Source organism: Gorilla gorilla, chromosome 16 (assembly GCF_029281585.2).
Source record: "Gorilla gorilla gorilla isolate KB3781 chromosome 16, NHGRI_mGorGor1-v2.1_pri, whole genome shotgun sequence".
In the NCBI taxonomy this organism is placed as follows: Eukaryota; Metazoa; Chordata; class Mammalia; order Primates; family Hominidae; genus Gorilla; species Gorilla gorilla.
The window spans coordinates 15167250-15239338 of record NC_073240.2 but is presented as its reverse complement, the minus strand read 5'-3'; the positions used below and the strand labels follow the sequence as shown (position 1 = coordinate 15239338).

At 38.9% G+C, this 72089-nt stretch overlaps 2 pseudogenes and 1 gene segment (V, D, J or C); all 3 read right to left on the bottom strand.

Moving 5' to 3' along the window:
• Positions 1-46803: 46803 nt before the first annotated feature.
• Positions 46804-47249, bottom strand: LOC129526393 (putative V-set and immunoglobulin domain-containing-like protein IGHV1OR21-1; annotated as a pseudogene).
• Positions 47250-54924: 7675 nt separating this feature from the next.
• Positions 54925-59355, bottom strand: LOC129526473 (immunoglobulin heavy variable 1-18-like; annotated as a pseudogene).
• A 10346-nt stretch (positions 59356-69701) lies between these two features.
• Positions 69702-70281, bottom strand: LOC129526474 (immunoglobulin heavy variable 3-72-like). The segment is given in 2 exon segments: positions 69702-70102; positions 70206-70281. Coding segments are annotated over 2 exon segments (447 nt in total).
• Between the last annotated feature and the right edge of the window lie 1808 nt (positions 70282-72089).

The window sequence follows — 72089 nt, the reverse complement described above, 5'->3', positions numbered from 1 at the left end:
AATATATTATTCATGCTGTAATTCAATGTATTTGAATACTTTAAGAATGTTACATTTATAGTTAACAGATACTGACCTATAAATTTTCTGTCATAATGATGCCTTGAGACAATCTAAGAAGAATTAAAATTTAAATTCATGTATTCCTACTTTTTGCTCTGTTCTCTAACTGTAATATATTTTAATTACAGATGGAGGAACAGATAGATGTTAGATAAATAGGTATATAATAGATAGATCATCCAAAATTCTTATTCTTGTGGTTTTATGTAGTCAGTTTTTACCTCTATTTTTCTACATGTTTATCCTTCCAATTTAGTTCATTACTTCCTGCACCTTTGATGTCATATATATAAACAGGAAATAACACATGGTGGCCGGGATGTAGAGAGAGCCACAGGACTTGTGAATAAAATCCACAGGCAAGGATGTGGCCATTCCTTTTGCAATATTGGAGGGAATGTCAAACCCTATGTTTGCTGTGGAAAAGAGTATGGTAGTTCCTCAAAACATCAAAATGGTATTGCCATATGATTCAGCAGCTCCACATCTCAGGATAGCAATAGAATTGAAAGCAGAGTCTTGAAAAAATATTTACACATCCATGTTTGCAGCAGCATTATTGGCAATAGCTAAAACGTAGAAGCAATTGAAGTGTCCAACAACAGGTGAATGGATAAGCAAAATATGATATATACATACAATGGAATATTATTCAGCATTAAACAAGAGGGAAATATTCTGACATATGTTGCAACTTGGATGAAACTTGAGGATATTATGCCAAGTGAAATAAGTTAGTCAGTGAAGGACAAATACAGTATAATTCCATTTGTATAAGGGACTTAAAGTGGACAGAATCATAGAGATAGTACAATGATGGTTGCCAGAAGCTGGGGGGAGGAAGAAATGGGGAAGTGTTGTTTAATGGATATAGAGTTTCATTTTCACAAGATGAAACGAGTTATGGAGATGGATGGTAGGGATGGATGCACGATGTTATGACTATATTTAGTACCACTGAACTGTTCACTTAAAATGGTTAACAGAGTACATTTTATGTTACGTGTATTTCACCACAATAAAAAAATACAATACCTTAGGAACATTTTCCTGAAAGAGTCCACATAAAATTCATTTTAATGCCTGTGTTTATGCATAGCTTTCTATTTTTCTCTTTTCTATTTATGTTCCAAATTAGAATCTAATGCTAATCAAGCATAGTGGCTGTGTTTCTTGCTTCCTCTAGTCTGCAGGTAGCATACAAATATAATAAACTACTTATTCGTGTCACATCTGTTTATTTTCTGCCTTATACCAAGCTTGTGGGATTCTCTTAAATACAACATTTTTATACTTACACCTATGCTATACCCATTAGCATCGCCTTCCTAAATCAGGGGAAATTGAGTCTCTGTAAGGTGCGGTAACTTACTAAGATACAAAACTCAGCATTAAAGTCTGTATACTTTAATATCCCGCCCTCTTCCTATTTGTTTTTACTGCCTTTTATGTGTGTATTAGATGTTCAATAAATTCTCTTTTTTAAACTGAATTTAAGCCGTGGAGCAGTGTTTTGTTGAACAATAAATATGATATTGGACACTCTTCCTCCCTTTCATTTATGATGCAGTTCATGAAAAAGAGAAATTCTTTCACTAAGCTAGAAGCTTAAAATAATGAAAATGCCACTTTCTACATTAAACAGAAACTGAAGGGAATCAAGATGAATTGGATGAGACATAGAAAACAAGTGGGAAATAAATCTAGTACAATTTCCCCTTTGTGTACCTTTGTTATTTAGCATTTGAGAGAATGTTTCCCCCAAATATCTTCCCATCTTAATTCATGTCTATAAAGTAGACATTTATGTCTCACCTTGTCAAGAAGGGCAAACTCTAACATAAACATTTCCCAAAAATGCTTCCTGCTAAAACGTAAGCTCAATCTGGCTAGAAATTAAGCTCACTTCATAAAAATTAGTTGGCAGCTAATCTTTGCATGCTGTTCTCTGAACTTGAGTGAAAGCTGTCCATCAGGCATACAGGGAATGACGGAAAAGGTGACAACAGAAGATGAATGCTATGTCACTTACCTTCAAAGATGACCTTCCTTTTCTTTCAAATTCTTGATATCTTAAGACTTCATTAATTCATCTTTCTTTGCCCTTGGTTCAACATTGTGCTATACCAAAACTCATGTAAAACAATGATGTATTGTAATAAAAATGGCATTTTTCTTTCATGTAGATGCAAGCTATCTGGCATTTTTACAATCAACATACTTCCATTGTTAATTATTCATTCTGTATTGGAAGTAATTGATAGGTATTTCTGAAGGGATGAAGGTGTTTCTGTGTTCATTGTGATCCAAACTTTTTTAGACCTAGTGGTGTTTGTAAAACAATTTGTGCCAGCTGACCAAGGACCACTGTGGCAGAAAGCAGCAAACTTGCATAAGATGTCACTGCCTCATCAGTTGGCTTTGAAAACTAGGGGCTTACTCTATAGTTCTATGAATCAAAGACATTGATAGATGTAGTATAAGATTACAATCATATTTTCCTTTTGACATTCATATTATAAGGCATGATGTATTGCAATTAATCTCAATTAGCTGATCACAATTAAAATTAATAATGATTATTATTGCTGATAAACAATCATGACTCTCCTGTTCTCAAATGTGCAAGTAATTCTTGTAATTTTAATACAAATTTGCATATTATTAATTGATTTAATCTCATTGGATTTGGTTCATGGATCCAATTTATTAAAATATTGATAATGGGGTAATGATTTCTCTCCCCATTTCATTTACACTAAAAGACACAATTCGTACAATGGTGTGCAAGCCCATCATGATCTGCCGCATATTAACCACCAAAATTCTTTTATGTCTTCACCCTTGATCTTACCAGTGGTCCTGGCCACCTCACTGTCTTCTGGACATGCCAACATGCTGCTACCTGATGACCAAGACTCTAGTTAATTTCTGGGCTTTGAGAGATAGCCCTCCATATATCCATTGATCAGCTCATTCAACTTCCTCAAGTCTTTACTGAAACCTCACATTCTCGATGGGACCTATTCAGTATTTCAAACTGCCTCCCAGCTGCGACACTCCAAAACCCCTTAGTCTTCTGTGTATTTTTGAAAGGATTTATTGAGATATAATTTACATAGTGTAGAGTGCACACATTAATGTCTACAAGTCAATGGCTTTTAGTATATACACAGATAAGTGCAGCCATCATCACAATGAATTTTAGAGCATTTTCGTCACTTCAAAAAGAAACCTCACCTTCTCTAGCTGTTAACCTCCTATGCATTCATCCCCTACTCAATACTAAGCAACCACAAATCTGTTTTCTGTCTCTATAGATTTTCCTATTCTATTTTCATCTAAATAGAATCAAACAATAGGTGGCCTTTTGTGCCTGGCTTCTTTCAGTTGGCATAATGCTATCAAGGTTCATATGCGTATTGGTACTTTATTTCTTTTTATAACTGTATAACATTCAATTTTGTGGATATAACGTTTTGTTTATCCAATAATATTTTTATTGACATTTGAGTTGTGTTCAGCCTTTGGCTATTGTAAATACTGCTGCTAAAAATACTTGTGTACAATTTGTGTTTGAACACCCCTTTCCAATAATCTGGGTGTATACCTGGGAATAAATCTCTGGGTCATTTGTCAGTTTTATGTTTAATATACTTAGAAGCCATCAAACTATTTTCCAAAGTGGTCAGTTGTAGCCATAGAGTATCTAACTGTGGTTTTGATTTGTAGTTGCCTGATGAGTGATGCTATTGAGTATCTTTTTATGGGATTATTGACCGTTCGTGCATCTTCTTGGGAAACACATCTATTCCTGTCACTTATCAGTTTTGAGTTGGGATATTTGTTACTGAGTTAAAACAATTTTTCTATATTTAAGATACATATATATAAAGACATATAGATATGTGTTTTTCAAATATCTTCTCACAATTTTTGAGCTGCCTTTTGACTTGCTTGGTTGTCCTTTGAAACACCAATGTCTTTAATTTTTAAGAAATTTTAAATAACTAATTTTTATTTTGTTGCTCATGTTTTTGGTGTTACAGCTATTTCTTTGCTAGATCCAAAATCCTGAAGATTTTCCCATATGCTTTATTCTAGCTCTTGCATGTATATCTTTAATTCATTTGAGTTAATATTTTTGTATGCTTTGGGGTAAGGATTCCAATTTATTATTTTGCAAGTGGTGATCCATGTGTACATTGTTGACCCAGTTTGTTCAAAAAATGTCTCTTCCTCATCGAATTGCACGTGGCACCACTGTAAGAATCCATTGACTATAGACACATAGTTTTATATATGGACTCTCAATTCTCTTCCATCAAACTATATATTTTTCCTTCATCAGTATTGTGTTGTCTTGATTACTGATGCTTTGCCGTAAGGTTTGGAGCACGGGGGTGTGAATTATCCTAATATGTTTTCTTTCTTCAAGACTATTATGGCTATTTTAAGTCCCTTACAATTCCATGTGTATTTTAGAATCAGCTTGTCAGTTTCTAGACAGAAGTCTGTTGGGATACTTGCAGGGATTACGTCAAATCTGTAGTTCAACTTGTAGAGTACTACAATATTAAATCTTCCAATTCATGGCTGTAAGATATTTGCTAATTATTTAGATCTTCTTTAAACAATAATTTTTAATTTTCAGAATAAAATCCTGTATCACATTTTCCAAATTAATTATTATTTCTTTTTTTGATGCTATTGTAAATTGAAGTGTTTTCTTAATTTCATTTTAGGGTTTTCATTGTAGATGTGTGCAATTGATTTTTGTATATTTATGTTGTATACTGTAATATTGCTGAAGTAATTTACTAGTTCTATCGTTCAGTGGATTCCTCAAAATTTTCTATATACAAGAATGTTATTTGCAAATAAAGTTTTATTTCCTCCTGTTCAATATGGGTGACTCTTATTTCTTTACTTGCCGATTTGCCCTGCATAAAATCTTCAGTACAGTGTTGACTAGAAGAGGTCAAAGTATGTATCCTATTCTTATCTCTGACCATAGCGGGAAAGTATCCTTTCTTTCACCACTAAGTTGAATGTTTGCTGTTGGCTTTTCACAGGTGCCATGTATCTGGTGTAGAAAGTTCTCTATTCCTGGCTCATTGAGTTTTTATTTTTATTTTTAATCATTAAAGCATTTGGATTTTGTTAAATGTCTTTTCAGAATCTATCGAGATGATCATGCAATTCTTGTTTCTTATTCTATGGATAAGATGTATTACCTTAATGGATTTTGGGCTGTTAAACCAACCTGAGATTACTAGTATAAATTTCACTTTGTCATAGTGTATAATTCTTTTACATGTTTCTAGATCTGATTTGTTAGTACGTTTTAAGGAATTTTGCATTTATACTTATAGTAGTTTTATTTTTCTATGCTATTTGGACTAATTTTTGTATCAAGGTAACACTGGCCCCACAGAATAAATTGGGAAGTGAATATTTCTCTTTTTAAAAAAAGTTAGTCAAGAATTAATATCAATTAGTCAATACTAACAAATATGATTAATATTATAAATTATTAATTTCTCTAATTTTTGTTTTCTTCCTTCTGCTTGCTTTAGGTTTAGTTTCCTATTCTTTCCAGTGCCTTAATGTGGAAGGTCATCTTATCTCATCCTTTCCTTTGTCTTTTCATTTTCGAAATAGTGTCTTTTTAGCATCAGGTGAGCTCCCCAGGTTGGTAGTACTCCATATTTATTGCTGTACAACAATGACAGGTAATATGTCCTGAAGACAATGGAAACTTAACATTCAAAATCCTCCTAGATTCCACCCTATGTGATATGTCTCTTCCTTTGATTGGTCCTAATTTCTACCCTTTCTCTATTATAAACCATGAGTACAATGGCATTCAATGAGTTCTGTGAGTCTTTCTAGTAAATTCTTGAAACTGAGGGTGTTCTGGGGAAACCCCTGATCCGGCAGTTGGTGTCAAAAGTACGAATCGTCTTATATGGCCTCTTCCTTTGAACTTTGCATCTGGACCCAACCTCTACACAGTTAGGGCCAGAAGTCTCATGTTGACTTTGCAGCCTAAATTATCTTGTAGATTGTCTAATCCTCAATAAATTTACTTTCATCAAATATTGTATTTGTTACCCCAAAATTGCCATCATGTATTTTTCTCCAAATAACTAACATTAGGAGAAATAGCCAGCTGAATCTGTAACTCAACAGAAACAAGTGATCCATATACTATATAAGTGGCCATTTCATTTTGCCTCCTTCCACCAAATTTTAGCAACCTCAACCATTGCCATGAGCCACTGTAGGCCTACCATCTACAAACCAACAAGTATCTTTTAACAACACTTCATGCTCCCATTTGATAAATTTCCCAGCAAAGAGATGCTTACTTTAACTCTATGCAAGTGGCTCATATTCGCAAAGTCTGCACATATTATTCATGTAGTGTGAGAAAATCATCCCAGCGATGCCAGCACATTCTCCTTCCCATGATCTGCATAGTTGGCAAACATATTCAGGCCATGGGTGAGAGATTTGTATTTCACAGTACAACAATTTTATGGAGGACATTGAAACTTAGATTGAGCCCTTTAGTACAGTCACACATCACTGAATGATAGGGATACGTTCTAAAAGATGTATCCATAGGCAATTTCATCATTTTGCAAACGTCAGAGAGAATAGTACAAACACCTAGTTTGTACAGCCTACCATGTCTAGGTTATATGGTAGAGCCTGTCTCTCCTAGGCTACAAACCTGTGTATTTCATTACTGTACTGAATACTGCAGGCAATAAGAACACAGTGGTAAGAGGTTATGTATCTAAACATACTTAAACATAGAAAACTATGTAAAAATGTGTATTATAATCTCATGGGAACACTTTTGTATATGCAATCCATCTTTGACTAAAATGTTATTGTGCATGACATGACTCTATGACAAAAATAAAATAATACGTTTTAAAAAATGTACACATGTATCAAACATATTGTAAAACTAAAAATATTTATTCAGTGTAAGAATTTGTAATGATCACAAAATGTTCACAGCTTATATTTAAGTACAGTTTCAAATGCCTACTGCAATTACTATTTATTTCTTTGTGTATTTTAAACACGTATATAATAAATATTTTTCAGGTTCAACAATATATATCAATCCTACAGGCTCTTATGAATATTACTTAAAATCAATTGGTAAATTCATGTATATATATGCACACCTGTATCAGTGAGCGTGTGTGCATGTATGTTTGTGTAAACGTAATTGTAATTGGATGCATCCTTATATTTACCCTTACCTACAAGATTTTCAAGATTTATTTATTATCTTTAGATGATGGGCATTTAAAGATTTACCAAATACAACTGTAATAGTGGAAAATATCAAGATGTTATTAAATTCATCTTGTGCACATAATTGTTTCTATAAATTTATGTTTCTTGCAAAACTTGCAGTAATGCTCATGCACAAAATAATTTTCTAAATAAAAAATAAAAATGTTTTCTCAGTCATTAATTCTTAAAATTATTTCTCCCCAATAATTAATCTGAATTAATTCTTAATTCTTAATTATAGAATAATGTTGGCCTTCAGAGTTCGGAAACTTTTACATGTTGTACACATTTCGCTAACCAGAACAACTTCTGAAATATTGGCATTAATTAATGTCACTCAGCAATTATTGGTTTCAAAGGCATTAAATACCATTCATATTCTGAATCACAAGGGTACTTTGGCATCTTATTTAATCCAGCTCTTTATATCATCATCTACACTTTAATTACTTAACAAACATTTCTCTGTGTGAGAAAGATTGAGCACGTTATTGAGCTTTTTTAAGATGCAACTTTTGCTTAATCTAGAGATAGGCAATGCTCCCCATAAGGGACAAAGAGAAAAATAAATGAGCAACAGAGATGTGACAGGCATGGAAAAAGACACCACATTTATCAAGTAAATAGGGCCACGAATGACGATAATAGGGATCAAATCTTGAGATACTGACTCAGTTTATAACCGCACTGTATAATAGAGCAAATCACTTGTTAATTTTTTTACAAATGGAATTTAATTTAATTAAGATGAATACAGTGTTTTAAACAAGGCAGGTCATCTTAAAATAAAATAGTGGAATAAAGTGATAAAACCAATGTAAAAATCGTAAACATTTTATAAATAATTTTTGTCATGTAATTTAATATTTTTGTTTATTTGAAATCACCCAAATCAAAATAATTTTATCTTAATTAAGAAATAATCATCAGAAGTTTAACTAATTTTTACTTTATAATACTAGGTTTAAAAATTCTTAACTATATTTTTAATCACTTAGCCTTATATATAAAATAGACATAGGATATATATTTACATGTTCACAATATTATATTGTAATTGTTCCTATGGATGTGGTTTTTCAATAGAATTAATAAGTACTTTCAAAAAGTTTCAATTTCAATGATATATATATTTGATTTTTCTTTGACAAAGCATACATATATTGATAGGTAATAATATGAAAATCTTCTAAAGGCATTACAGGAACATGAAAATGTAATTAAATTCTCACTAATTTGTAATGTTTTATGTAAACGGAACACATTTAACTGAAAATTGCTTTTATATAATACTCAAACGAGACTAAAAACTTTTTAACCAGCAGAGTAAGTCTTCAAATTGATAATCTGAACTATATAAGAGGGGAAACTTCAGGCACTCAAATATTTGAAATGCTACAAAATATTTATATAAACTATTATTTCACAATTTCTGTTTGCAGAGTGCTATACAGTAATCAATATAAATGACATCTCAAGTCTTTCTATAGCTTTGACCACATTTACCTCCTAATTTTAATTATTAATATGTTAGAGCAGTGCATACAACGAGATTCCGATCTTCCTTTTTAATGAGTAAAAATATGTCCCTTGAGACAGCATTAAAGAAAGAGCACCTTGTATAAATTCAATGCCAAGAGACAAGATATTCTTGATTCTGAAGTCTTGTTCTTTTATACAGCAATGTAATTAATAAGAAGAAGAAATGCAGGACATAGATGTGGAGTCTATTTTAATCAAAAATTGTCTATAGATTTTGATGATAAAATTTAAAAATCTACTATATTTAGTTAGTTAGAAAAAACTAGGTTTTGGGAACATATTTGGTCAATAAAACACCCCTACCAGATGCTGACAAGAAAAAAAGTTAGGTACCACCTTTCTTCTCTGCAGATGGCCTGAGATGGGTTAATTTGAAAGAATGCTTCCAAACCTGAGGTGACCCCTGAGAACAGCATAATCCACTGCTGTCTCCTACATTGTTTCTCAGTCTGTGCTCTTTTAATTTTGGGGGGAGGGTAGCCAGTCCTTTAAAGCGATCTTCAGCATGATGGCAGAGCCAAGGAGTGTGGACAGGTGGCACGGTGTCTGACTTTGTTCCAGCAGCCACTTGGGCTTTCTCTGGGTCTTCTCTGCCCTAGGGATAGCACCACTATTGAAAACATATCTTCGTCATATTCTCTATGCCAGGAACTCCCAACACATTTTCCTTGAAACTGATGAAATGAATAAAAATAAACCAAGAGATGTGCTGTTTGTTTCTGCTTCCTCCTTTCTGCAGCCCTTCTTGATCATCTAATATTTTTAAATACATTGTCGATCACCAAAAGGAGCATAAGGGGTATATTGATTTGTAGCAGATATATTAATAGCCCAGCCCCTATTCCTTACCCGTAGCTGCTGGGAAGAAAACCATTCTTAACACTCTACAAGGTCTCATCTCCAGAATTTGCAGCTGTTTCTAGCTGAGGACTTCCTCTAGCAGCATGGGAGGTTGATACTGGGCATGAAGTGGGAAGAAATGATGAGGGTAACTAAGAAGAATCTCCCTGGATTCAGTGATGTAATTCTGAGGCATGCTCCACATAGCTTCCCAGAGAATTAAGCCCAGATATCTAACACAGGAACTTGCCTCTTAACACGTGTGGTATTGGCTTTTCTATCTTTCCTGTTTTATTTTGTTCTCTCTTCTTTGTTTTACTTTCGCTGTGTCCTCACTCCTGCTTTAAGAATACCCAAACAAATACCTTCATTTATTATTTTAGACTCTCAGAACACAGTTGATAGTTGGACTTGTAATCTATGATAATCAGCTTGGATGCTATACGAACAGGAAGATGGTGAACTCACAATGTCTAATTAAGATAAAATATAAAAATATATTGATTCATGTCCAAAGATTAAAAAAACCTAAGCGGCAGTGTCACAATTTCTTCTTTTTAGTTTACATGTTTTCTTAAACGCCTACAATTATTTTAAAGGAAGACTTGAGTCTAGGAAAAATTGAGACATATGGAATAAATTACTAACCCATTTCTTCTTCAAATCCATGAGATGATTGATGATTTTTCACATATATTTCTGAATTGAAAAGCTAGTTGCGAATTATTTTTATAAGCATATCCTTATGTAATATTTTGTTTTTAACAGTGAATTCAAGGTTTAAAGATTAAATTATTGTATCCAGAGAATAAAAAGCAATTATTTCACAACGAGAACATGTGTACGTTGACAAGACATTTTAAAGTCTAGATTTTTAAATAGGTCCCATATAGTTTTGAGTCAATTAGAATATGTTTGTATCAGTCTGTCTACAGTTTTACACCTGTCAAAATGTACTTAAACTACAACAACTACCTTGAACAATTTTGAAATTTATGATTCCTCTGAAACTGATTAAAAGAATTATGGTAGAGTGAAATTCTGATTGACATAATTTGGGAGAGAAATTATTCCTTGGACATCAACCTCTGCCAAGATAGTTTATAATGACATTGAGACTTTCTGATTTACAAAATTTGTTATATAAAACATACTAAGACGATGGCAGATACTACACAGAATTTAATTAAAATTGTACTACAATTAAATGTCTAAATAAATTAGAAGGATACATGGTACATCTAATTGTATGTTTATATATTTTATTTGTGCATTTTTTCCTAGGGTTGCTTTTGCTTTAGTTTGTAAAACGGTCTTATTTTTATGATAATGTAGTATATACTAAATAAAGAAAATTAAGGAAATAGAAAATGAAGAAGAAAACATTAGCTATTGTCCACCAAATAAAAATTGTGCAATCTCTAAGCACATGAACGATGTATTATTTTTACAGCATATACAATGTTTATGCTTCACAGCGTGAGGTAGAGACTGCAAAACCTTGAACTTGGGACAAATAAGAAATTTTCACAACATATTAATATTATAGAAAATGTTGAACTTAACAGTTAAGGTACAAGTAGTGAAAAATGATAGTATTTAAGGAGATCTAGAAAATTTAATCTATATCAGTAATGTGTGAGAAGTATTAGAATAATGCTTGTATTTCTGGATTGGCATCGATTTCTATTGAGACTGGAAACATAATAGAAGTGAGGGAAAAAGAATTTAAATTGTGGATACTTGAGTTTTATACCTACGAGTTTGAGAAATACATTTTGTTACTATCAAAGCAGTTGGCACAAGAGTGTACAAAATTCCCTAATTGTGTCTATGTGGAAAAGACATAGACAAACAGAGAATAGCAAAACAGAAATAGCAAAAAAGCACAAATAAATTTTACCTGTATTTTTACGTAAAAGCCAATTAGAGAAGGAAAACATGAAATTTGTGTTTCATCAGAATTTTTCTCTTTCTCATAATATAGTTGAATATATTACTGGAAAAAAATTGAAGCACTGGTATGTTCACAAAAAAAAAGTAAAATATAAGGTCAAAACCATGGGAATGCAGGGAGCAGACAAAATATAACTAAACACCAAAACTGATTTTGCCCTACGGACGTGTACCAAAATGAATGAGTGCAGATTCCTACTGTCATACATCACATAGGACAGTAAAGAAATACACAGTTTTTCCCAAGATAGGACATCACACAGGAGCTCCTCCCTAAAGCTAGGGCCAAAATTTATATCATCAGCATAAAGAAGAATCAGAGGTAAATTAGTCCCATTTCACATTCCCTGGAAATGGCAAATAAAAATGACTTGAGATTGGACAGATTTAAAGAAACTCAATCACTAATGATTTACAGGAAGTAATTTAAAAATTGTTTAAATGTGCAGCCCAAACATACGTCCAAACACCTCCAGGCCAAGAATTAACATAATGTGGTCCCAGAATGGTGGTGCCTTTAGTAGAATCACAAAAAAATCCAAATTCTCTTTGGCATATTTTCTACTTACTAATCCGCAAACGTGCACAAAAATAATTTTCAGAGAAAAATAAATATTTGTCATTCAAAGGCATCTAAGTATGCAAGGAAATGATATTCCACCATTTGAAAGGAAAGTAGAAAAGGAGTACAAATGGATCCACAAAGGTTCCTTAGTAGAAATATCACTGTTAGATTATAAAGCACATTTGCTTTCAAAAAATTTTTAAAAAAATGAATATGTTGTTAGGAGACTAAAAAATTGATGTAGCAAACTTGAAAAGAAGTTTGTATAAAAATATAGTTATTTTAAATTAAAAACTCAAAAATGAACTCATCAGATTAGACATGGCCATGGTGAGAGTTCATAAATATTTCAGAATGCATTACAGAAAATTTAAAAAAATGTACAATGTGGACAGAATGATGAAGAGACATGGAAGATACAGTGAGAAAGTGTAGCATGTGTTTAGTGAGTGTTCTCATAGAAGAAGGGAACTGGGAAGGGACAATATGTGATGATATTTTGGCTGAAAGTTCTCTAGACTTTTGTAAGACACTAATCTGCATATTCAAAAATTCCATGCATGCTAAGGAAGCTACAATGGAGATTAACCTACACCTATGTATCTCCTAGAGAAATAGTAAACAACCAGGAAGGGAAAAATATTTCAATTAGTGCTAGAAAAATGAAATTACTTTTAGTCATATTGAAATCTGGAAAAATGAAAGGTAAAATAAATAATATTATTTGTTAAGAATAATAATGCCATTCTGAAATTCTCAACGAAGAAAAATATTCATCAACCTATGGCTAAATAACATATTTAGAGACAAAAAACAAAACGTCACTGGCAGAATTCCACTAAAGAAACTAAAGAGAAACTCTGAAAATATTCTTCAGAAATGTTGAAGTTCTGAAATCAAAGAATGAACACAGAGCAAAATATATTGTAAACATAAAGATAGATCTAAATAAAAAATTAGGTGTTGAAACAAAAATATATTTAAAATTAGATAATCACTGCAATATGTATGTTAGGAAGAAAATTATTAGGGCTGAAGTATTCAAAGAACCCTTAATTGTCTGACAAGAGCAGAAAAGTGAGTACGACTTTGCAACTGTTTTTCTTTTTTGAATGGAATGGAATGGAAGGGAATTGAATGGAATTGAATCGAATGGAATCGAATGGAGTGGAATGGAATGGAATGGGAGCTGAGATTGTGCCATTGTGCTACAGGCTGGTTGACACAGTGAGACACTCTCAAAAGAAAGGAATGGAATGGAAAGCAGTGGAATAGAATGGAATGGAATGGAATGGAATGGAATGGAATGGAATGGAGTGGAATGGAGTGGAGTGGAGTGGAGTGGAGTGGAGTGGAGAGGAGAGGAGTGGAGTGGAGTGGAGAGGAGAGGAGTGGAATGGAGTGGAATGGAATTGGATGTATTGGAATATAGTGGAATGGAATGGAATGGAATGGAATCATCATCGAATGGACTCAAATGGAATTATCATCGAATGGAATCATCATCGAATGGAATCAAATGGAATCATCATCGAATGGAATTGAAAGGAATCATCATCAAATAGACTCGAATGGAATCATCATCGAATGGACTCGAATGGAATCATCATTGAATGGAATTGAATGGAATCATCATCGAATGGAATCGAATGGAATCCTCAAATGGAATCAAATGGAATCATTGAATGGAATTGAATGGAATCATTGAATGGAATCGAATGGAATCATTGTCGAATGCACTCGAATGGAATAATCATCAAATGTACTCAAATGAAATTATCATCGAATGGAATCGAATGGAATCATCATCGAATGGAATCATCATCGAATGGAATCATCATCGAATGGAATCAAATGGAATCATCATTGAATGGAACCGAATGGAATCATCGAACGGAATCAAATGGAATCATCGAATGAAATTGAATGGAATCATCATCAAATGGAATAGAATGGAATCATCGAATGGAGTCGAATGGAATCATCATCTAATGGAATTGAATGGAATCATCCAATGGAATCGAATGGAATAAGCACCGAATGGAATCATCGAATGGAATCAAATGGAATCATCAAATGGAATCGAGTGGTGTCATCATCGAATGGAATCATCCAATGGAATCGAATGGAATAATCGAATGGAATCATCATCCAATGGAATTGAATGGAATTATCATCAAATGGAACCGAATGGAATCATTGAAGGGAATCGAATGGAATCATCATTACATGGAATCGAATGGAATCATCATCACAAGGAATAGAATGGAATCATCATTAAATGATATTGAAAGGAAACATCGAACAGAATCAAATGGAATAGAATGGAATCATAATTGAATGAAATCGATAAGAATCATCGAATGGAATCGAATGCAATCATCATCGAATGGAATCAAACAAAATCATCAAAAGGAATTGAATGGAATAATCATTGAATGGAATCGAAAGAAATCCTGGAATGGAATCGAATGGAATCATCGAATGGAATCAAATGGAAACATCAACGAATGGAATCATGGAATGGAATCGAACGGAATCATCATCAAATGGAATCATCGAATGGAATCGAATGGAATCATCATCGAATGGAATCGAATGGAATCATCATCCAATGGAGTCATTATTGAATGGATTTGAATGGAATCATCATTGAATGGAATCGAATGGAATCTTTGAATGGAATCAAACGAAATAATCAAAAGGAATCAAATGGAATCATCATCGAATGGAATTGAATGGAATCATCATCAAATGGACTCGAATGGAATCATCCAATGGAATCGAATGGAATAATCATCGAATGGCATCATCGAATGGAATCATATTGAATCATCGAATGGAATGGAATGGTGTCATCATCGAATGTAATCATCCAATGGAATCGAATGGAGTCATGCAATGGAATCTAATGGAATCATCATCAAATGGAATCGAATGGAATCATCTAAAGGAATCAAATGCAATAATGATTCAATGGAATCGAAAGGAATCCTCGAATGCAATCGAATGGAATCATCAAATGGAATCATGGAATGGAATCTAATGGAAACATCATCACATGGAAGCAAATGGAATCATCAAATGCAATTGAATGGAATAAACATCAAATGGAATCATCGAATGGAATCGAATGGAAACATCATCACATGGAAGCAAATGGAATCATCAAATGCAATTGAATGGAATAAACATCAAATGGAATCATCGAATGGAATCGAATGGAATCATTGAATGGAATCAAATGGTGTCATCATCGAATGGAATCATCCAATGGAATTGAATGGAATCCTCGAATGGAATCGAATGGAATAATAGAATGGAATTGAATGGGATCATTGAATGGAATTGAATGGAATCATCAAATGGAATCGAATGAAATCATGATAGAATGGAATCGAATGGAATCGAATGGAATCATCAGATGGAAACGAATGGAATCATCATCAAATGGAATCGAATGGAATCATCAAATGGAATCAAATGGAATCATCATCGAATGGAATCAAATGGAATCATGAACGAATGGAATCATTATCGAATTGAATCAAATGGAATCATCATTGAATGGAATCGAATGGAGTCATTGAATAGAATCAAATGGAATCATCAAAAGGAATTGGATGGAATCAAATGGAATCAATGAATGGAATTGAATGGAATCATCATCGAATGGATACAAATGGTATCATCCAATGGAATCGAATTTAATAATCATCAAATGGAATCATCGAATGGAATCATATGGAATCATCGAACAGAATCGAATGGTGTCATCATCGAATGGAATCATCAAATGGAATCAAATGGAGTCATCCAATGGAATCGAATTGAGTCATCATCGCATGGAATCAAATGGAATCATCGAATGGAATTGAACGGAATCACCATCGCATAGAATTGAAAGGAATCATCATCACATGGAATTGAATGGAATCATCATTGAATGGTATCAAAAGGAATCATCGAATGGAATCGAATGGAATAAATCGAATGGAATCATATTCGAATGGAATCGAATGGAATCATCTAATGGAATCATTGAATGGAATCATCATCGAATGAAATCAAAAAGAATCATCGAATGGAATCAAATGCAATCATCATCAAATGGAATCAAATGGAATCATCATCGAGTGGAATCAAATGGAAACTTTGAAAGGAATCAAATGGAATAATCATCAAATAGAATCAAATGAAATCCTAGAATGGAATCGAAAGGAATCATCGAATGGAATCAAATGGAATTATCATCAAATAGAATCATCGAATGGAATCAAATGGAATTATCATCAAATAGAATCAAATGAAATCCTAGAATGGAATCGAAAGGAATCATCAAATGGAATCAAATGGAATTATCATCAAATGGAATCAAATGGAATCATGGAATGGAATCAAATGGAATCATCATCGCATGGAATCAAATGGAATCATCGAATGGAATAGAATGGAATCATCATCGAATGGAATTGAATGGAATCATAATAGTATAGAATCGAATTGAATAATCATCGAATGGAATAGAATGGAATTGAATGGAATCATAATAGTATGGAATCGAATTGAATAATCATCGAATTGAATCGAATGGAATCCTCGAATTTAATCGAATGGATTCATCGAATGAAATCAAATGGAATCATCATCAAATGGAATCAAAATGAATCATCGAATGGAATCAAATGGAATCATCACTGAATGGAATCGAATGGAATCATCAAATGGAATTAATGCAATCATCTTTGAATGCAATTGAATGGAATCCTCGAATGGAATTGAGTAGAATCATCATCGCATGGAATCGAATGGAATAATTGAATGGAATCAAATGGAATCATCATCACATGGAATCGAATGGAATCATCATCGAATGGTATTGAAACAAATCATCGAATGGAATCTAATGGAATAAATCGAATGGAACTGAACGGAATCATCATCAAATGGAATCGAATGGAATCATTGAATGGAATCATGATCGAATGAAATCGAAAAAATCATCGAATGGAATCAAATGGAATCATCGAATGGAATCGAATGGAATCTTCATTGAATTGAATCCAATGGAATCATCATAGAATGGAATCATCATCCAATGGAATCAAATGGAATCATCATTGAATGGAATCGAATGGAATCATCCAATGGAATCGAATGGAATAATCATCGAATGGAATCATAGAATGGAATCAAATAGAATCATCAAATGGAATCAAATGGTGTCATCATTGAATGGAATCATAGAATGGAATCCAATGGAATCACCAAATCAAATCGAATGGAATCATCATCCAATGGAATTGAATGGAATCATCATCGAATGGAATCGAATGGAATCATGGAATTGAATCGAATGGAATCATCATTGCATAGAATCCAATGGAATCATCATCACATGGAATCAAATGGAATCATCACCGAATGGTATCGAAAGGAAACATCGAATGGAATCAAATGGAACAAATCGAATTGAATCAAATGGAACCATCATCGAATGGAATCAAATGGAATCATCGAATGGAATCATCATCGAATGAAATCGAAAAGAATCATCAAATGGAATCGAATGCAATCATCATCGAATGGAATCGAATGGAATCATCGAAAGGAATTGAATGGAATAATCATTGAATGGAATTGAATGAAATCTTAGAATGAAATCGAATGGAATCATCGAATGGAATCAAATGGAATCATCATCGAATGGAATCGAATGGAATCATGGAATGGAATCAAATGGAATCATCATCACATGGCATCAAATGGAATCATCGAATGGAATCAAACGGAATAATCATCGAATGGAATCGAATTGAATCATCGAATGGAATCGAATGCAATCATCGAATGGAATCGAATGGAATCATTATCTAATGCAATCATCATCAAATGGAATTGAATGGAATCATCGAATGGACTCGAATGGAATCATCATCAAATGGAATCGAGTGGAATCATCGAATGGACTCGAGTGTCTGTTCAGACAGGTCTGGGGGATATCTAAAGGACTCATGAAAGGCTGTTTTTTTCTGTGTTGCTAGAATAAAGAACAGATAAGGAATGCACATTTTTAGGAAACTCTGCAAGGAGACCTAACTAACCACAGATGCTTAGGGCAAAAATTAGAGTTTACACGTATAGTAGTAGATCACCTTCAGCACAGGAAGAAAAGTTGGAGAAGAGTATTTGGAAAACTAAGACATTCAAAATCATTCACGTACATGGGAGAGTCTAGAAAGTCACATGTATGCATAGGTTAAGCCACATGCTGACAAATGTCATAAGAAGACCCTACACTTTTACCTTGGCTGATCCCTCCCCTCACTGCAAGCTCTGTGCAAGAGTGAACTTGAACTTCACTCAGTGCAAGAGTGAACACACACTGTCCCAGCTTTAAAGAACCCAGCACAAAGCTAGTCTGCATGGCCTAGAGACATATTTTGCTGGATAATGATTACTTGTTTTTCTTTGTTTTTGTTGTATTTGCCTGTTTGCTTAGTTCCTGACATACAAGAAAATCACTGTCAAAACATTAGCTTAACATTTGTTAAGGAAACAAAAAGACTTTGGTGACCACACCTTATAAAGCAAACAATTTTGTAAATCACTTTGGAAAATTTCACTAAAAAAAATCCTTAACAATATAATAAGTAAAGAAAATTTAAAACCACAAAACCTTACTGTGTTTGTAGGGGGGTTCTGATTTACAGAGTAACCACATAGTAATTATAATTATTATAATGTCCAATTTTCAAAAAAAGTTACAAGGCATACGAAGAATGGGAAAGTATGCCTCATTCAAAGGAACAAAACAAATTGACAGAGAATATCTCTAAGGAAATCCAGACATCAAACTTACTAGACAGAGACTTTAAAACAACTCTCTTAATTATACTCAAATGTAAAAAGGAAAACATAAACAAAGAAATCAAGGAATCAGAAAAAATATTAAAAAGTAGGAATATCAACAGAGATAACAGAAATTCTGGAGTGGAAAACTACAACGATAAAAATCTAAAAATCAGCAGAGGGATTTAAGAGTATATTTGCACACACAGAAGAAGTCATGAGCTTGAAGATAAGAAAATGGAAAATATTGACTCTGAGAAACAGATAAAACATGAGCAGAGACTAATGAGTCTGTGGGACATCGTCAAATAGACCAACATTCATATTCTAAAAGGATAAATTATGTTGTTGAAAACTTTAGCATTCTTTCTTTTCACCTTTCTTTCTTCCTCCCTCCCCCTTCTCCTCCTTTTTACTTTTCTTCCTATTCCTTTCTCTTCTGTCTCTCCTTCATTAACCCTTTCGCTCTGTTTCTCTTTCTCCCTTTCTCTTTTCTTTCAATTATCTCAATTACTAAGAGATGTTTAAATACCCTTACCATGTGAGTTGATATGGTTATTTCTCCCTTTAGTTCTCTTTTGAGATTTATAGTCACTCTAAGTAAAGCGATAACCCAAAAATAATCCTCACAAACAGGCTTCCATACCATTCTTAATTTGGTCCTGTAATTCTTCATTGCTGTATTAACTTTCTGATGCTTTTAAGGATGTTTTATAACAAATTGTTTAGTTTTATCCAATGGAATGTTTATTCTGAATTATCTAATTCATATTGTAAGCATAGAGGGAGTTTAATATAAAATTATTAAACTGACATTTGTGAAAGAATGTATTTGTGCATTTAACAAATATGTTAATCTTCAGACAGTTATTGGGCAGCTGAGCATACAGCAATAAAAATAACATAATTTTTTATGTGTACAATATTTATGGAATACGTTACTGGGACAAATAAATAATTTAGTTAATAACATGACAAAGAACAGAAATTGTATACACTATAGAGCACAGTAATGGAATAATGAATGATTAAAGTTATTAATATTAGGTAGAAAATGAAGGGTATCTTTGAGAGCAGAACTCAAGGAAGCAAGCAATTCGCCTTATGAGGAAAGAGTTACCTGTGGATAAAGGAGAAACTGAAAAATTTACAAGTCAAGACTTTTTGAGAAAAAACAAAAATATGACTATTAGTCACCAATTCAGTACAGTGAAAAGAAAGTTGAAGAGATATCTTGGAAGTAAACCATGGTGTGGAAGAGCATGTAGGGTTTTGATAATCATGGGATGATTCTGAATTACTTTTAAATGCGATAGGAAAATATGAGATAATTTCACCAGACAATAACATGATTGTGTTTGCATTTCAAAGGGGTGTATCTGGTGCACTGTGTAGAATAAACAGGTTATGTGAGCAAATAAATTGGGAGGCTACTGTAATCCAGAGAAAAAAGGTAGTGACTTAGGTGAGAATGCTGTCAGGATGAGTGGTAGTAGTGGTGAGAAGTCGTTAGGCCATGGATGTATTTCATAGGACTGGCCAAGAGAACTGCAGCTAAATTGGAGTGTAGGGAGTGAAATGGAGAACTCAAAGATGACTCTCAGCACTGGAAGGTGACAGCTGTCACTGAAGCATGCTGATGGCTCTTATTAAGAGAGTTACTTGGGAATGGTAAGCTCAAAACTTCTCACTTTCAAATTTATGAAAAATATTGTTTTCAGAATGAATGACTTTGGGATCAGAAAGCCACCATTCTAATTGATGGTTCCACGACTACACGGGCTCACACTCCCAAGAGCAAAAGTAAATCGTCACAAAGGTGCTTCCTGATAATTCTAGAGAATGGAGAATTACTGTAACATCTTTCTGATTTTAGGAGAGGTAGCAGTTCCCTTTTTAGCCTAAACGCTATTTTTTTTTTAAAGCTCAGCCAAGAGACTCCATTATAATTTTCAAATGTATGTAACTTAAATTCTCATATGAAATACCACTACGCTTAAATTAGTCAAAATATTTTCCCCATCTACAACTCTATCTTTTCATTATAATCATTTTCACAAAAGTGACTTCAGCTCACAGACCCTAAAAGGAGAAATTCCAGGGTAGGTTATCTGATCTAGTTAGTTTCGAAGACAGGATCTAGAGATTATTTAATATGAAATAGGTCACCTGAAATGTTTACTGAAAACAGCTTGGATCAGCCCAGTTTTCTACCACTGAATCATGCATTTGCTTTAAAAAACACAACAACTCTGGGGAATATTGGCTGCTTCCAACTGTGTTGAAGGTGTTAAAGAAAAGAGCATAAAATTAAAAATGATCATCTGAGGCCTTTATAGTCTCTGCTCAAGAGACTAGAGTCTTCCATTCTTAACGAAACACCCAAATATCTTAATAATTGGGCAAAAATCTAAATATCAGAGTGATAATTTTATCTTGAAGATTGTTAAATTATAATGGTGATTCACTACCTTGCCACGTCTCTGAGTCAAAAATTAGATCTTTGTTTAGGAATCAGTGGTACTCTGCAACTTGGAAATAGGAAGATTTTAGAAGACTCAAACACTGACTTTCTTGTGTGCAAAAAAAAGACGTATTGAGATAAGACAAGTCATTCCTTGCAATGATATCTCTAATGCTCATACACCACCTCCCCTAACATTAATATAGCTTCCAGGTCACTAACCAGTGTCAGAGAGCAGCCCATGCAACTACAAATTCAAAAGATATGGAACACAGGGTCAAGCCTAGAATAAGAAGTCTTAGCTAATTAAGTATGCTTTTTTCCCCAAATTCATATTAACAAAAACTTGGATATGTCAGAGAATGCATTCTAAGTTCACTCAACCTAGGAGGGAGAAACATAATTTTAAATTAAGAGCCGAAGCATTCTTGTCCTAACAGAAAGCAAGGAAAACGAAATATCACACCACAGGAGGGATTTCACAAATTAGTGTCAACATCAAAACCTTAAAATAGGCAAGGAAAATGCAGATTCACAATGAACTCTTGTACTTGTTTTGTTCAGAGAAGAGGTGGTTCTGAGAGAATGACAGTGAACTAACCCCAGCTGGTTTAGTTGGTGCTTTCAACTGCTGCTTCTGATCAACTCCTTTAGCTAGAATAAATTGATGAGGATTTTGGCATGTGGTATTAGAGATGGTTATTAATTTTTTCCTCTTATTTGCTTTGTTCAATGTAGTAAATACTAGCAGTATATGGCTACTTCAATTCAAATTAATTACAATGAAATATACTTAAATATTGAATTTTTTAGTCACTGTTGGTTCATTATTGAATATCTTCAGCTAAGATTTCCCATCTAAATACACTAAGAGGCGGCTTAGTTAACTGGGTGTCCACAAATATTGAAGCTGTTGTTAACTCCTGATATATTCTCTGCAAAGAGAATATTCATGAGCCTCGTCCTGAAATCAGCAGCCTAGAGATAGTTTTATAAATTGGATACCAGTTGGAAATCTATACTCTTTAAGTTTTCGAAATATTAGCTTCCCAGGGAAGAAAATCAAATTCATAAGATATGTTAGGACAATTTAACTCAAGATGTTCAAAACTGAAATGACATATTCTACAATATGTGATAAAACCACCCCCTAACAACTTAAAGCAAAACAGGGATTGACCTTAAAGACCTGCCTTTTCCTCATCCCTCAGCCAATCAGTTTTCAAATCTTGCATTTTATTTTGAAAGGTCCTTATCCCCCTGGTCTCTTGTTTCTAGACTTGGCACATATTTAAGTTTGTTACCTCTATCTACTGACTTTTCTCTCTTCAAACAGTATCTATGCCTGCCAAATGTGAACATACAAAAAACAAATCAGAATGTGCCATTCTGATTTAAACTGCTTATTAGTTAATACCCTCAAGGTAACATCTGGGTTCTTAGCTGCAATGAGTCAAGACTACTTACATCTTTTTTTGTCTTTGGCTGCACATTTCCTATCACATCACACTCCAGCAATGCCAAGCTGTGCCGGCCTTTTACCCCATCCCCACTATTTTGCCCTCCACCGCCGCGGCTTTTTGCCTCCCACCCGCCGCCGAGGCTTTTTACCCTCCGCGGCTTTTTCCCCCCACCCCGCCTCCACTTTTTGCCCGCCGCGGCTTTGTGACCCTCCAGCGCCAGGGGTTTTTGCCCGCCACGGCTTTTTGACCCCTCACCGCTGCGAATTTTGCCGCCGCGGCTTTTTGCCCGCCACGGCTTTCTACCCACCACGGGTTTTTGCAGCCCCCGCCGCCGTGGCTTTTTGCCCCCCCACCGCCCCAGCTTTTTCCCCGCCGTCGCTTTTTCCTCCCTGCCCCCGCGGCTTTTTACCCACCGCCGCGGCGGCTTTTTGTCCACCGTCGCCGCGGCTTTTTCCCCACCGCGGCTTTTTGCCCACCGCAGCTTTTTACCGCCCGCTGCGGCTTTTTGCCCCCTGCCGTCGCAACTTTTTACCCGCGGTGGCTTTTTGCCCCAACGCTGCCACGGCTTTTTGTTTGCCGCAGCTTTTTGCCCCGCCCGCGCCGCGGGTTTTTGCCCGCTCTGGCTTTTTGCCCGCCCCCGGCTTTTTGTCCCCCCGCCGCCGCGGCTTTTCCCCCCCGCCGCCGCGGCTTTTCCCCCCCCCCGCCGCCGCGCCTTTCTGCCCGCCGCGGCTTTTTACCCCTTGCTGCCGCGGCTTTTTACCCCCCGCCGCCGCGGCTTTTTGCCCACCGCGGCTTTTTGCCGCCCGCTGCCGCGGCATTTTGGCCCCCCGCCACCGCGGCTTTTGGCTTGCCCGCCGCCACGGGGTTTTAACCGCCGCGGCTTTTTGCCCCCCCGCCGCCATGGTTTTTTGCCCGCCGTGGCTTTTTGCCCACCACGGCTTTTTGCCCCTCCGCCACCTCGGGGGTTTCACCGCCCCGGCTTTTTGCCCCCCCGCCGCAGTGGTTTTTTGCCCGCCGCGGCTTTTTGCCCCCGCCGCCGCGTCTTTTTGTCCCGGCCTTTGCTGCTTTTTGCCGCCGCGACTTTTTTCCCCGCCTCCGTGGCTTTTTGTGTCTTTTTGCCCCCGCCGCCGTGGCTTTTTGAGGTTTTTTTTCCCCCGCCGCTACAGCTTTTTGCTGTCGCGGCTTTTTGGCCCCGAAGTCACGGCTTTTTGCCCCCGCCGGCATGGCTTTTTGCGTCTTTTTTCCCACGCCTCCGCGGCTTTTTACACCTGCCCCCACTGCTTTTTGTGGCTTTTTGCCCCCTGCCGCTGTGGCTTTCTGTGGTTTTTTTGCCCCACTCCTGCTGATTTTGCCCATGCTGCTGTGGCTTTTTGCTGCTTCTTGTCCCCCCGCCGTGGCTTTGTCCCCCGCTGCCATGTTTTTTGCCTGCACCCCCGAGGCTTTTTGCTGCCGCGGGTTTTTGCCCCTGCTGCCGCGGCTTTTTACCCCACCCCGTGGCATTTTGCTGCCGCCGACAGGGCTTTTTGCCATCGCTGCTTTTTGCTCCTGCATTCCTGGCTTTTTGGCCCTGCCGATAAGGCTTTTTGCCCCCGCCGCTAAGGCTTTTTGGTGTCGCGGCTTTTTGCCCCTGAAGACACGGCTTTTTGCCACTGCGGCTTTGTGCCCCCTCCACCGCAGTTTTTTGCCTGCGCCGCTGAGGCTTTTTGCCGCCACGGCTTTTTTCCCTGCCTCCGTGGCTTTTTGTGTCTTTTTCCCCCACCACCGTGGCTTTTTGCCCCTGCTGCTGCAGCTTTTTGTGGTTTTTTACCCCCGCTTCCGCTGATTTTGCCCCCACCACGGCTTTTTCCCCTGCCGCCGTGGCTTTCTGCGGATTTTTGCGCCCGCAACCGTGGCTTTTTGCCACCGTGGCTTTTTGGCTCCGCGCTGCAGCTTTTTCCCCCGCCACAGCGGCTTTTTGCAGGTTTTTGCCCCCACCACTGTGGCTGTTTTCCCCCGTCAGCGCGGCTTTTTGTTGCCGCGGCTTTTTGCCCCGGCCTTTGCTTCCTTCTTATTTAATCAGAGCCTTATTTTGAACGTCAGGTCATCAAATCTGGAAGGTGATAACACCAAAAGAGAACACTGGAGCTGTGGGAGGGAACAACTGGGGAAAACAAGAGGACTCTACCCAGGAAAAGAGCAAGAACACGCAGACCAACATCTCATCTGGAGGAAGTTCAGAAACAGTGGAAAGCTCACACCCAGACTCAGGATCACAATATGGACCCAGGAAAACTCGCAAAATCTCCCATTATTCTATTGCCTTCAACCAATTTCCCTATTGTCAGTTAAATATAACATTTTAACCCACCTGAAGGAGCTGAAAGAGATTCTCTGGAGGAGGGAACAGGTGATGAGACAAACCCAAGCAGGAAAGAAAAACAAGGTATCACTGGAGGATCTGAAGTCTCTGGTGGACACAGAAGAACAGACTTCAACTCTGATGTCCACTGCAAAAGTAAATGTCAAATGTAGATGTGAGAAGATTCACAGACATTTCCACAATAATTGCCTGGCAAAGATAAAGTGTTGTCAAATACAGGCAGAAAATGGATAAAATGAAGTAAGCCAGTATCAACTGTCAAACCCAACATGTCTGGTTATCAACAACGATTATTACATATATTAATGAGAAATACCAAAGTCACAATAAAGAAATAATTAGAAAGGGATTTATAAAAGATACAGGTATTATAACTAATTAAATAAGATATATAATGTAACTATAATTCATATGTAAAAATCTCTTGAAGAAACTGTGGACATAATGCAGGACTAGATAGGAAACTGAGAGATGAAAATACTAAGAAGTAATCAAATGGAAATACATGAGAAATCAAAAGCAATGCAGTATAAACATTGAGCAATCTTTGGGCACACCCCTCATTAAAGCTGGCCCAGCTTTTAAATGAAACCATGCACTTAAAATGTCACTAGAAATTTAACAAGTAAATTGCAAAGGAAAAGAGAGTGAAGAAACTAAACAATATCAAGAGTGTAGTAAATGTATACTTTAATTCTGAAAAGTAGAAATTATAGATACAGAGAAAGTATTTGAAAAAATAATGGTTAAGAATGTTCCCAATTTTGTGAAAGACACTGAACTACAGATCCCAGAATCACAGAGAACCCCAAGCAGAGTAAACACAAATAGACACAGACACACACCACACATCCAACATGGACAGCGTGGTTAAAGAAAAAGCGCTCACATCACACACCACACACACTTCATCAACTTTATTCCTTTTGCTTAGTTGTTTTAAATTTATTGGCATTTATAGTATTAAGTAGAAGTCTATAATTAAAATATATTATTCTATGCATAAGTCTGTCCATGCTTACCATGATCAAATACACAGCTTGGTGCAAATGAGTGTAACTGTGTTGTTAGGAATTTCACTATTTCAAATAAAAATGGTATTTTTTCCAGGCTCTGTGTTGAATCACTTGTAATGTATGCCAATACAATCCTTTTTAATTAAAGGATTTTTTAGGTTGGCAGATAATGATTGTTTATATTTATGGGGTACAGGGTGATATTTCAATACATCTCTGCCATTTGGTTTGACCAAATCAGAACAATGAGAAAATTCATCAGCTCAGACATTAACATTTATTTGTGTTGGTAGCATACAAAATGCTCTCTTCTGGCTACTTGTAAATGTACAATATATTGTTAGCTGTAGTCACCCTACTGCGCTGTAAAACACTAGAGCATATCCCTCCTGTCTACCTGTAATTGTGCATTTGTTAACAAGCCTCTTCTTGTCTCTCAGTCTCCTCCCATTTGGAGCATCTCATAACCACTACTGTACTATTTACTTCTAGAAGATCAACTTTCTTAAACTTCCACATTAAATTGAGAAAATGTGGTATTTATTTTTCTATGTCTGTCTTCTTTCATTCAACATAAGGGTGTCCAGTTCCAACCATGTTGCTTCAAATGGCAGAATTTCATTTTTAAGGCTGAATAATATTTCATTGTGTAAATTTACCTCATTTTATTTATCCGTTCATCTGTTCATGGACACATATGTTGATTTCATAGCTTAGCTATTGGAATTAGTGCTGCAGTAAACATGGGTGTACAGGTATCTCTTCAATTTTAGTTTTTTTTTTAATTATTTAAATAGATAAATACTCAGCAGTTGGATTGCTGAATTATATGGCAGTTCTATTTTTTTCCCATGATGGCTATACTAATTTACATTTCCACCAGTGGTCAATAAGAGTGTCCCCTTCTATACAGCCTTGCTAACTTTTGTTTTCCTTATTTTGGCTTTCTGTTAACAGACTTTCCAGCAAAGATGAAGGATGAAAAGACATCTCATTGTGAATTTGCATGTTCCTGAATATTAGTGCTGTCTAGCAATATATGTGTGCATATATACTTATCATCTATCTATCTATTGATCCTTTCCACGTCTGCCTTTGACAGATGTTCATTCATGTTATTTGCCCATTATTATTCACATTATTAATTGCAGTTCAGTTAATTTTATATGCTTTATAGTAATCCCTTGTCAAATGAACAGTTTTCAGATATTGTCTATCATCTGCAGGTTCTCTCCTCACTCAACTGTTTCCTTTACTGGGCAGGAGCTAAAATTCCTTGATAGAACCTGGACAGGTGGGCTGTGGAGCTGTGGGACATTGGAGGAGAAGAGATGGTCTCCACTTGCTGTAAGCTCACACTCTGTTCTTCGCTTGCTGTCTGAACCATTTTATGAGGGTAGTGATGAGCTCTCACTAAATTTAATTTAATTTTCATTAAATGGAAATTAAATGGAAATTGTATATCTTCTCGGCATGAATCCCATGGGCAGTCATGAATTATTGTTCTGGTTATAGTAATTGATTTTTCTTGGCATGTTCATTACTAGTAATATTCAAAGTCATTTCACTTAAATCTTTGATGCTTAACTTTTTGTTTTTGCTATGGCATTCTTTCTTCTATTCAATCTTCCCTTTAGCATTATAACATGATCCAGTACCCAGGCTCAGTTGTCACTAATAATAACGACATATGTCAAAAGCTATGTCTTCTTTCCACAGCAGACATGATTTTCTCTTTTCTGGGGATGAACACACACTGTGGAGCTACCTCCACTCACAAGAACATATGCACGATTATGATATTTTCATTTATTTGACTAATAAGTTATATTATTCTCCCTTCAAGTTCTTCACCCCTCAGAAGTCCTGGACAAACTCTTCTGCATCTGGTCAAACCATAAACTCAGAAACCAAACCACATGGTGAGTAAAAGCTCACTTGGTTCTGGATATTGGGTCCAGCTCTTCCCCACTTATGTCCCACAGCACCTCAGCCCACCTGTCCAGGTTCTATCAAGAAACCAAAACTCAGGGGCAGTTCCAAAATGGCCAAATAGGAACAACTCCAGTCTACAGCTCACAGTGTGAGCAACACAGAAGATGAATGATTTCTGCATTTCCAACTGAGGTACCAGGTTCATCTCACCGGGGACTGTCGGACAGTGGGTGCAGGACAGTGGGTGCAGCGCACTGAGCATGAGCCAAAGCAGGGAGAGGAATCGCCTCACCCGGGAAGTGCAAGGGGTCAGGGAATTCCCTTTCCTAACCAAGGAAAAGGGTGACAGACGGCACCTGGAAAATCGAGTCACTCCCACACTAATACTGTGCTTTTCTGACGATCTTAGCAAACAGCACACCAGGCGATTATATCCCGTGCCTATCTTGGAGGGTCCTATGCCCACAGAGCCTTGCTCATTGCTAGCACAGCAGTCTGAGATCAAACTGCAAGGCAACAGCGAGGCTGGGGAAGGGGGGCCTGCCATTGCCAAGGCTTGAGTAAATAAACAAAGTGTCCAGGAATCTCGAACTGGGTGGAGCCCAATGCAGCTCAAGGAGGCCTGCCTGCCTCTGTAGACTCCACCACTGGGGGCAGGGCATAGCCAAATAAAAGGCAGCAGAAACCTCTGCAGACTTAAATGTCCCTGTTTGACAGCTTTGAAGACAGTAGTGGTTCTCCCAGCATGCAGCTTGAGATCTGAGAATGGACAGACTGCCTCCTCAAGTGGGTCCCTGACTCCCAGGTAGCCTAACTGGGAGGCATTCCCCAGTAGGGGCAGACTGACATCTCACATGGCCGGGTACTCCTCTGAGACAAAACCTCCAGAGGAAGGATCAGGCAGCAACATTTGCTGTTCACCAATATTCACTGTTCTGCAGCCTCCACTGCTGATACCCAGGCAAACAGGGTCTGGAGTGGACCTCCGGCAAACTCCAACAGACCTGCAACTGAGGGTCCTGACTGTTAGAAGGAAAACTAACAAACAGAAAGGACATCCACACCAAAACCCCATCTGTACGTCAACATCATCAAAGACCAAAGGTAGATAAATCCACAAAGACGGAGAAAAAACACAGCAGAAAAACTGAAAATTCAAAAAATCAGAGTGCCTCTCCTTCTCCAAAGGAAGGCAGCTCCTCACCAGCAATGGAACAAAGCTGGATGGAGAATGACTTTGATGAGTTGAGAGAAGAAGGCTTCAGACTATCAAACTTCTCCAAGCTAAAGGAGGAAGCTCAAACCCATGGCAAACAAGTTAAAAACCTTGAAAAAAGATTAGACGAATGACTAACTAGAATAACCAATGCATAGAAGTCCTTAAAGGATCTGAAGGAGCTAAAAATCATGACACAAGAACTACGTGATGAATGCACAAGCTTCAGTAGCCAATTTGATCAACTGGAAGAAAGGTTATCAGTGATGGAAGATCAAATGAATGAAATGAAGTGAGAAAAGAAGTTTAGAGAAAAAGGAATAAAAAGAACAAAGCCTCCAAGAAATATGGGACTATGTGAAAAGACTAAGTCTATGTCTGATTGGTGTACCTGAAAGTGACGGGGAGAATGGAACCAAGTTGCAAAACACTCTGCAGGATATTATCCAGGAGAACTTCCCCAATCTAGAAAGGCAGGCCAACATTCAAATTCAGGAAATACAGAGAATGCCACAAAGATACTCCTCAAGAACAGCAACTCCAAGACACATAATTGTCAGATTCACCAAAGTTGAAATGAAGGAAAAAATGTTAAGGGAAGCCAGAGAGAAAGGTTGGGTTACCCACAAAGGGAAGCCCATTGGACTAACAGTGGATCTCTCGGCAGAAACTCTACAAGCCAGAAGAGAGTGGGGGCCAATATTCAACATTCTTAAAGAAAAGAATTTTCAACCCAGAATTTCATATCCAGCCAAACTAAGCTTCATAAGTGAGGGAGAAATACAATCCTTTACAGACAAGCAAATGCTGAGAGATTTTGTCACCACCAGGCCTGCCCTAAAAGAGCTCCTGAAGGAAGCACTAAACATGGAAAGGAACAACCAGTAACAGCCACTGCAAAAACATGCCAAATTGTAAAGACCACCAAAGCTAGGAAGAAGCTGCATCAACTAACGAGCCAAATAACCAGCTAACATCAAAATGACAGGATCAAATTCACACATAACAATATTAACCTTAAATGAAAATGGGCTCAATGCACCAATTAAAGACACAGATGGCAAGTTGGATAAAGAGTCAAGACCCATCAGTGTGCTGTATTCAGGAAACCCATCTCACGTGCAGAGACACACACAGGCTCAAAATAAAGGGATGGGGGAAGATCTACCAAGCAAATGGAAAACAAAAAAAGGTAGGGGTTGCAATCCTAGTCTCCGATAAAACAGACTTTAAACCAACAAAGATCAGAAGAGACAAAGAAGGCCATTGCAGAATGGTAAAGGGATCAATTCAACAAGAAGAGTTAACTATCCTAAATATATATGCACCCAATACAGGAGCACCCAGATTCATAAAGCAAGTCCTTAGAGACCTACAAAGAGACTTAGACTCCCACACAATAATAGCGGGAGACTTTAACACACCACTGTCAACATTAGACAGATCGACGAGACAGAAAGTTAACAAGGATATCCAGGAATTGAACTCAGCTCTGCACCAAGCAGACATAATAGACATCTACAGAACTCTCTATGCCAAATCAACAGAATATACATTCTTTCAGCACCACACTGCACTTACTCCAAAACTGACCACATAGTTGGAAGTAAACCATTGCTCAGCAAATGTAAAAGAACAGAAATTATAACAAACTGTCTCTTAGACCACAGTGCAATCAAACTAGAACTCAGGATTAAGAAACTCACTCAAAACCGTTCAACTACATGGAAACTGAACAAACTGCTCCTGAATGACTACTGGGTACATAATGAAATGAAGGCAGAAATAAAGATGTTCTTTGAAACCAACGAGAACAAAGATACAACATACCAGAATCTCTGGGACACACTTAAAGCAGTGTGTAGAGGGAAATTTATAGCACTAAGTGCCCACAAGAGAAAGCAGGAAAGATCTAAAATTGACACCCTAACATCACAATTAAAAGAACTAGAGAAGCAAGAGCAAACACATTCAAAAGCTAGCAGAAGGCAAGAAATAACTAAGATCAGATCAGAACTGAAGGATATAGACACACAAAAAGTCCTTCAAAAAATCAATGAATCCAGGAGATGGTTTTTCGAAAAGATCAACAAAATTGATAGACCGCTAACCAGACTAATAAAGAAGAAAAGAGAGAAGAATCAAATAGATGCAATAAAAAATGATAAAGGAGATATCACCACCAATCCCACAGAAATACAAACTACCATCACAGAATACTATAAACACCTCTACGCAAATAAACTAGAAAATCTAGAAGAAATGGATAAATTCCTTGACACATACACCCTCCCAAGACTAAACCAGGAAGAAGTTGAGTCCTTGAATAGACCAATAACAGGCTCTGAAAATGAGGCAATAATTAATAGCCTACCAACTAAAAAATGTCCAGGACCAGACGGATTCACAGCTGAATTTTGCCAGAGGCACAAGGAGGAGCTGGTACCATTCCTTCTGAAACTATTCCAATCTATAGAAAAAGAGGGAATCCTCCCTAACTCATTTTACGAGGCCAGCATCATTCTGATACCAAAGCCTGGCAGAGACACAACAAAAAAAGAGAATTTTAGACCAATATCCCTGATGAACATCGATGCAAAAATCCTCAGTAAAATACTGGTAAACTGAATCCAGCAGCACATCAAAAAGCTTATCCACTGTGATCAAGTGGGCTTCATCCCTGGGATGCAAGGCTGATTCAACATACACAAATCAATAAATGTAATCCAGCATATAAATAGAACCAATGACAAAAACCACATGATTATCTCAATAGATGAAGAAAAGGCCTTTGACAAAATTCAACAACCCTTCATGCTAAAAACTCTCAATAAGTTAGGTATTGATGGGCCGTATCTCAAAATAATAAGAGCTATCTATGACAAACCCACAGCCAATATCATACTGAATGGGCAAAAACTGGAAGCATTCCCTTTGAAAACTGGCACAAGACAGGGATGCCCTCTCTCATCACTCCTATTCAACATAGTGTTGGAAGTTTTGGCCAGGGCAATCAGACAGGAGAAGGAAATAAACGGTATTCAATGAAGAAAAGAGGAAGTCAAATTGTCCCTGTTTGCAGATGACATGATTGTATATCTAGAAAACCCCATCATCTCAGCCCAAAATTTCTTTAAGCTGATAAGCAACTTCAGCAAAGTCTCAGGATACAAAATCAATGTGCAGAAATCACAAGCATTCTTATACACCATAACAGACAGAGAGCCAAATCATGAGTGAACTCCCATTCACAATTGCTTCAAAGAGAATAAAATAGCTAGGAATCCAACTTACAAGGGAGGTGAAGGACCTATTCAAGGAGAACTACAAACCACTGCTCAATGAAACAAAAGAAGATACAAACAAATGGAAGAACATTCCATGCTCATGGGTAGGAAGAATCAATATCGTGAAAATGGCCATACTGCCCAAGGTAATTTATAGATTCGATGGCATCCCCATCAAGCTACCAATGACTTTCTTCACAGAATTGGAAAAAAACTACTTTAAAGTTCATATGGAATCCAAAAGGAGCCCGCATTGCCAAGTCAATCCTAAGCCAAAAGAACAAAACTGGAGCCATCACACTACCTGACTTCAAACTATACTACAAGGCTACAGCAACCAAAACAGTATGGTACTGGTACCTAAACAGAGATATAGACCAATGGAACAGAACAGAGCCCTCAGAAATAATGCCACATATCTACAACTATCTGATCTTTGACAAACCTGACCAAAACAAAATATGGGGAAAGGATTACCTATTTAATAAACGGTGCTGGGAAAACTGGCTAGCCATATGTAGAAAGCTGAAACTGGATCCCCTCCTTACAACTTATAAAAAGTTAAATTAAGATGGATCAAAGACTTAAATGTTAGATCTAAAACCATAAAAACCCTAGAAGAAAACCTAGGCAATACCATTCAGGACATAGGCTTGGACAAGGACTTCATGTCAAAAACACCAAAAGCAATGGCAACAAAAGCCAAAATTGACAAATGGGATCTAATTAAACTAAAGAGCTTCTTCACAGCAAAAGAAAGTACCATCAGAGTAAACAGGCAACCTACAGAACGGGAGAAAATTTTTGCAACCTACTCATCTGACAAAGGGCTAATATCCAGAATCTACAAAGAACCCAAACAAATTTACAAGAAAAAAACAAACAACCCCATCAACAAGTGGGTGAAGGATATGAACAGACACTTCTCAAAAGAAAACATTTATGCAGCCAAAAGACACATGAAAAAATGCTCATCTTCACTGGCCATCAGAGAAATGCAAATCAAAACCACGATGAGATACCATCTCACACCAGTTAGAATGGCAATCATTAAAAAGTCAGGAAACAAGAGGTGCTGGAGAGGATGTGGAGAAATAGGAATACTTTCACACTGTTGGTGGGACTGTAAACTAGTTCAACCATTGTGGAAGTCAGTGTGGCAATTCCTTAGGGATCTAGAACTAGAAATACCATTTGACCCAGCCATCTCATTACTGTGTATATACCCAAAGGATTTTAAATCTTGCTGCTATAAAGACACATGCACATGTATGTTTATTGTGGCATTATTCACTATAGCAAAGACTTGGAACCAACCCAAATGTCCAACAATGATAGACTGGATTAAGAAAATGTGGCACACATACACCATGGAATACTATGCAGCCATAAAAAATGATGAGTTCATGTCCTTTGTAGGGACATGGATGAAGCTGGGAACCATCATTCTCAGCAAACTATCACCAGAACAAAAAACCAAACACCTCATGTTCTCACTCATAGGTGGAAATTGAACCATGAGAACACATGGACACAGGAAGGGGAACGTCACACACTGGGGCCTGTTGTGGGGTGAGAGGAGTGGGGAGGGATAGCATTAGGAGATATACCTAATGTAAATGATGAGTTAATGGGTGCAACACCCAACATGGCACATGTATGTATATGTAACAAACCTGCACGTTGTGCACATGTACCCTAAAACTTAAAGTATAATAATAATAATAATAAAAAAGAAATCAGCACAATTGGAAGGCTACTCCAACAGAGAGAATTTGGACCTATTTAATTAATAGACTGGAATTCACTCAAAGACACTCTCCTATGGGATCTCAAACTTAAACAGATCTCTGTAAGCTGAAGAAGTTTCCTCAACAGATGTTTTTCTCTAGACATCCAAAAATGCAAAAACACATTTTGGATATTTGTGCATGAGTGATCTGTAGAAGGCCTTGGCCTATTAATGAAAGTTCATGGATATATGATAACTTCATCACTTACTGTGCACTCACACTTCACTGGTTTCAAAAATTCCTCACCCGTGTGATGGGGCAATGCAGTAGAAGACACAATAGTGCCATCTTCCTCATGAACACAACTCTGCATTCCCCAGATAACTTAGCCCTGCCTGAGGGGAGAGCTATTAGCTTTCACAGTCCAAAAGCATTTTATTCCCTGGAGCCTGAAGAATAATTTGGATGTGGAACAACCTTGTACTTATAACAGAGAAGGACAGAGGTCAGACTCCCACTGGGTTTGAATGTGTTTTCTTGTTTTCCATTTATTTTCTGGTTGATGTGAAGCATTTTCTTGCCAAAAATTACAGCCATGACATTTGATAAAATCTGCTTAATCTGATTTTCCCACCTGTGACATTTGTACTTCATCAAGTGAGCAATGTGCATACCTTACAGGAACAATTACAACATAACTCTCTAAGTCATCAGTATCACACAAACCCTATCCTGTCCTTACTGCCAAATATCTTCTGGAAAGATTTAAGTAAAAATAAATCATAAATTGCATCTTTAAGTTAAAAGTAGCATAACGTCCAGAAACTCAGGAACTCCCTTTGCCAAAGGTACTCCCACCAGAACTTACAACCCTTAGTCTGCTTCCTCAAGGACACAGACATTATCACCCTATGGTTTGATTCATCAAAAGCCCATGTATTTCCCATTTTACCTTCAGTTTTATATACTGATTAATCACAAGCCGATACAGCAAAGTATTTTAAGCGATTGATGTGCTATGCAGAATCATTCAACAGGATGTTAAAGATGGCTTCCTGGCCAGGTGCATCAACTCATGCCTGTAAACCCAGCACTCTGGGAGGCTGAGGCGGGGGGGGATCACCTGAGGTCAGGAGGTCAAGACCAGCCTGACCCACATGGAGAAATCTCCTCTCTACTAAAAATAAAAAATTAACCGGGCGTGTTGGTGCATGCCCTGTAATCCCAGCTACTCGGGAGTCTGAGGCAGGAGAATCACTTGAACTAGGGAGGCAGAGGTTGCAGTGAGCTGAGATCCCGCCATTGCACTCCAGCCTGGGCAACAAGAGTGAATCTCCATCTCAAAAGTAAATAAATAAATAAAAATATGCCTTCCAAATATTCCAAATAGATCTTCCTAAGTATCTTCTTTATTGGCGTCAACTTGGAAATTCTTTATTTTAGAAGAGATATCAGAGAAAAACTGCTTCGAATATTGTAAAGGGGGCTTATTAACATTAATAAGAAATGCAGCAGTGACTACAGGATGTCAATCCATAGGTTTATGAAGTGAAAATGAGGTGGGTTGCATAAGCTGTTTTGAAAGGATTATCCTGTGCTTGTAGAATCAATACCAAGGGTGGCATCAGTATAAGGCTGAACAGGCAGTTGCTGGACACATATCTTTGTAGAAGGGAGTTTTATATGGTGTTGGTGGCTTCTATCCAAGGTTGTGATTAAGCAGAGTCAATTTATGGTAGTTCTTCTTATCAGGAGTATGTGCATGTGAACCCTCCTTCATGGTCATTCGTAGTTCCATTTGTCAGGGTTTTAACACAAGTGGCTCCATTTTGATTCTGACAACTTTCACACACTATTTCTAACACCACTGGCGAGGAAGGTGACTTTGTGGTAGCTTGCACAGCACAGGACAAATTTCATATCCACATCCCATTTTGTCCACACAAGCTCATCCCCTTCACTACTATTGGCCACTTCCATTCCCAGGTGAGTCTCCACACAACACACTGGAGGGTCTCGTGCAATGAGAGAGAAGAAAGTCCCATCAGCCTCTCCCATGTGGCTGCAGGAGCCACAGCCTGAGCCCCACCTGAGCTGCAAGGAATGGGCTTCAGCCCTGGAGCTTTGGCAGCAGGAACCACATCCCCACTTTACAGGGAGCAGCAGCAGTACAAGGAAAAGCAAGAATAACAACAACAAATAAAGAGAAACAGAATGGGCTAGGAGTAAAAGGGGCCCCAGATCAGCGCTGATACTGATTGTCATGCTTTATTGTTGGTGGAGAAGGGTCAGACATAAAACTTGTGAGGTTCTATCTGACATTGATCTGGCCCAGCCTCTGTCTTGGCTGAGGTTAGGATTCCCGAGACTGTTCTCCTCAGGGAAACCCACTAAGGTTCCTGTCCCGAATGTGACTGGAGAAGATTCACCAGATTATCCTTAGCTTCCTCAGGGCTGTGATCCTGGTGACCACTGGCAGAGAGATTGCTCTACATTTAGGGCCTGTGAGAAGGTTTCCTCCTGGTACAACAAAACTGTGGTATTTTTGAGATGTAGAGCTAGACACAGCATCATGAAATAAGAGAGGGTCCTGGAGGAAACATGAAGATGGTGAGGCAACCCCAGACCCTGGCAGTAAACCAACCTCTCATCTCTACCCCCACCTGCTCTGGGGCTGGCCCTGTGCTTCCTGCAACCTGCTCTTCCCTGATGGTCTTGAGTCCCCTCTGTGGTCCTGAGTCTTCCTGGCGGTCCTGAGTGCCCTGCCAGCAAGGTTTGTGTCAGGGCTCACAAGGACACCTCCTCATTGAGTCTTTCACAGTAATACTCAGCTGCGTCCTGGGCAGCCATGGAGCTGAGCTTCACAGAGAACTGGCTCTTGGTTGAGTCATTGTTGATGGGGACATGGACCTGGGTGGAGGGAGCATGATGTGTATTCCTTGGTGATCGACTCTAGTAACAGTGCCCCAGCCATTCCAGCCTGTTGCCCAGGGGATGGTGGATTCAGCTCAAATAGTATCCATGGTAAAAAAGAATCCAGACACAGCACAGGTGGAGGGCAGTGTCTGAGGGCCTCATGGGTCCTGGACCTGACTCCTGCACCTGCACATGGGACAGGACACCTGGAATAAGAGGGAACATCCTGGTGAGTCACACAGAGAGCTCACTTGTCCCCATCAACCCTTTTTAAAATTCTAGATGTTCACCCTGCAAAGCTGTCAGCAAAGGAAGAAATATAAGTAGTTGATCTTCTTGAGAGAAAGAATAATGCCTTTCATGGGGAATTTGTTCCTTGGCTGATGACAGAGCGGTATCTGGGGAGGAGAGAGGCTGACAACACCCAGCGTTGTTGCTGGGGTATAAACAGAGTTTGAGGAGAAGTGTGCACGTGCCAGGAGCCCCGCACATATAAGGGGCAGGAACCATGGCGGACCTCTGTCTTGGAACCTCTTCCCAGGGATGATTTTCCTGCTCAGGGGTCAGATGACACAAACTCATTCCTCCTCTGAAAGAGCATCCCTCTGCTGAGTGTCAAGGCATCCATTCTTACCCCAAGGGCAGGAAGGCAGGTGACAGAAACAAGCAGGTTTGCTGGACAGAGAGGAAAGGAAAGGTGTAGGAACTGGGGAAAAACCTTGTGCCCAAGACCTATGGCCTAAAGTCTCCCTGCTTCTTTTGGGGTCCCACCTGGAGCTGGAGATTCTCCATTGTGAACTTTCATGGCACAGGAAAGTTCTTGAGGGAAAATTGAGGGAAGTGCTGAGTGAGTTCTCCTCTTTGCTGAGCACAGAATTCTCACCCTCTGTTGTACGTGGTGTTTTCTTTGCCCGGTTGAGTCACCGCTCCTGGTCCCCTCCCTGCTACTCCCCAGGTTTTGCTTCTTTGCTCACATGCTTATCCTTTTCTAGATTTCTCTTCATGGAGCCCCCATTGTAGCCTTGAGTGACAACATCACCCTAGTTCACAACACCTTAGCAGGCCTGAGGACTCCTTTTGTATCACTGTGAATACACACACACACACACACACGCACACACGCACACCAGTTCCCCACATCCCCTTTCAATTTCATACAGGAAAACTCATGACTGTGTTGGGGAAATCATTTGCATGGGCCATAGGAGCCACAATGAGGCATCATCTGTCTCTGAGAATACAGGATCTCCATGTCCAAGGAGGTGAGAGACTGCAGGTGCACAGAAGCCGAAGGTTTCAGGATCTGGAAGAGGAATCACAGGAGACCAAGTACAGCAGGACTGGCCAAGAGGACCAAAGCTCTGATGGTAGACTTTGAATGAGGAGGACAAGGTGCAGCCTGATCTTATGGCCTTTGTCCTTTCTGTTGATGTGATGTGTCACATTGATTGATTTCCATATGTTGGACCATCCTTGAATCACTGAGATAAACTGCACTTGGTCATGATGCATGATTTTTTTAATGTGTTGTTGAATTGTGTTTGCTAAGTTTTCCTTGAGGATTTTTGCATCTGTATTCATCAGAGATATTGGCCTGTAGTGTTTTTTATGTTTTTATTTGGTTTTCATTTCAGGGTAATACTGGTCTCATAGAGCAGGTTTGAAAGTACTCCCTCCTTCTCTACCTACTTTTTAATATTTTGAGGAGGACAGATATTGTTTCTTCTTTAAATGTTTGTCACAACTGTGCAATGAAGCCATTGAGTCCTGGGTTTTTTTTTCTTTCCTGGAAGACCTTTTATTAATGCTTCAATTTTGTGAATTGTTATTGCCCTGTTCAGGGGTTGGTTTCCTGCTGGGCAACACCAGAGCCAAAGGGGATCTTGGGTCTAGGCTTTGTGCAGCCAGTATTGTGGCCTTTACCCACTTGTGTGTTTGATGGAATGGAAACAGAGGCCCAGGATGGAGACATGCAATGACTACTGCCCCAAAGAAGGGCACCCTCCAGAAGTGTCTCTGGTCTCAAAGTTGTGACAGGCTATAGCATTTTGGCTAATGGGATGGGTGGTGGGCAAGGAGTACAGATTTTGCTCCTAATCTTGTGCAGTACAGATGCATGAATTCCTTCCAGCTCTCTAAGTTGAGCTCAGGGTTTGCAAGCCCTGTGAATTTATTTTGTAGTAAGGATTGTTGATATGTGTGATTGCAGTGGGGCCTGATGTGCTTCTTCTACTTAACTTTCCTCACCAGGGATAATTCCATGTGAATCTCGAGTATGAAGCTGCAGACACAGGGTGCTTTCACACAGCACTACCGGGCTTCTAATAACCACAGGGACCTCTCCTCTCCCCTGCTATCCTCTACGTCTCCCTTTCATCAGTCCAGTCTAGTCTTAGCTGTTTATTCAATTCTGTCATTCTGTCACATGGGATTGACAAATGTCAGGCACATCTATTCAGCTGTCATGCTGATTTTTTTTTAACTTTTACTTACATATTTATAGCTAACATGGACACTAAAATTGGTAATTCAAATTTATAGCAAAATAGATTGAATTATGATTACCTTAGCATCGATAGTGCATACAAATCTGTGTCTCTACAGCTCTATCCATTTTCCCTTACTGTGTTATTACTATATATTAGTATTTTACAAATTATATGTATATTATTCACATGTATAATTAATATTATAGTACTTGATTTTCAAAATAATGGAGGAATGAAACATGAGACTCAGGGCAGAATAAAACGCTATTGGCGCTCACATACACAAATGTAATGACATTTCTGGGACACCTTCCTTGTTGCTGTTGTTCTTTTTAGGTGTAAGTTTTCTGCTCCTCTCCACTCTCCTTTCAGTTCTGTTTGTGGGACTCCATTTAGCATTTCTCATAAGGACTGTCTAGGTTTCATGAACTCCATCAGCGTTTGTTTGTTTATTTATATTCACCTTAATTTCTCCTTCACTTTTGAAGGTTTCTTAGAAAGTGTATAATTCTTGATTGACAGTGTATTTCAGCCTTTTGATATGCCACCTCAATGAGTTTTTGTCTTCATGAATTTGGTGAGAAATCAGTTGTTTATTTTATGAAGGTTTTATTATAGGCAACGCTTCTTTCTCAGGTTCTGACACTCAAACATACTTGGTATTTTCAGACACGTGACACTGAGGTCAAGAGATGAATCTCTGGCTAGGTGCAGTGGCTCATGCCTGTAATCCCAGCACTCTGGGAGGCCAAGGCGGGCAGATTATGAGGTCAAGAGATCAAGACCATCCTGGCCAACATGGTGAAATCCCATCTCTACTAAAAACACAAAAATTAGCTGGGCATGGTGGCACACACCTGTAGTCCCAGCTACTCAGGAGGCTGATGCAGGACAATCACTTGAACCCTGGAGGCAGAGGTTGCAGTGAGCTGAGATCACGCCACTGCACTCCAGCCTGGTGACAGAGCAAGACTCCATTTAAAAATAAATAAATAAACAAAGCAGCCTGGGCACAGTGGTTCATGCCTGTAATCCTAGCACTTTGGTAGGCCAAGGTGGGAGGATCACCTGAGGTCAAGAGAGACCATCCTGGCCAGCATGGTGAAACCCCATCTCTAATAAAAGTACAAAAATTAGCTAGGCATGGTGGCACATGCCTGTAATCCCAGCTACTCAGGAGCCTGAGGTGGGAGAATCACTTGAACCAGAGAGGCAGAGGTTGCAGTGGGCCAAGATCATACCACTGCACTCCAGCCTGGGTAACAAGAGTGAAACTCTGCCTCAAAAAAAAAAAGTCTCTAAAAGCATGCATACTAACAATCCACATGCATATAAACATGCTCACAGACTCACACACACTCTCAACACCTTCATATGTAGAGTCACAGGTAATGACCCACACACACACACACAGGGGCACACACTCACCAAGTAATGCAAAGAGCACACACACACTCAAATATTCCTGGTCACACTAGCATCAAATCAACTATATTCACTTCTGAAAGGTAAGTAAATCTTGGGACCCTAAGATCACACAGCTGAAGAGAAAAGTCAGGTTAGAAACTACTAGGGCAAACTTGTCTACTACTCTATTCAAAGTCATCCATCTGCTTACAGAGATAAAAGCATATCTGATTGAGTCTTTTGGAAAAGCTAATCAGAAACTCAAAAGAATGCAACCCTTTTTCTCTCACCTACAAATGGAAACCCCCTTCAAGTTTTCACACCTTTCTGGAATGAATCAATGTATTTTTTTTCTTAAGACAGAGTCTTGCTCTGTCACCCAGTCTGGAGTGCAGTGGCACGATCTCGGCTCACTGCAATCTCCATCTCCCAGGTTCAAGCAATTCTCCTGCCTCAGCCTCCCAAGTAGCTGGGACTGCAGGCGTGCATCACCACGCCCAGCTAATTTCTGTATTTTCAGTAGAGATGGTGTTTCACCATGTTGACCAGGCTGGTGTGGAATTCCTGACATCAAATGATCTGCCCACCTCGGCCTCCCAAAGTGCTGGGATTACAGGCATGAGCCACTGCACCAGGCCAACCAATGTACATCTTACACATATTGTTTGATGTCTCATGTCTTCCTAAAATGTATAAAACCAAGCTGTGTCCTGACCACCTTGGGCTCATGTCATCAGAACCTCCCGAGGCTGTGTCACAGGTGTGTGTCCTTAACTTTGGCAAAACAAACTTCCTAAATTGCCTGACACCTATCTCAGATACTTTGTATTCACCCAGTCAAGTATGCAACTCACACATACTCAGGAAAATTAACATTCATGCAAATTGATAGGCTCGAATATTGAAGAACGCACTCACACACACTCAAAATAGCATACGCTTTTACAAACTAACTCACAGAAACACACAAACACATTCTCCCACACACTTGGTCGAAGATATAGTGTAACAATCACAAACTAAGTAACTCATTTTAATATAAAACACAGGCACACACAAGCTCACACCCTCACACAAACACATTCACAAACACACAGACACAGTTGTATGCATCATCCCACTTACACACAATGTTCTACAGTGACACACAGACAAACATTGAGACTATTCCATGACCAGGGGCTTGAGACAGTAGCTGTCTCAGTCTCCATGGATGTCACACTGTCTCAGAGGCTCAAGGTTTGCTTTCCACCACAGCAGGTAGCCCTGAAATTTCCCTAGATGTTAATGATTGTGTCTTCCCTTCCACCATCTAGATTCTCCTCAGAGATGGCCAGGACTCCAGAGTTCAGGTTCTCACATGTTGTGTGGCTTTTGGGCTAAAACACACCTGAAACACTGAGTGGCTGTTGTCCTTGATCACTTGATCATCATCTGCATTTTGGTTGATGCATTTTTTTACCTCATTTGAATAAAATAAAAGAAATTAATTGACTCTACCTGGGCCAAAAGGACTTCTTTCTGTTTCTCTTGGTAGCTGCAAATGTAGCCCCAAATATGACAGGATCCAATAAACACTGCAGCTCTTAAAACACTTTCTTGGTCAGCCGGTCTAACAGCATAAGGACCTCAGGAGAACAATTATATTATGTGTCTAATTCTGTACCCACTGCAGACCAGTTTATTTTTATAGACCAGCAGCTCCAGTCTATCACAACCTATGATTATCCAGATGGAAGGAAACAGTCTTCAAATTTTTATGACAGATGCGGTAAGATAAACTGATATTTCTTTCCTTTGTTTTCTAGGCCCAGGTCTTGTAGCTCCTGGCCTCGGGGCACTGTGGTGCTCTCTGATTTGGGGCATTTGAAGGATACTGGAAAATAGTATTGTCCTCAAAACGGACTTTCTTTAGAGACTAATTTTTCTACTATGAAACAGTGGCATAAAACATCTGGTATAATACTCATATGGGACTGGAGAGACTGAAGTCAATTCTCCCATTGTTCTCCTGGGTCTCTGTCTGGGCAACTGTGAAAAGACAAAGCACTGCTGGATCCCTGCTCTTGTTCTTACGATCACGTCTCCTATCCCTAATGACAGCTACATTTCTTGTGTCAGACCATAATATGCAGTCTCTCATACTGGGAAATAAGATACCCAGAACTTGGACAGTGGCGTTAGCAGGTTCTCTATGGAAAAAAAAGAAACCACAAAACCTAAAAACATCCCATGTGAAGATAGGAGTCAGTTTCTCATTATAAATTACCACCTATCAAGTTTGGGCTTTATCTAAATTATTCAAATTGTCCCCATATGGCTGGTGGATATCCTTAAAGGGTGTCATTTTTTTGTTAGACAAATGTGATATCTATCACTATCAGCTCAGGCACTCGCTGAGAGGTGCTAGGTTAGTCTGGTGGAAGGTATCTGTGCTAAGTCTTCATTGTACATGTTAGGGAAAGTTTTGATATAAAGAGAGAGGACACTATAACTTGCGTAGCAGTATTAATTAAACTGAAGAAGATAATCATACTATGAGTTCCCCATACTCACTTACCAGGATAATGGATTTCCCTTTTCTTCAGCTGTTGGCTTACTTACCTTACATATTACTGCATTTACTTTTATTTACAATGTTTTTTTATCTTAGGTTATTGCCTGATTAAAGTAAGCACAAGTAAAATTTAAAATTAACAATCAATCACCTTTAGAAATAACATAAAATGGGCATGGTGAAATTTAAGGAGAGATGCCAGAATTAAACAAATAAAGAAACACATTGTGTAAGTTAGAGAGGTCAGTGAGGACTGAAATGATGAGAAGCTGGTGCTGAATGATATATGAAGAACGTCAAATATACTTGATATTCAGAATGCTGGTCACAACAGTGAAAAAATCTGTAGAGTGGTCTGCGCAGATAAGAAATTAGAAAGTGATAAAGTCACAAACTTGCAACACCAGGAGACATGCAATATATTCAGTATTCAGCTCTCTCTGTCCTCTAGGAAAAATAGGTTATAACTGCATGGAAAATGAGACAAGTAGTTTTTAAGATAATTCTCGAGAAAAGTTGCTAATAAAGTTACTCAGATGATGTTCCGACACAGGATTGTGGAGGGGACGTTGACCTGTGGTGGTCACTGTCAGCTATACGGGATGGTCAACTTGGCGGTCTCCTTTGCCAATTTTTTGTCCACAAGAGAGATTACACTGTAATGTGCTATGTTGCAGATGAGTTTCTTAACCTCACACCATGAGAGGAACATGAGAAAAAAGAAGATGAGAAAACTGAAGACCACACTACATCAACTACATTCCACTGATGAGCACTCGCCACACAGAGGCCCAGGGATGAGCAGGGAAGACGAAGGGGCTGGGAAATATCATCCACGAAGGGACACCTCCAGCCTGCTTGACCTCCCCATGCAAGGAGGGGTGAAATGTTTGTTCTCAGCTAATGGTGGCTATGTTAGGACCTCCACAAGCTTTGAGAAATACAGATTTGTATGAACAAATGCCCATACTTTATTCAGAGGGAATTTTTTTACTCATAATTTATTTTCTCTCCCTAGCAAGCACCGCAGAAGGATGTTTCCATGATTCTCCCTAATCCTTCCTCAGTTCCTGGTGCAGTTCCTGGAGGAAAAGCCTGCATGGGGGAGGGAGCCCTCCTCATGTGCAGCCCTGAGGCTGTCCCATCACCTCACCCACCATTGCCCTTCAGTCACTTTTTAAACATTCCAAACTAATTTTCCTGAAATGTGTAGTATTTGGCAGTGTCTTTCCCAGATAAGAAAATACTTAAGTTCTGTTTATCCCTGCAGGCGCGAATCCATTTCTGGAGCTCAGGTGGTTTTTGAATGTTTAGTAGTGGATAATTAGTGGGAGGAGTTTTGTGTGCATCTTGTCATCTTCCAGAGTGCACCCCAACATGGCATTGACACTGGCAAGCAAGCAGATGGGCTTGCTCAGCTGGAGAATGGCAGACATTGTTATAACCTGTGACCTCAATGAGGCTGTCCCTCTACAAGCCCAATCAGGCTCATGCCTCTTGACAATGTGCAGCCAGCACAGGACACCAGTGTCCACCTCAGTGAGGGGCCTTCCAGGTGCCCACCTTCTTCCTAAGGGGGAGCTTTTGTCCCTGCCTGGATCCCATGCATGTGCTTGCATTTGCTGCAAAAAGGGATTCATCCATAAACAGCCCCTACGAGCCTACAGTGTAGGTAATCCATCTACAGGGCCTCATACATGACATCTCTCATGGTCAAGGTCTCCACTTCTCATTAAAGAACATTCATTGTAGAATTCACTAGAACTTGCTGGACTTTTAGAGGCATGGATATGAATACCCTTACCCACTTTCCCTCTAATATCATTCCTAGAAACCCTCCGAAAATACCTCTGGTGCTCCAAGATAATTTATGTTTGTTACACCACGGGATCACCAGGAAAAGAAAGAACCAAAGTGTCCATGTAGGTTCATCATTTGTAACTTGCTGATATGACTCTGATGCAGGATGCAGATAGTGGAGAAGGCTGTGCCTGTGTTGGACGGGGATTCATGGGAGCTCTGGTACTTTCTGTTCAAGTTCACTTTTATCCTAAAACCACTGTAAAATAAATTTTATGCAACAACAGTAGCAGAGACATTCTTGGAAGACATTTTGGACATTTTTCAGAATCATACTTAGTCTTACCATGTGATCAAATAATCTTGCTCAAATTATTCATCCATCTAATTTGAAAACTTGTTCATAATAATATATTCATGGGAATGTTTGTATCAACTTTATTGATATGGTTTGACTGTATCCCCACCCAAATCTCATCTTGAGTTTTAATAATTCCCATGTGTCAAGGGTGGGGTCAGGTGGACGTAATTGAATCATGGGGGCGGTTTCCCCCATACTGTTCTCATGTTAGTGAATATGTCTTATGAGATCTGACAGTTTTATAAACAGGAGTTCCCCTGGCACAAGGTTTCTCTTGCCTGCTGCCATGTAAGACATCAGTTTACTCTTCCTTCATCTTCTTCCATGATTATGAGACCACCCCAGCCATGTGGAACTATGATTCCATTAAACCACTTTTCTTTATAAGTTATTCGGTCTCAGGTATGTCTTTATTAGCAGCATGATAATGGACTAATACAGGGCCTTTCCTAATCTTTGAATTTTCTGTATATGGTGACTCTTGAATAAAATATTTATTATAAAATTAGAGTGTGTCCTTGTTTCTATTGATCCTTGTCCTCAGTTACTTGACCCATTTTCTAAACAACTTTAAACCTCATCTTCCCTGTCATCTCCTCTGCAGGAACACAGCTGCCTCCTCCCTGCAGTTTCTGACACTCTCAGGATGTGGGTTTTCACATTGTGTCTCTCACACAGTAATACATGGCCATGTCCTCAGATCTCAGGCTGCTTAGCTCCATGTAGGCTGTGCTCATGGATGTGTCCCTGCTTATGGTGACTCTGCCCTGGAACTTCTGTGCATAGCTTGTGCTGCCATCACTAGGGCACACCAATCCCATCCACTCAAGCCCTTGTGCATGGGCCTGGCGCACCCAGTGCATACAGTAGCTGGTGAAGGTGTATCCAGAAGCCTTGCAGGAGACCTTCACTGAGGCCCAAGGCTTCTTCACCTCAGCCCCAGACTGCACCAGCTATACCTGGGACTGGGCACCTGTGGAGAGGACACAGGAGTGGATAAACCCCCCTTTGACTGGACCCAGTCACCTTAGTCCTGGGGACTGAGAATTATCCTACCTGCAGCTATGACCACCAAAAACAGGATCCTCCAAGTCCAGTCCATGGTGAGGAGCTGTGCTCTCAGGGGCTTCTCTAGAGGACGTGTGTGGTTATTGGGTGATGCTCTCAGGGCACAGACATACCTGTAGTGTTCACCTCAGGTGATCTGCATATTCACGAGAACTACTACTTCATAGCCTTACGCTTGATCCAGCATGAGAAAGAGACAATAGATCTCACATGAACCACACAACTGTGGGATGCTGAGGTACAAGTCCTCATTCTTATTTAATGTCGTGTTTCCCTTTATATGCCCAGAACTTTGTGAAGGGAGAACTTCTCCACTAAGAAGGTGACTCACACAGGACATAGCACATGGATAGCCTCCACCCTTTCTAGGTTTTGCTGTCTGCAGTCTTCCTCTTGGGATCTATGTGTCTTCTGAAATGTGTACCTTTTGATTTAATAAAATCATCCCTGTTCTTCATCTTTTTACTAGGAAAATATCTCAAACCAGTAATAATTTTGCCTTTTAAATGTGGTTCTCACTGAATTGTTGATTTATTTATTTCTAAATGTATAGAGATAATAGAAATAGTCTTTGCAAAATTCTAATTTTAACATGTTATAATTTTTTGGTTTTCAATAAAACAACACTCAGTTCTCAGAGAAATCCCCTCTGCAGCCTCATGTGCACCAGCTCTGGGGCTGGAGCCTGCTCTGGGTGGGTCCTGGGTGCCCCCTGCAGCACTGCCTCTGCCCTGCATGTAGGTTTCCATCTGGGCTCAGAGAGGATTTATCTCTCAGTGTTTCTAGGGCTATAGGAAGAGGTCATGCCCTAGTTTAAAATGCTCCTTCAGTGACACCATATGTTACTGACACCATCTTTTGAAAACATTGACCTTAGGGGACCCAGTGAACTCTAAGAAACCATCAGGGAGCCCTTCCCTGGAGCTCAGGATGCATTTAATCAGTGGACACATTGTGAGCACAAAAATTTTGAAGGGTTTTGGGGGATGCTTTATCTTGTTTGGTCTCCTGCAATTGAATATTACATCTAAGAATACCTGTAGGTATATATACTTGTGGATGAATGCCCACTCCATGTCTTCTTTTTCAATAACACACACACACACACACACACACACACACACACACACAGAACTAGGTGATTTTTACAACAGTGGACCTCTAACTTGCCATTTTTTCTAGTATCCTGCAAATGGGGAGCACCCCCTACATGGATACTAGACCTGAGTATATGACTTCCTTCTCCAAACAGAAGTAAGGAAAACAGTACAGAATTGGAGACGTAGCAAGTGTACATTCATCATGTTTGCATATTGTCACCTGAGAATACTGCAGTTTCCCTAAGAGAAGTGACTCTGTGTCCACCAAGGGTTGAGTGACTCCGTTCATCAAGCTGTTGGTGTCAGAAGCTTCCAGTTGCTCTACTGTCCTTGACTTTTTTCTCCCATTGTCTTTGCATTTCCCTATGTTCTCCTCCCTATATAGAGTCTCTGCATTGCCACACTCATCTTCAATATAGATTAATTATGCTGATGAGAAGGTAATGTGTGAGGATTGTATTTTTTTTCTTTTCTTACAACTATAGGCTTTTTCATTCAGTTAAGAGGTAAACAGATTAACATTGGAGGCTATTCCATTTAACTAGCCCAAGTTCCTATTTCACTTTATATATCCCTCCCACACTGCCTTACATCTTGAAGAAATGACTGCCAAAAGACTTTGCTTCTAACTTCTTAGCACTAACCTTCAATGAATTGCTTTCAAATAAGTTATTCCTAACTTAAAATTTTATTGTGTTCAAAGAAACTCGTCCGTCTAAGAGGCTTCCACATATGCCAATAGAATGTTCCACCACTGACAGGAGGGCAGAGTACCAATGATTCTAATTACAGGAGCTACTCCAAGGAAAGCTTCAGTGATATTTGTGTTGTCAGATTCGGTGCTTGTTAGGGCAGAAGATGGTGAGACTAACAATGCAGAGCACACTCTGTCAAATGACTGCATGTTTGGTTGTTTTAAAAAAACTTTGGTTATCTTTAGAGACAACATTTTAAACATAATGGAATTGAAGCCTGATACAAAATGTATAGAAACATGCATAGGAATAGACAGCCAAGAAGCAAAGTGGAACTCAGTGGAAACCTGGCTACATTACATAGCTCGTTTTGAACCTAACCATATTTATCACAAAACAACTGTAGCACAATAACACTTTCCTTCTCTGGCTCCCAAATTTAAGTAGACTCGTGTCAGCCTTCCCTAACACTGTAATCATTCTTTGAGAGGGCTGGAATATTTAAGGTAGTCCCAAACATTGACAAAAATGTTAATGTCAAACAGCTTCACACTGTGAGGATGACATACTTGAAGACAGCCAAGATGGCAGCACTGATAATTCCAGAAATAAAGATTGTGACAAACCAGGCTATACAATATCACGAAAGAGTCAAGTCAACAACTTTCTTGGATTAAAGCCAGGTACAAAGGAGTCCATGTTACAACATGTTGTACTGATGGGGAGGCCAATATTTGATGCAATCACCATAGTGAGGGCAGGAGCCAGTCCAGTACCGAAGGCACCAGAGGGTGTTACAGTGTCAGATTCTTCCCCGAGGCCTGAATCACTCTGCTCCAAACCCACAGACTAATGCAGGTTCCAACACCACCAGAGAGCAGAAGCCATACTGGCATCACCACTCTTGAGGAAACATTTCCCATGTTATAAACCAGATATAAAGCCACGAGAGAATTTATTGCATTGCTGATGTCATTACCACCATAGGGTAATGACCTCAATCAGGCAATAAGAAGTTGCAGGAACTGGAAGAGGAGAGATAGTTCAGGCTTATCTTGGCCATACCATTCTTCTCAAGAACCACTACTTCCTTTTCTCTCGCCTAGACCCATCTCCACCTTGATACTCATGATTATCTTCGATCCTGAGAAGGTCAGAGACAGCATTGCATTAACCGGTGTAACTGACCATTCCAAATCACTTCTTGGGGACTGCATTGGACCATGTAAGATTCTCCATTTCCTTGCCCTTCTGAGGAACTTCTTTGGCATGAAATGAATCTAGAAGTGTGCCACATATTGTCATGATATAGGAAAAACAGCTATTATTGCACCACAAGTGTTTGCCACCAAATCTCCCATGCCGTCTTCCACTATGGCAATGTGCAACTTATAGAGAAGCTCTTGTGCCAGAACCTTTAGGCATGGGGTAATATGCATAGTGGCCACTGAAGCCACCTGGCTGTTGATGGCTTGACTGAACTGGACCAAGTTTCTTAGAATTTCATCTCAGTGATTTTGTTATCTTCTGTTTCTTGGCTGTGACCTTTACAAGGAGTCTCCTCTAATAAAGCTGATATTTGTCTATTACGTCCTTCCCTGTCTGCAGCATCTCAGGACTATTTTTGCTCAATCTTACCCTACTGGCACATCCTTTTGTTCAATATTGCCATACTGGCAATCATTTGCCTAATAAAGGAAGGCTGGGAAGAGGGTTCTACAATGGCAGTGAAGTACCTTCCACCATGTAGATAAATTATTATAAATGTTCTTCCCGTGGGTGGTCTATCTGGAGAAGGTTCTGGGTAAAGGTGTTAGAGATTAGGTCTCTCAATGACTGACCCAACTCACAAGGAATTTATGTGAATTCTAAATTAAAAATGTGGAGGTTCATGGAGCAAATGAGGGGCACCCAGAATATCTCATCCTAATAATAGTACAAACCTGTCCTTTAAGTTCTTTTAGCTTACATTTATATATAACAAATCAAACAGCCAGGGTCATTTAAATAGTAACATGCTCAAACATATTAGGGCAACAGCTGAATATAATAATCAAATTGAAATCAAGCAAATCTGGGAGCAAACTAATGTTTTTCATAGTTCAGAACAGCTTTATTAACTCAATTAACTTGTAATCCCAGGAGTCTGGGAGGCCAACTTGGGCAGGTCACCTGAGGTCAGGAGTTTGACACCAGCCTGACCAACATGGCAAAACACCGTCTCTACTAAAAAATACAAAAATTAACTGGGCACCGTGGCATGCACCTGTAATCCCAGCTACTTGGGAGGCTAGGGAGGAGAATTGCTTGAACACAGGAGGTGGAGCTTGCAGAGCCAAGACCGCACCACTGCACTCCAGCCTGGGAGACAGAGCGAGACTCCATCTAAGAAATAAAAAAATTAAAAAAATTAATAAAAGTGCTTCCAACACTGACCTTAATCCTGGTTATATTTGCGGTTGTTGTTGTTTGTTGTTGTTGTTTTGTGTTTTCAAACAGAGCTAAAGCAAGCTCAGTACTCCTGGAGATTTGGAAAGTGTCTTCACCTTGTTTTTGCCCATTCTCACCTGGGAACCCTGTGGATGCCCCATGAGAGGTAAATCTAAGGCCATTGACAGAGGGGCCATGGCCTTGGTCCTGAAGCTGTTGGTCTCAGAAGCTTTAAACCGCTTCACTGTCCTTAACTTTTCCTCTCCCTCTGCCTTTGGTTTTCCTAAGTTCTGGTCCTTGGACAGAGTCTGTGCTTCGCCACACTTTTCTCTTTAATCCAGATTGATCACACTGGTGAAGAGGTAATGTCATGGGCAGGGGAGCAGTATATGTACTGGAAATTGAATTTCAATGTTTTCTTGATGTTTTTTCTCTAGACTGTGCCCTTTACAAGGAGTCTCTAGTGGTACAGCTGATTCTCCTCCATCTTCTACTCCCCCCGCCTGGCTGCAGCACCCACATATTATTGTCTTCAACTTGACCCTCAGTTGTTTTATTAATTGTGCCCCTTTTTATGACACAGGAAGACTAAGATGAAACTGCCTGGGATGGAAAAGAATACCTTCCCCTCACATAGAACAGAGGTCTTGAAAAGCATTTTTTCTTTATAGGATCTGTCTGGAGGAAGTTCTGAGCATATTTATCAGAGAATAGCTCTCCTGATGACAGAGCCATGAGGGAATGTTTGGATCATCCTGAGAACCCAGAAGTTTCTGGAGGGAAATTCCATCAAAGTGTGGGTTGTGCAGCCCCCAGGAGTTCTTACCCTATCCCTGTCCACACCTGTCCACCAGAAATTTACTGAATTACCATGTAACTGTTCCCACCAGCTTGCACTTTCAACGGAAGAGTCACACAATTTACAAATTTAGAAAGGAGATTTTACTTCCGATAAATGATTGAAGCTGCAGGAGAGCCATCTTAACAGGCTGGGAAGCAAAGCCTCCCACAGAGACAGTGAGCAGGCACTTCAAGAGAGGGAAAGAGGAGAAATGAATTCATGCAAATGGATAAGCCAAGTGTACACACTCAGCAGACTATAGGAGGATCTATTGATATTCACATAGTGGGCAGGCTCTCATGTCTAATAAGCAAACACACGTTACATGCACTTAGTGTTTGCTTTGGGGGTGAGGACTTAAGAACTAAATGAATGAAAATTGGGCCCTGTTCATCAAAAGGGCTTTGTGCAGGGGCTGAAAGATACACACTGCACAGTCTCTGTAAATTGCCAAGACAAGTTCATGGTCAGTTGTCTCTTCTCAGAAGACAGTTACTGAAATCTGTCTCTTGTCCAATCAAAGCTCTATTTATGGCTTGTGGAACAGGGTCACAGTTACCACATGTTTGGAGTTCCATGAGCTGCAAATGTTTTAATATGCTTACCTCAGAACCAGTGCTTGTTTAGGTGCTACAGAAAACAAAAAAGCCCTGTGGAAGTTACAATATAGTCACTTTTTTAAGTGTAGGTGTGAGTGACTTAATCCATGACTTTAGGCCTTGTTTATAATTTGGTATCTTATTGCCACAGAACTTTGATCCATCAGTCTGATTATCTCTATTTTAATGTCTTTCTAGTTTTGGGGGTCCTGGTTTTCCCTGCAATTTCATTTCTTCAACAGATTCAAGAAATTATTGATAATCAATTTTCCAGGCTTTTATTATTGTAAGAAAGTGGATGATGTTTGACATGCTTTTTACATATTAAAGCAGAAACCAGAAGCAGCTTCAGAGATCACCAGTGACCTGACACAAGCAGCAGGAATCTCATCTCATTAAGTGTAAGTGGCACCACACAGATATAGCTGAACATGCAGGGACACAGAAGACCCATTCCACAGGACACCCCTCAAAATTACAGTGAATCTAATGGAATTATAGAAAATCATACATGATGTGCATCATGACCAAGGTCTCCACTTCTCATCAAAGGACTTCCTTATGGGATTCACCAGAACTTGCTTTCTTTCCATAGACATGGATATACCGCTAAACACTTAGGGACCTTACCCTCTGGGAAGGGACATAGTAAATCAGGAGTCACAGAATGTATAGGAAAATATCCGTTTTATGAATCCTCTAAAAAAGAGCCCGAACATGAACAGCACCACCCACTTTTCCTCTGAACTGGCATCATTCCCAGGAACTCACTTGTAGTGTTATACCCAAACGAGTTAGAGAAAATGCCACACTTTGAGACGAATTAAGAGTCCTTTATTTAAGCCGGCGGCCAAAGAGACAGCTAACGCTCAGAATTCTCTCAGCCCCGAGGAAGGGGCTTGATTAACTTTTATATCTTGGTTTAGGAAGGGGAGGGGAACTCAAATACAATAATTCTACAGAAGTAAAAACATGCAAGAATCAAAAGAAGCAAATGGTTACAGAGTGATAAACAATTTAAAAGACAAATGGTTACAAATGGTTACCCTGCACGGTACCAGGTGCAGGGTTCTAAATCCTTGATTTGAGTTATATATAGATGCTGTGCTGGGCACGAACTCAAGGCTTCATGTTGTTATCTCTTTGAGAAAAATCCTGGTAACTTCATACATTGTTTGTTCCAGTACCTTATCAGTTAATTGGGCTCCTTTGAAATGCTGAGGATCTGTTTATACAGGTTAACTCCTTGAAGAAGGGCATTGGATAAGGAGCCTTAATATCTTGTAAATCAAAAGATCAAATGGAGTTTGTCTGGCTTTCCCAGCCAGGGAGAGTCTACTCATATGGGAAACATGGCTGGCAATTAAGGAGACAAAAGAAGGGAAAACTTAAAGTAGCAAGCTAGAGTAAAAAACAAGGTTAGGCATTACAGTAGAACCTACGGTGCTTCAAGATAATTTGGGCTTGGTATGCCAAGAGACCACCAGAAGAGGAAAGAACAAATCTGCCCATGTAAGTTCATCCATTGTAACTTATTGATGACTCTGGGGCGGGATGGTGACAGTGGGGAAGGCTGTGCATGGTGAAGCAGGGGCACATGAGAACTCTGTGCACCTTCTGTTCAATTTTGCTGTGGTCTTAAAACTACTTTTTAATACATTTTATGTAAAAGGAGTGGCAGAGACAATTTGGAGTACATTTTGGCCAGTTTTTAGGAATCATATTTAGTCTTAGTCATGTTACCAGTAATCTTGTTCCAAATTATTTATCTATCTGATTTTAAAACCTAAGTCTGCACAAGGCCTCCATGGGATTCTTTGCATCAGCCTCACTGATTGCTGTCTTTACCACTCTGAATTTTGCATATAGGGTGACAGCTGAAAGAAACATTTCCTATGTAGAGTGCATCCATGTTTCTATTACATTTCTCAGTTGCTCAGCTCATTTTCTAAACAACTTTAAACATTGTAAGCCCCGTAATCTCCTCAAATTCACTGCAGCTGCCTCCTCCCTGGGGTTTCTGACACCCTCAGGATGTGGGTTTTCACACTGTGTCACAGTAATACATGGCCATGTCGTCAGATCTCAGGCTGCTCAGCTCCATGTAGGCTGTGCTCGTGGATATGTCTCTGGTCATGGTGACTCTGCCCTGGAGCTTCTGTGCGTAGTTTGTGTTACCATTGTAAGTGTTGATCCATCCCATCCACTCAAGCCCTTGTCCAGGGGCCTGTCACACCCAGTGCATATAGTAGCTGGTAAAGGTGTAACCAGAAGCCTTGCAGGAGACCTTCACTGAGGCTCCAGGCTTCTTCACCTCAGCTCCAGACTGCACCAGCTGCACCTGGGACTGGGCACCTGTGGAGAGGACACAGGAGTGGGTGAAGTCTCACATGACTGGCCTGGTTTCTCCCTCAGCCCTGGGACTGGGGAGTCCCTTACCTGTTGCTGCTGCCACCAAGAAAAGGATGCTCCAGGTCCAGTCCACGGTGAGGAGCTGTGATCTAGGGGATTCTCCCAAGGAGGGGTGTGGTTGTTGGGTGATGCTCTCAGGGCACACAGGTATCTATATTCACCTCAGTTATTTGCATATTCATGAAGGATGCTATTTAATAGCCCAATTCCTGCCCCATGATGAGAAAGAGCAAATACATGACACATGGACGACACAATTGTAGAAGCTGAGGGTTCAAGCCGTAATCCTGTTAGAGGCTATGCGACCCCTACACATCCCTGAACTCTGTGTTGACAGAGCTTCCCCCACTGGAGAACAAGCTCCCCCAGGACATGCACCTTACTTTGAACCCACATTTGACTGTCTCATGGGCAACTTGAATCATTTCTAGACCTTAATATGTGAATGTGCTATTTTGGGAATGAGTGTGTTTCTCCAAAAATTGGACTTATTTATAAGAAAGGATCTCCTCCTGACCTCCAGCTGCTTACTATTAAGATGTCTAGGGGAGTTTGAAATCCTCATTGTAAAAGTGGTTCTCATTACAACATCGAGTTTCATAAATGCTGACAATTAAATAGGGTATTTATATGAACATCAGCAGTCTTTCTGAAATACTTATTTTAGATTTTTTAAAGGAAGTCCCAGGCCCTAAGAGGAACCTCTCCCCAGCCTCCTGTGCTCCTGCTCTGGGGCGGAAGCCTGTGCTTGGTGTGTCCTGAGCGCCCCCTGCAGCCCCGCCCCGCCCCGCCCCTGCAGGGAGGTTCCTGTCTGAGCTCACAGAGTATATTCCTACCAGTGTCTCCAGCCAAGTATAAAGTGGCTGTGCCCTGGCTCAGAATTCTCCTTTAGTGACAGCCTGTGCTTCTCACACCATTTTTTGAAATAGTGAATTGGCCTTAGGAAACCCAGAGAACTCTGCAGAGAGACCCCAAGTAAGATCTCATGCATCACCAGGGAGCCCTTTCCTGGAGCTCAAGAGGCACTGAATCATTGGACACACGGTGAACCCAAAAACTCTTCAGGGGTTTGGGGGGGCTCTTATTTCCTTTAGGGTCCTGCAGTTGATGATTGCACCTGAGAACACCTGCAGGTGCAGGTGGATAGAAGCCCACTCCAACTCTACTAGTCAACTCACACACGCACACACACACACACACACACACAATGGCTAATTTTCACATTAATGGGCCCTGTGTTTACCCTATTTTTCTGGTATCCATGTTAAGGAAAGCACTCCCTACACTGGCACTAAGGCTGAATATGTGTCTACTTTCTGCAAATAGAAGTAAAGATATCAGAATGCAAGTGGACACTTCAGAAGTACATGCTCATTGAATTAATTTTTTTCACTTTGGAACCATGCAGATGCCACAGGAAAAGTAAATTTGAGGCCAATGAGGGTGAAATCATTTCCTTTGTGCTGAAGTTCCTGGTATCAGAGCCTTCGAATTCTTCTATTTTCCTTAACATTTTTCTCCTATTTCCTCCTCAGATAGAGTTTGTGCATTGCCACACTCTCGTATTTAATCCATGTTGACTAAACTGGTGAGACGTAATGTGTGGAACACGGAAGCATTACATGTTCTTACAGTTGAATTTTAATGCTGTGGTGGTCTTCTTCCTCTGGGCTGTGCCCTATACAGGAAGTCTCCAGAGGTGAAGCTGATTTTTGCTCTTTTCTGGCTGGAACATCACAGGAAATTTTCCTTAAATTTACATCTATTGGCTAATTTTACCCATTTTCATGATAAAGGAAGGCTGCTAGTATGGGCTTGTAATGGGGATGGATTACCTTTCCCCACATAGATGAGGATCTAAAAATGCCTTTCCCATGGTTTGTGTGTCTGAAGAAAGTCTGGGTGTATTTATTAGAGATTTGGTTTCCTAGAAATAGAGCCATGAAGGGATTTATGTGGATTCTCACCCTGAGAACCTGGAGGTTCCTGGAGGAAAGGGCGATAAGAGTATGGGGGTGGGGCTCCCAAGATCTCTCACCCTCATGCTAGTCCAGACATGCCTTTTATGTTTATTTAGTTCAGATTTTCATATAACAAACCACACAGCCAGGCTTATTTAAATTCCCCATACTCAGTCCATATTGGAGCAGTAGCTGAGTATAATAATTAAGTTGAACTCAGACAAACCTGGGCCAAATCCAATTTTTCCTGTAGCTCAGAGCAGCTTTACTGACTCACTTAATTTGGAGATTATTTCTTCCCTGAAAGAACTGTAAGGGTTGCTGTGGAGCCTCTGTGGGTTTGGAATTTTTTGCATCAGCCTATCCTGTAGGGTATTCTGTACAATGTAGACCTTTATACTTAGATGGTAATTATTCCTAATGGCATGGAAATAGCTGGCAGCCCTCAATCCTTTTTCTTTCTTCTGTTCACCTGAATGTTTACAAGAATCCCATGAACCTCAGGACTCCCCTTCATGGATGACTCTGAAGATTGTAGACTCAGTGCTACAGACAGAGAGAGCTAAGGGAGGATACTCAGTTCACTGATATGTTGGGCCAGCAACATAGGACACATCCGAGAATGAATCACTTTTGTCAATGCCAATAAATAATAAATTCAAGAGTCATGACTTTCAGTGTATCAGAGTTAAAATTTTCATGATTCTTGACAATGAGGCTCAAACTTGATGGTTTGCAGAAGAAATGAGCTCATCATTGTTAGAAAGAAGCTCTTTTCCTAGGAAGCCAGTCTTTTAAACTAAAGCGCCAGAGAATTTAGTTTCACAATAGATAAATTGTGAAAATGTATCTATTGGAGAAAAATAAAATCAGGAAAACTGGTCTCAAATAATTGAAAGAAAGCTTATAAGAAATTTTTATTAACACAGCCATGAAACTCCAGTTAGTCAAATTTTTTGGTTCATTTGTTACAACTCAAGAAGCAATTCAGAAGTCTACACAATTGGAAGCCTACTCCAACAGAGATAATTTTTCCTGATGTGAAAAACAGACCAGTATTTATAAAGAAAGAGTTCCCCATGAGATCTACAACTTACACAGATTTCTGTAACCTGAAGAAGTTTTGCTAAAAGGATTATCCTCTAGATATCTATGTATGCAAAAATATATTGCATATATTTGTATAAGATTAATCTGTACCAGCCCTTGGCACATTAAACAAACTTCATGTAGACATGATAACTTTATCACTTACTGTGCACTCACACTTTACTGGTTTCAGAAGTTCATCACCCTTGTGATGCAGCAATAGGTTCCTTTGAGAATATGCTGTTGCTTCAAGTGAACATGTTCTAGATCCTCACTTGACTTCATCATTTCATACTGAGTGTAGGTGGGTCTATAACTGAAAACCCAACATTTTTATGCAACAGATTCTCCTCTTATGAGATCATCCTGAAACCTGCCAACAGCCTCCATCATGTATGCTTCCAATGTTTTGCTTTTAGGAAATAAGAGGTAAATTCATAATCCATCCAAGCTTTAAGGTGAGAATCCTTCCTGGCCTTCCATCGTATTTAGTAGAAACTCTCATTGAGAGCCATAAGCAAACACTGTTTATGGATCATAACTCAAAACCAAAACTGTTTTTCATAATGGCTATACCATTCTACATTTCCACAATTATGGAAAGCAACATAAAGCCTCCTAAATTAATTAAAACTGGAGATTTTATATGACCAGAAATCCTGTTTCTGGGAGCATACCCAAGTAGATGAAATTACCACCTTGTAAAGATATCTGCATCCTATGTTTATTGAAACACTATTAATAACAGCCAAGATATGGAAACTATCTGATGGTCAGCACATAGACAAATGAATAAAGACAGTGTGGTATGTGTATACAATATAATACGGTTTAATGTTATAAAAGAAAGATGCTGCCATTTGCCACAATGGATCAATTTCCATAGCTACTAACAGTGCACACCATCCACTATAGCACCTCCCTAGGGGATGGCAGATCCTTATTCAGTAGTAACCACTGGCTGTGGTGGGAAGGCAATTTTACGTACTGTTGAATTTTTCAGCATAAGACATCGATGTCTTAAAATATTCTGCGGTGTCTGCATGTGATAAAGTGGAGTCTAATATTGGAGGCAAAATTAAAAGTGCACGAGTCTTCTAGACACCAAGTCATAGAATGATCCTGGCTGTGTCCTTGAGGGAGTGGACCATATGTAATAGCATTTGGATTGGGGATCGGTGCATTTCCAGTTGTACGAATAAAGTTGTATTATATTAGGTGTAATTATGACTTTATTATTGTCTTTATTTGAAGATTATATGTAATCTCAGGAGATATGTATGGTTTCAAGTTGACGGGGTGGACTCATAATGCTAAATACTGAGTGTCAACTTGATTAGATTGAAGGGTGCGAAGTATTGATCCCGGGTGGGTCTGTGAGGGTGTTGCCGAAGGAGATTAACCTTTGAGCCAGTGGGCTGAAAAAGGGAGACACACTCTTAATCTGGGTGGTGCAATCTAATTAGCTGCCAGTGTGGCCAGAGGGGGGGAAAAAAAAAGAAAAACAGAAGAACATGAAAAGATTAGACTGGCTAAGTTGTTCAGATTTGGGACTCGGACTGCCTTCCATGCTCCTCAGCTTGCAGATGGCCTATTGTGGGACCTTGTGATCATATGAGTTAATACTCCTTAATAAACTCCGTGTGTGTGTGTGTGTGTGTATGTGTGTGTGTGTGTGTGTGTATCGTGTGTGTATATATATCCTGTTTGTTCTGCCCCTCTAGGGAACCCTGACTAATACAATCTTACTTGAAAAGAAATTTTTTAAAAAATAGGTGATTAGGAATTCCAGGATGGAATGCAGATAATATAGAAAATGTCTAATTCCATTACAAATGTATGAATTCAAAAGAGGTACTAAGTAGATTCAGAAATGGTGTAGGCAATAAGATTAAAGAAAAAAGAAACTGCACATCAGCATTGTACCCCAATTGATGATGTTCCACAAAAGAGCACAACTTACACATCTGGTTACACTCCACAGGAATCTTGGAATTGGACTCCAAAGAGAATGGACGGTGTGTGGGGAAATGGGGTTCCTCATGGTTGGAGTGCAAGGTTAGTGACAGGCATAGGAAGAATGTGATAAACATTCATGTGGTATTAACTTAGAGTGGACATGTCATTTTATTTGCAAGTTTAGCATAATATAGGTACATATATTAGATAAAAATAGTTTAGATGTGTGTGCATATATGGGTTAATACACAACACACACTTCCTAGATTTTTTATCTGAGAAGTTCTACAAGAAATGAGTGCACATTAACAAAAAATACACCCAGAATCAAGATTTGAGTTTTTAATACTATTCTTCTATAAAAGAAACCAGTGACAGGGTGCAGTGGCTAACACCTGTAATTCCAGCAATTTAGGAGGCTGAGGTGGGCAGATCATTTGAGGTCAGGAGTTTGAGACCAGCCTGGCCCACATAGCGAAACCCCGTCTCTACTAAAACTACAAAAAGTAGCCAGGCATAGTGGCACATGCCTGTAATTCCAGCTACTTGGGAGGCTGAGACAGGAGAATCGCTTGAACCCAGGAGGTGGAGGTTGCAGTAAGCCTGGACCCTGTCTCAAAAAAAAAAAAAAAAAAAGGAACCAGCATGTCTTTGAGAAATGGCTAATGCTAGGGCTTTGGAAGAGAATATAGGGATTAGGCTACAATTTCTAATCGTACCAGAAAATGAGAAAGGGTTTCAAAACAGAGAATTGTTCCTTTTGCATTTTTCTTGTTTGTCAAAAAATCTAGCTAGCAGTGTAACAGTTCTGTTCATGTTTTATTCCTGTTTTTTTCAGTAGAATCAGGGTGTATATGTGCAATTTTGTAACATGAATATATTTCATAAAGGTGAGGTTTGGGCTTCTGGTGTAACTGTCGCCCACTAGTGAACATTGGAGCCAGTAGGTGATTTTTTAACCCTCACATTCCTCTCACCTTGCCCTCGTTTGCAGTTCCCAGTGTCTGTTGTTTTTTATCTACGTATATGTGTACCCTTTGTTTACTTTCCAATTATAAAAGAGAAGATCTTTTTGAGTTATTTTATTTAGGCTAATGTCCTACAACTCTATTCATGTTGCTGTGAAAGACACAATTTCAATTTTTATGGCTGCATAGTATTCCACAATTTACATCTATCATATTTTATCTATCTAATCATCCACTGATTGACACTTAGATTACTTGACTTTTCTATCGGAAATAGTGTTGCAGTAAATATAGGAATGCAGGTGACTTTTTCTGATATAAAAGTTTCCTTTTGGGAGGAATATACCCACTGGGAGGGATTACTGGGTCAAATGGTAATTCTAATATTAGTTCTTTGAGAAACTTCTGTATTGTTTTTCATAGAGGTTGTACTAATTTATATTTTCACCAAGCATATAAAAAGCATTATTTTTCCTATGCTTCTCTGCAAACACCTGCTGTTTTTTATTTGTAATAACAGCCATTGTGACTGGTGGAAGATGCTATATCATGTTGTTTGTAATTTACATTTATCAGATGATTGGTGATGCTGAGTATGTTTTCTTATTTGTTTTGGCCATGTCTGTGTCTTCTTTTGAGAAATGTCTGGTTTTTGCTCACTCTTTAATGAAATTGTTATTTCTTGTTGACTTATTTGAGTTCCTTGTAGATTCTATGTATTAGCCCTTTGATGAATAGATTGCAAATTTTTTTTTTTTTACTGTTCACAGGTTGTCTTTTCACCATGTTGGTTATTTCTTTTGCTGTGCAGACAATCTTTGTTTCAATTAATCCTGTTTGTCTAATTTTGTTTTCATTGCATTTGCTTTTGAAGTCAGTCTTAGTCATATTTTATTTGCTTAGGCAAATGTCTAGAGGATTTTTTTAGATTTTCTTCAAGCATTTTTATGAGTTTATAAATTTAAACATTGAATCCATATTCAGTTAATTTGTGTCTGTGATGATATAGAAGTCTCATTTTATTCATCTACATAAGGCTATCCAATTCTCTCAGCACCACTTACTGAATAGAGAGTTGTTTCTCCAGTGTATATTTTTGTATACAGTGTATACAGATATTTGGCTGTATGTCTGGGCTCTTGATTTTTTTCTACCACTACCATGCTGCCTTTCTTATTATATTTGTGTTGTGTAGTTTGAAGTCAGGGAATGTGGTACTTCCAGCTTTGTTCTTTTTGCTTAAGATTGCTTTTGCTATTCAGACGCTTTTTTGGTTCTATATGAATTTTAGGATTTTTAAAAATATGTAATCAATTATATTAGTTACTTGATATAAATTGCATGGACTCTGTATATTGCTTTGGGCAGTGTATTAGTCTATTTTACATTGGTATAGATTAATACCTGAGGCCAAGTGATTTACAAAGACAAGAGGATTATTTGGCTTACAGATCTGCAGGTTGTGAGAAGCATGGCACCAGCATCTGCTTCTTGTGAGGGCCTCAGGAAGCTTACAGTCATGGTGGAACGCAAAGGGGGAGGAGGCTGTGTCACACGGTGAGGAGGGGGGACATGAGAGGGTAGGAGGGTTGCCAGACTCTTTTGAACAATCAAATCTCACAGTAGCTAATACAGCAAGAATTCACTAATTACCATGGGGTGGATGCCAACCCAGTCCTGAAAAATCTCCTCATGACCCAAAACCACCCAGTTGGCCCCACCTCCAACATTGTGGGTCACATTTCACCATGACATTTGGAGGGGAAAACCCTTAAATTATATCATTGCACTCTCGGACCCAAAGTTTTCATATTCTTCTTACATTGCAAAATATAATCACCTTTTTTTCAATAGTTCCCAAAATGTTAACTTGATCAACCTCCAACTCAAATGTCCAAAGTCTCATCTGAGTCTTAAGGCAATTTCCCTCCAGCTGTGAGCTTGCAAGTTTAAAAAATGAAAGTTGTTTACTTCCAAGGTGCAATGATGGTGCAGGCATTGGGTAAATAATTGCAATCCCAAAGGGATAAATTGGCCAAAGGAACAACCAACAGGCCCCACATACATATAAAACCCAGCACTGTAGATATTAAATCCTAATGCTACAAAATAATCTCTCTTGACCTTATGTACTTCAACCAGGGCACACTGGAACAAGGATTGGGTCCCCAAAACCGCAGGCAGACAATCCCTATAGTTTGCTAGGCACAGACCACGGGGCTGCCTTCACAAGTGAGAGTCAAGTGCTGGAAGCTTTTCTAGGCTGAGGGTGCAAGTTGCCCATGGCCCTACCATTCTGGGGTCTTGAGGGTTGTGGTCACATTCCCACAACTTTACTGTGAAGCACCCTAGTGGGGACTCTGAATGGGGGCTCCAACTCCATCTCTCCCCATCTTTGGTACTGCCCTAGTAGAGGCTGTCAGTGGTGGCTCCACTCCTGCAGCAGGCTTCTTCCTGGGCATGCAGGGCTCTCTATACATATGAAATCTAGGTAGAAGCTGCACAGGCTCCTTCACTCTTGCATTCTGCGTATCTGCCAGAATCCTGTTATCCCAGCACCATTTACTGAACACAGAGTTTTTTCCCCATTGCTTGTTTTTGTCAGCCTTGTCAAAGATCAAATGGTTGCAGGTGTGCAACTTTATTTCTGTTTTCTATTTTGATCTATTTTTTTTGCGTGTCTGCTCTCATACCAGTACCAAGATGTGTTTGTTAGCAAGACTTTATGGTGTAGTTTAAGGTCAGTATCATGATGCCTCTAGCATTGTTCTTTATGCTTAGGATTGCTTTGGCTATTCAGGGTCTTTTTTGGTTCCATATAAATTTTAGAGTGGTTTTTTTTCTAATTCTGTGAATAATGATGATGATAGTTTTATGTAAATAACATTGAATCTGTGAATTCCTTTGGGCAGTATGACAATTTTTACAATATTGGTTCTTCCAATCCATGAGCATGAAATGTTTTCCCATTTATTTTTGTCATTTATGATTTATTTCTGCTGTGTTTTGTAGTTCTCTTTGTAGGGATTTTTCACCTTGTTTGTTATCTGTGTTCCCAGGCACTTCATTTTCTTTGTGGATATTGTAAGTTGGATAGGATTGTGTTCTTGATTATACTCTCAGCTTGGATGTGGTTGGGGTATAGAAATGCTGGTAATTTTTGTCTATCGATTTTGTATCCTGACACTTTACTAACGTTGTTTATTCTACAATTATTTTGGCAGAGTTTTTAGGATTTTCTAGCTATAATGTATCATCAGTGAAGACGGATGGATGGACTTCCTTTCCTATTTAGATGCTGTCTTAGTCCATTCTCACACTGTAAAGAAACAACTGAGACTGGGTAATTTATAAAGACAGGTGTTTTAATTGGCTCATTTAATATGATATTGACTGGGGGTTTGTCATAGATAGCTCTTATTATTCTGAGGTATGATTCTCTGATGTCTAGTCTGTTTAGGGTTTTTATCATGAGTGAATGTTGGATCCTATCAGAAGCTTTCTCAGCATCTGTTGACATAATCATATGGTTTTTGCATTTATTCTGTTTAGATTGTGAATCACAGTTACTGTGGATATTGAATGAGCCTTACGTCCCAGGGGCAACGCCCACTTAACCATGATGTATCACATTTTAAAGTGCTTCTGGATTCTATTTGCTAGTATTTTGTTGAGGACTTTGAGGTCTATGTTCATCAGGAATATTCATCTGATATTTTCTTTTGTCATTATGTCTCTTCCTGATTGTGTGTGTCAAGAACACACAGTAGAGAAAGGACAGTCTTTTCAATAATGGTGTAACAACCAGGCATCCATATGCAAAAGAAATAAAATTAGGCCTTCTCTAACTCCATATAAAAATCAACTAATAATGGGTATAATACCTGAAACCATAAACTCATAAATGACATGGAGGAAAAAAAATCTTCCTACCATTGATTCAGAACTGATTTCTTTGAATTTAATACCAAAGCACAGGAAAAACTATGTGCAATTATTTATCTGACAAGAAGTTCTATCCAAATGTATAAATAACCCATATACCTCAATAGCAGATAACAAATGAACTGATTAAAAAAAGGGCAAAATCCTGGATAGATTTTTTTTCAGAAGACAAACACATGGCTAACAGAAAATGCAAACGTTCTCAACATTCCTCATTATCAGGGGAATTCAAATCAAAAGCACAATGCGATATCACCTCACACAAGTTAATATGGCTATTATCAGAAAGGTAAAAGATGACAAATGTTGGCAAGAATGTGGGGAAAAGGGAATATTTTGTGATGGGATTGGTTGCTCCATAAGTTGAAAATAAAGTTATCATATAATCTGGTGATCCCACTTCTTGTTATACATCTAATGGAAATAAAATTATTTTGCCAAAGACATGTTCACTGCAAGATTATAAATAATCGTGTAGATTTGTAAAATAACTTAATGACTGTAGGTGGATGAATGTATAAAGAAAATGTGCATACACAAAACTGAATTTTATTTGGCTTTGAAAAGAAGGAAATTCTGACATTTGCAACAACACGGATGGGCCTGGAGGACATGATGCTAAGTGGAACAAGCCAGATGCAGAAAGACAAATGCTGCATGATCTCATTTATGTGTGGGATCTAAACTATCCCAGCTCTTGAAAGCAGAGAGTAGGATAGCGGGTCTCAGGACCTGAGAGGAGAGGGAAATTGGGTGATGTTGGCCAAAGGGTACAGAGTTTCAGTTGTGCAGGGTGAATGAGTCCTGGAGGTCTAATATATGGCAATGTTCCTATAGTTAATACTGTACTGTAAAAATGATATTTGCTAAAAGGGTAGATCTTAGGTGTTCTCATGACACACACACACACACACACGCAGTAAAAATAAAAATGGTAGCTCTGTGAGATGATAGATATACAAATTACCCTACCATGATGAGCATTTTACAATGTATATCTGATTTGGTTTGGATCTGTGTCCTGGACCAAATCTCATGTATTATAATCCTCAATCCTGAATGTGGGACCTGGTGGGAGATGACTGGGTCATGGGGTGGGTCTTTCATGAATGGTTCAGCAACAACTCCTGGTGCTGTTCTCACTACAATGCATGGGTTCTTACAAGATCTGGTTGTCTAACAGTGTGTAGACCTCCCCCGCCACTTCCTGTGGCTCCTGTTATGGCCATGTGATGTGCCTGCTCCCCTTTGTCTTCTGCCATGATTCTAACTTTGCTGAGTCTCCCCACAAAGAGAAGCCACTGCATTTCCTGTACAGCCTGCAGAACTGTGAGCCAATTAAATATCCTTTTCTTAAAATTTCTGAGTCTCAGGCATTTCTTTTTAGCACTGTGAGAATGGACCAATAAAACATAAAAATGTCAAGTGGAGCACTTTAAATATATACTTTTTAAAAATTTTCTATTATACCTCAATAAAAGTGAAAAAAATTAAACTTACTCTTATAATAAAGAAATGCATACTTCATATTTTCTCAATAAAAATGAGAACATAGAAAAACTTACATTAAGATATTTGCAACAGCTTTGCTTATGATATTTATAAACTGGAAACAAATTTAAAATCCATCAACAGAAAAATAGATCAATATATTGTCATTTATTTACTTAATGGGCTGACTCAGACATAAAATCTCTATCCTTTCTCTCTCTCTGTCTCCATATATACATGAAAACTTTGAGGTTTCATGTCAGAATCAGTTCATTAATTGAATAAATGACAGTATGTTGATCTAATTTTATACATTAAATAGCATGAATACACCTCAAATATAGCAAAAGTAGCCATTACCAAAAAAAGTCTATAATATTAGATTTCATTTATGTGAAGTTCAAAGCAGAAAAACATGGATCTATGGTGTCAGAAATCAAAACATTTCCCCATGCAGGAGTTGACTGCAGGCACAGAGGAAGACCTATGTTGGGGGTGGACTTGCTCTTCAGCTACCTTAGGTGTTGGGGACAAGCGTATTCACCTTTGCCAGAAACTCTCTAGTGATACATTTTAGATCTATGCATTTCTTCTTATATGTAAATTTTATCTCATAAAACAAGAAATAAAAATGTATAAAATACTTTAAAATTCAGCAAATAATAAAAATAATATTAAACCGTTATATGAAATATGAACATTATTAAATGAATTAATAAAGTACACTCAAGTATACCTAGCAAATTAAATTCCTGAAGCCAAAAAGATAAGGGTAACATCTGTAACATAAAAAATAAAAAGCACACATTTCATAGAGAAGACAAAAATAGGACATATGTGGAACATGTATTCTTTTTTCTAATCAAATGTCTTTAAATTACTTACACAATATTTTAATCTGTGTCATAAGTATAAATTACTAATATTCTGTTTGATATTACAACTATGAACAACTTTTAAAGAGAAAAGGATATTTGACAACATGTGAAATAAATTGAATATATTCTCAATGTTGGTACAATGATTACACCTAAAAGTTCTAATAATACCCGGGTTTTCAGTGGGTCTTTTGAAAATTAATTTTAAGAGATAAACTAATGCAAATCAAAACCACAATCAGATATCATCTCACACCAGTTAGAATGGCGATCATTAAAAAGTCAGGAAACAACAGATGCTGGAGAGGATGTGGAGAAATGGGAACACTTTTACACTGTTGGTGGGAGTGTAAATTAGTTCAACCATTGTGGAAGACAGTGTGACAATTCCTCAAGGATCTGGAACCAGAAATACCATTTGACCCAGCCATCCCATTACTGGGTATATACTCAAAGGATTATAAATCATTCTACTGTAAAGACACATGCACACGTATATTTATTCCAGCACTATACACATTAGCAAAGACTTGGAACCTACACAAATGCCCATCAATGTTAGACTGGATAAAGAAAATGTGGCACATATACGCCATGGAATCCTATACAGCCGTAAAAAAACAATGAGTTCATGTCATTTGCAGGGACAAGGATGAAGCTGGAAACCATCATCCTCAGCAAACTATCTTAGAAACAGAAAACTAAACACCACATGTTCTCACTCATAAGTGGGAGTTGAACACTGAGAACATATGGGCACAGGGAGGGGAACATCCGACACTGGAGCCTGTTGGGGGTGGGGGGCAAGAGGAGGGATGGCATTAGGAGAAATACCTCATGTAGTTGATGGGATAATGGGTGCAGCAAACTGCCATGGCACATGTATACCTATGTAACAAACCTGCACGTTCTGCACATGTATCCCAGAACTTAAAGTATAACAATAAAAAAAAGAATAATCTTTAATAAAGAGACATCAGCATTCCATATCAGAAAGAAATTGAAAATATGTAATACATATAAAGTCCTGATAAGAAACCTTGAATCATAGGAAGAGTCTCGTGTATGGTAGGTTGTAATATGTTTATTGTTAAAATTATCATCTTTATGTTGTTTTGAAAAATTAAACCACAGCATAATAAAAGGAAGTGTTTTTGTGTTTATTTGGTACAACAACAGCATGTTGAGAAAACTGAAGAGACCTGTAATCCTGAGGAGGAGGCCTAACCCAAGGAGAGAGATGCTCCCCGACCTGTGGACACACATGGTTTGCCTGATTCTACCCATCTAAGAGCTACTTCCTGAAGCCTTCGGGAGACATGAGAATGGATGAGTTCCTCAGGACGATTCAATCAGATCTGGACAGGGGGGGAAAATTCATGACCTAGGGTAGATTAACAAATATAATTAAATTTTCTTTGAAAATTGAGAAATTTTTGTTGTATATATTTATGGCCTGCAAAGCTATGTTATGATTTGTGAATACAATATGGAATAATTGAATCAAGCTAATCGACATATATATTACCTCAAATCCACAAATCCCTATCACTTTTTGTGACAAGAATATTTGAAATTATTTCTTGGCTATTTTAAAATGACCAATACACTATGTTTTAGCTTACAAATAAACATCGATTTATGTGAATCATAGAGAATCATTGAAATCAATTATAGATTACTCTAATAATTTATATTTGTTTTTCATTAAGTTTGATTCTTTAGGACATATTTTAGAATTGTTCTGTTATAATGTTAAATATAAAAGACTACACATGTATGCATAGGTTTGTGTATTTAATCGTATGTCTAGGATGTAAATTAATGTCTCCATAGCTGTGTAGTAGCTGATATCAACAGACGTTAATAACACTCTAGAAGAATAAGAGTAAATAATTAGGAAGAATTATTTTTTGAAGTTATGTATCTTTAAAAAATATCCCTACATATAAATTTTAAAATTACAATAACACAAATATCAATAAAAATACATCATAAATAAAAATAATAACATATCGCTACCTCATGAAACTCCAGAGTCCTGCAAAAACAAACCTGCCTCCTGCATCTGAGAAAGGAAACCGCCCCCTGCCCCTGCTCCTGGGACCTGTCCCTATCTCAGTGGGTCCCGAGCGCCCCCTGGTGGCCCCACACGCCCCTGCAAGGAGGTTTGTGTCTGGGCTCACGCTGACCTCCCCTCACTGTGTCTCTAGCACAGTAATACACGGCCAAGTCCTCGGTTTTCAGGCTGCTCATTTGCAGATACAGCGTGTTCTTTGAATCACCTCTTGAGATGGTAAATCTGCCTTTCACAGACGCAGCATATTCTGTCGTGTAACTGTTAGCTTTGTTTCTTATTAAACCTACCAACTCTAACCCTTTCCCTTGAGCCTGGCGGACCCAGCTCCTGTAGTGGTCACTGAAGGTGAATCCAGAGGCTGCACATGAGAGTCTCAGAGACCCCCCAGGCTGGACCAAGCCTCCCCCAGACTCCACCAGCTGCACCTCACACTGGACACCTGCAAACACAGAGACACCCTGGTCAGAAACTGCCACACAAATCCACTGTTTCTCTCACTCATGTCCCCTCACACTCAATCTCTCTATTTCTCCATGAATCACCTTTTAAAATAGCAACAAGGAAAACCCAGCTCAGCCCAAACTCCATGGTGAGTCCTCTGTGTTCAGTGCTGATCTCTGAATGGAAACACCTGGGGATCTCAGGGCTGGGGCTCCTCTCCCAGAGCTGCAGGGTCAGGGCTGGGCTGGTTTTCATCAGCAATGGAAGGGGCGCATTTGCATGTCTCCTACTATAGCGAGTTCTGGAAGGGATGCCTCAGAGTGGGCTGTGTCCCAGGGTGGATATGAGCGATTATATGTCATAAATAATTAATTATCATTAGCATGTCTACTTTTAGATGCACATGAATTATGCTCTGTGAGAGTCAAGTTTTCCTTCATTTACAAATGTGAACATAAACTCCCAAGCATGGGGGGACCATGTGACGTGTCTACGAGCTCACATCTGGTAAGAGCCAGTCTCACTGTCTGGCCTGTGTTTCTCAGGACTGGATCCAACTGCTCCCTAAATTAACTCTAGGACAGAGCAAGAAATTCTGAGTGAGGTTTACAAAATCCTCTTAATATAATGATATATTATTTGGCTGTATCTTAGTGTTTTTCTAAATAATATAGAAAAACTGAGGATTCATTCGCATGTGTATTCAGAAGTCTAAGGCTTTTCTTGTATTATTTTTCTCTCTTTTTCTACCAAGTTATACACTTTTATTTTTTATGAGGTAATACTGACAAATTGTAGTCTTCACCTAATATCTTCTCAGTTTGACAAATATTGACATAATCATCACCATTCACAGATAAAACAAATCAATTAGCCTCACAATTTTCTCTTTTTCTCCTGAAATTTCCCTATCTACACCTTTCCTCCTCTTACCATGTAGAAGTCAGTTAGGTATCTTCGTTATGTAACTCGCAATGAGTATTTGCTTTTTACATTTTATAAATTGGAGTCATATGTATGTGCTTTGACTCATTATACTTATCATGTGTACTTGTGAATTGAACCACACTGTTGATTATATCCAACATTAATTGATTGTAGTAATGGGTACTATTCCAATAAATGACTTTTCCACAATTTGTTTATTGATAAAGCTGCTGATTAATATTTGGATTTTCAGTTTCTGTGTATTTCAAATAAAGCTGCTGCTCAGCTCAGAGAAGTACACAGCTGAGAAACATGTTCTTAATCTTACAACAACATGAACAACTGCTAAACTGGTCAAGTTGCAAATGAATCAATTTGCTTTAATGTATCAGGTAATTAAAGTTATAGCACCCCGTGTGTTTGTCAGTGTATGTGAGACAAAGAAAGAAAAAGGGAGGAAAGGAGACTGAAAACGAAAGTGATTCTACAAAAACTTTAATTTATGAAGTCTTCAAATACAAGGACTTATTCCTAATGAATGGGGTCCACATAAGTTGAAGCTGAAGAGCCTAACATATGGCTATATATTTACAATATAAATATTATTCTCTAAACATATAAACACTCATACACATGAGACTAGATATAGTGGAGGGTGTCTAGTGGTGCAATGAGAATGTGGCACAAAACCCCATCTCCAGGGCCTTTCCCCACCTGCTGTACCTGCCCTGATGCTGAGCCTTGAGCCTGCCTGACCACTGAGCCCCACAATGCTCCTGAGCCCCCATGCGGTGCCAAGTGCCCCCTGGTTCTCCCTGCTGGTTCCTGAGTACTTGCTTCTGTCCTCAGCACCCTCAGCTGTCCTGTGAACCCCCACAGGGAGGTTTGTGTGTGGGCTCACACTGATGTCCCCTCACTGTTTTTTGCTTAAAAATACATGTGCAGTGGCTCACGCCTGTAATCCCAGCACTTTGGGAGGCCAAGGCGGGCGGATCAGGAGGTCAGGAGATCGAGACCATCCTGGCTAACACGGTGAAACACCAGCTCTACTAAAAATA